General features: G+C 47.3%; 3 protein-coding genes and 2 long non-coding RNA genes across 5 annotated transcripts in view; 4 read left to right on the forward strand and 1 right to left on the reverse strand.

Annotated features, from left to right (window-relative positions):
* Nucleotides 1–5,867, forward strand: part of ttn.2 (titin, tandem duplicate 2) — a 212,351-nt gene extending 206,484 nt beyond the window's left edge. The window contains exons 247-249 of the mRNA XM_068746792.1: nt 1–3,786; nt 3,879–4,169; nt 4,630–5,867. The exon at nt 1–3,786 is cut by the window's left edge and continues 2,097 nt beyond it. Of these exons, the coding sequence (XP_068602893.1) occupies nt 1–3,786; nt 3,879–4,169; nt 4,630–4,922 (4,370 nt within the window). The 3' untranslated portion in view covers nt 4,923–5,867. The remainder of the gene's footprint in view (nt 3,787–3,878; nt 4,170–4,629) is intronic.
* A 28,446-nt stretch (nt 5,868–34,313) lies between these two features.
* LOC137902634 (uncharacterized) lies at nt 34,314–35,566 on the reverse strand. Its single transcript, XR_011105730.1, has 2 exons — nt 35,210–35,566; nt 34,314–34,650 (listed from the first exon to the last, which is right to left on the reverse strand). It is a non-coding gene; the product is annotated as an uncharacterized lncRNA (long non-coding RNA).
* Nucleotides 35,567–37,903: 2,337 nt separating this feature from the next.
* On the forward strand, nt 37,904–60,170 carry LOC137901971 (dynein axonemal heavy chain 12-like; the record flags this gene model as incomplete). The annotated part of the gene is given in 71 exon segments (XM_068746006.1): nt 37,904–37,967; nt 38,058–38,115; nt 38,338–38,496; nt 38,762–38,954; nt 39,035–39,223; nt 39,308–39,461; nt 39,549–39,640; nt 39,733–39,911; nt 40,008–40,143; nt 40,237–40,362; nt 40,446–40,580; nt 40,814–41,007; nt 41,092–41,278; nt 41,379–41,564; nt 41,691–41,893; nt 42,042–42,234; nt 42,317–42,438; nt 42,531–42,666; nt 42,752–42,898; nt 44,544–44,663; nt 44,809–44,967; nt 45,046–45,216; nt 45,286–45,438; nt 45,542–45,781; nt 45,875–46,120; nt 46,253–46,372; nt 46,449–46,558; nt 46,704–46,887; nt 47,005–47,145; nt 47,223–47,306; nt 47,408–47,596; nt 47,714–47,833; nt 47,947–48,135; nt 48,213–48,364; nt 48,503–48,641; nt 48,744–48,910; nt 50,440–50,695; nt 50,788–51,084; nt 51,256–51,434; nt 51,684–51,876; nt 51,996–52,157; nt 52,265–52,459; nt 52,649–52,782; nt 52,868–53,030; nt 53,114–53,194; nt 53,311–53,490; nt 53,589–53,720; nt 53,830–53,923; nt 54,014–54,150; nt 54,248–54,489; nt 54,578–54,725; nt 54,826–54,971; nt 55,088–55,302; nt 55,381–55,573; nt 55,662–55,851; nt 55,959–56,131; nt 56,228–56,368; nt 56,488–56,646; nt 56,725–56,963; nt 56,966–57,019; nt 57,110–57,366; nt 57,474–57,614; nt 57,715–57,852; nt 57,940–58,173; nt 58,271–58,459; nt 58,711–58,814; nt 58,899–59,103; nt 59,203–59,340; nt 59,418–59,509; nt 59,592–59,659; nt 59,759–60,170. Coding segments are annotated over 71 exon segments (11,400 nt in total), but the record flags the coding sequence as incomplete, so codon positions are not given.
* Nucleotides 60,171–65,399: 5,229 nt separating this feature from the next.
* On the forward strand, nt 65,400–67,159 carry LOC137902637 (uncharacterized). The gene is made up of 3 exons (XR_011105731.1): nt 65,400–65,452; nt 65,981–66,117; nt 66,354–67,159. It is a non-coding gene; the product is annotated as an uncharacterized lncRNA (long non-coding RNA).
* Nucleotides 67,160–68,087: 928 nt separating this feature from the next.
* Nucleotides 68,088–70,456, forward strand: LOC137902618 (proline-rich protein 14-like). Its single transcript, XM_068746712.1, has 7 exons — nt 68,088–68,223; nt 68,932–69,064; nt 69,160–69,384; nt 69,480–69,568; nt 69,657–69,728; nt 69,810–69,921; nt 70,113–70,456. The coding sequence occupies exons 2-6, from the start codon at nt 68,975–68,977 to the stop codon at nt 69,844–69,846; spliced, it is 513 nt and encodes a 170-aa protein (XP_068602813.1). The 5' UTR covers nt 68,088–68,223; nt 68,932–68,974; the 3' UTR covers nt 69,847–69,921; nt 70,113–70,456.
* The last annotated feature ends 491 nt before the right edge of the window (nt 70,457–70,947 follow it).

Genomic DNA, 70,947 nt, shown 5'->3' on the forward strand with positions numbered 1-70,947 from the left:
TAACATGGTTAAAGAATGGAGAGAGCATCAAACCAGGTGATAATGAAATTAAGTACACATTCACCAGTGACAAGGGTCTGTACCAGCTGACAATCCATAACCTGGACATGAATGACGATGCTGAATACACTGTAATGGCACGCAACAAGTTTGGAGAAGACAGCTGCAAAGCCCGTCTCACGGTTGCTTCTCATCCCGTGATTGAGGAAACCATGAGGCCTATGTTTAAACGCCTACTGGCTAATGTTGAGTGCGTTGAAGGAAATAGTGTACGCTTTGAGCTCAGAGTCTCGGGAATTCCAACTCCTGCTCTGAAATGGGAAAAGGATGGAAAACCACTACAGTTTGGTCACAAGATTGTTGTTATACAGGAGGACATTGACTACCATGTCCTGCATATCAGAGAGACTCTGCTTGAGGATTCTGGTGTGTACAAGGTTACTGCCACCAACTCTGCAGCCTCTGCAACCTGCCAGGCAACACTGAAAGTGAACCGCCTCACCTATATCAGGAGGGAATACAAGAGTGAGGAGGAGAAATTCCGACATATTCAGAAACAAATTGAAAAGACTAACAAGATGGCTGAGCAGATTGCTGCCACCGAGGAGCTTGTACCTCTAAATCCCACAGCCCAGGAGGCGCTCAAATTTGCTGCAGAAATGTACAAGCCTGCGGTAAGCACCAAGAACATTGAGGGCGAGTTCAGCCTCATGGAGGAGAAGTCTGAAACGAAGAGGCTGGAGGAAGAGCGGAGGATCTTCATGCCATATGAGATACCTGACCCCGTAGTGCATGATTCCAGAGTTCTGGATGAGAACAAATCTATCAAGCAATTTGTTCCTCTTTCTGACATGAAGTGGTACAAAAGGTTGAGAGACCAGTATGACATTTCAGATAAGTTTGAGAGGATTGTACAGAAGAGGCAGAGACGTATTCGACTCTCCAGGTGGGAGCAGTTCTATGTCATGCCCCTCCCAAGGATCACGGACCAGTACAGGCCAAGATGGCGTATCCCAAAACTCACCCTGGATGATCTAGAGACTGTCAGGCCTGCACGTCGTTCATCCTCTCCTGAATCAGAGGCCTCCTACAGATCTAGGAGGAGGTCTGTCGGAGATGTTGGTGATGAAGAGCTGCTGATGCCAGTTGATGACTATATTGCCGTGAGAAAAATGGAGAAGGAGAAAGTGATGCTGGAGGATGAACTGGAGCTTGGCTTTTCTGCTTCACCCACTGGCAGCCCTGTTCGTGTTGAGCATCGGGCCATGGTACATGAAGAACGAAGGAAGACAGAGGTCAGGCATGAAGCTGTGGAAATGGCTGAAACAAAGAAGAAACGTACCATTTCTCAGTTCATGAGGAGGAGAAGGTCACTCTCTCCCACATACATTGAACTGATGCGTCCGGTCTCAGAGCTGATCAGACCATCAACTCGGCCTCCTTTACCAGTAGAGGAAGAGATGTTCGTGAGGAGGTCCCCCACTCCTGAAAGGACTCGTCCCCGTTCTCCCAGCCCTGTTAGGTCCGTTGAGAGGTCAACACGCTCCTCCTCCAGATTTGAGCGCTCTGCCCGCTTTGATATCATGTCCAGGTATGAAGCAAGAAAAGCTGCACTGAAGTCCGAGAGGAAATATCAGGTGGTCAGCCAGTCACCCTTCAGCCTGGATCACGCTCCCCGTGTGACCGTGAGGATGCGTTCTCATCGCATACCAGTTGGTCAAGACACAAAGTTTACCCTAAACATCCAAGCCAAACCAGAGGCTGAGGTCCGCTGGTTCCACAATGGAAGTGCAATCTCTGAAAGAAGCCAGAAATATATTTTCACCAATATGAGTGGTGTTCTGTCCATCACCATTATGGACTGCCAGGACGAAGACAGTGGCACCTACCGCTGTGTGTGCTCTAACTCCAAGGGAGAGGCCTCTGATTATGCCACCCTTGATGTGTCAGGTGGGGGCTATACCACATTCTCCTCTCGTCGCAGGGATGAGGAGGCTCCCAAAAAATATGTCCCCGAAGTCAATCGAATTGACCACTACCACACCGCCCACTTCAAGGCTGGCTATGATACCCAGACCCACTTTGAGGTAAAAGAAAGCAAGTCTAAGCTAACCGAGACACATGAGGTGGTCACGAGAGCGAGGTATGCCACCTCAGCTGAGAGATACGACTCTTCAATCAAGTATGCCTCAGCTGACTACTTGTCATCTGATTCCTCCTTCTCGGCTGAAAGGTTTTCTCTGAGTGGGAGACATGCCTCTACTGAAACTAAACTGAAATCAGCTGTTGTTGCTGAGGAAGTTGTGGTCAAAAAGGTAAAGCCCTCCCTTCCTGCCAGAATCCTCACCAAGCCCCAATCTGTGACGGTTGCAGAGGGCGAGACAGTCAGATTCTCCTGTGATATTGATGGGGAACCTGCACCCACTGTGACATGGATGCACCAGAGCAGGACCATCTATTCATCCCACCGTGTCCAGGTCACATCTACTCAGTACAAATCCAGTTTGGAGATCACCTCTGTGATGATGTCCGATGAGGGCACGTATACAGTGGTGGTGGAGAACTCAGCAGGAAGACAGGAGTCTCAGTTCACTTTGACAATTCTCAAACCAATTGTCCAAGAGGAGGTCAAGCCTGTAAAATCACCAGAAACCTCTGTCACATCTTCTGTGACTTCTCCAGTCCCCACTGCAATTTCACCAGACACAACCATCAAGTATCCTGAGCCTTCAGTGAAATCACCAGCTCAAACACTGCATGTCAAGTCTCCTGCACCAGAGGGTATTAAATCCCCACAGAGCATCAAGTCTCCTGAGCCAGCTGGATCCTCTCCAGCACACATCTTAAAATCACCCGCTCCAAGTGTCAAATCTCCCGAGCCTGAAGGAGTCAAGTCACCAAGTGGTATAAAATCTCCTGAGCCTGAAGGAGTCAAGTCACCAAGGGGTATAAAATCTCCTGGGCCTGAAGGAGTCAAGTCACCAAGGGGTATAAAATCCCCTGAGCCTGAAGGAGCCAAGTCACCAAGGGGTATAAAATCTCCTGAGCCTGAAGGAGCCAAGTCACCAAGGGGTATAAAATCTCCTGAGCCTGAAGGAGCCAAGTCACCAAGGGGTATAAAATCTCCTGAACCCAGAAGAAAGTCACCACCATCAATCAAGTCTCCAGAGGCCATTAAGTCACCTGAACCTGAGGAAGTAAAATCAATTCAAGGTTTCAAGTCTCCAGAACCATCAGGAATCAAAACACAGAGGGCAGTGAAGTCCCCGGAATCTGCTGGAATCAAAACACCAAAAGGGATCAAGTCTCCAGAACCTTCAGGAATCAAATCACCCCAGACTGCCAAGTCCCCCATGCCTGAAGGAATCAAATCACCTCCAAGGATGAAGTCTCCTCCTCCCATCATGTCCCCAAAGAGGGTTGTGTCTTCTCCCAATGTCAAATCCCCAATCCCAAAACCTCCCCAGGTCCTGAGTCCACTAACAGCTGAGGCCTGTGAGGACTCTGTGAGGATGTCCTGTGTCTGCGAGAGCAATGTTGGGGATGTGGTTTGGTATAGCAATGGGAGGAAGCTGTCTCAGAGCAGCCACTTTGAAATGCACTACTCCGAAGGCTCTTGTAGCCTTCTGATCCATGACTTAACAGATAGTGATCAGGGAGAGTACATTTGTGAGATGACATCAGAGGGAGGCGTATCCAAAAGTTCATTCTCCTTGACTGGTCAGGTGCTTCGGTCCATGCGCATGAAGATCACGTCCTACCGTGAGCAGCAGCTGGCACTAAAAGGTGAACATCTGCTTAAGTAATCAAGTAGGGTTAGTCAAATGTATCGATAATAAATTCATTCTAAAAATTCATACTTTTTTTGTCAACATCAGGATCAAGAATATCGAGTCACAAGGAGTCATCATCATCCAGCAGCTCTTCGATGGTGACGAGAAAAGAAAAGCACACGGCAGAGTCGTCGTCCTTCTCTGCCTCCGCTCGGCAAGCCACGATGTCATCCACGATAGAGTCCAGTTCCTTAAGCAGCATTGCAGCTGAGATGAAGTTTGAGACCATGTCCATGTCCAGTATGTCCTCTCTGATGTCAGAGTCATATGCCATGAGCTCCAGCAGTCTCACAGGGATGTCCTCGCACATGGAGGGATCTTCATTCAGAGCGATCGGTAAAACGTTTTTAAGTTTTAACACTGCATTCACTTGAGTCCCATTCCTGGAATTCAGCACCGATGCTAACTTCTTAATGCTCTGTAGCAACAAATAGCCTGTTGCTTAGGAGGTTCTGATGAAGTCAGTGTCTGGAGGCTGAAAAAGCCTACATAGCTCCAATAAATGAGTAACACATCCAACCGACAAGCTCAGCTTTATCGAAAGCAGCTGTCTTTCAAACTGCAGAAACAACATTGGTGTCTCCGTGCAGCCGGCTGTGAGACGAGTGCCAAGGGACCGTCTGCAAATTGCAACAGCGAAGAGAGACACTCAGATAATCAATAAGTTCACTTTTAGACACGGTCAAAGTGTGGTATCCTACCCTTGAATGAAGGGTCACAAAGATACAACATGAATCAATGAATGTTTTGTGCCCGACACCTTCTGAGCATGTTCTGCGTTCTGCAGGTTCTGCAGGTTCTGCTCCCAGGATTGAGGCTCTACCAGAAGATATCAGCATTGAACCGGGAAAAATCCTGACAGTTGCTTGTGCCTTCTCTGGGGATGCCAAACACATCGAGTGGTCCCGTGGTAACAAAAGCATTGAGGTGACTGCTGGGGGACGCTTCCACATCGAGACGACCGAGGACCTGACCACCCTTATCATCACCGGGGTGAAGGAAGAAGATGCTGGAACCTATACCCTCAAACTATCTAACGATCTTGGAGCAGACACGGCGACTGTTCACATCAGCATTCGATCAGTATAAAAGAAATCTGTCTTCCGACTGTACCCTTTACCCCCTGCCAGCCTTTTGATTAATTGAGCGAAACAATCTACGCTATAAAGATCCGGATTTCTCTTGTAAATATGAACTATTTTTGTACCAATGTTGACATGAATTTATGCCAAACTAGACTAAAGTCTAACGTTGTTATAAAATGTGCCATATTGGATAACTGTGACTTTGACATGTACATAATGTATATAGCCGACTTTAACGGTTATGGGGAATGTATGCATTGTTATTTATGACAATAATTGAACTGAAGCTAAATGAAACTAAATGTGGTTTAGCAGGAGAAAGTTCCCCGTGAACGAATACCCTGCTAAACAGAAACTAAACTCTGTGCCTCAACGACACGTTGACGTCCTAAGATTGCCTCGGCAGGTGGAGAGGCTCCCTGCTGATGTTCACCCAACCAGAGACACTGACATGGTGGCGCTGCTGGAGCAGAGGGCAGCGCTGTTGTAATGAGAGCGTGAGCTCCTGACTGCTGCTTGCATCCACCCTCATGGAAGCAGCATGACTGGACCTCGCCTTCTGACTGATTACGTCATACCGCCATTTGATGACATGCTCACGGTGCGAGCGGCCTGCACTCCCTGAGCACGTGTGTTTTATTTTGGTGTTCTGCTTCTGGCGAACGACCGCTCGCTGGACTCGTACCATCAACCTGGCCAATGCCGAGAGTCCATCCTGTGCTTGTTTGCAGAGGCAGAGCTGTCTCTTGGAGGTCTGCCGAGTGTTTGTGTGTTAGATTTTAGATCAGCTGTCAGTCGAGCTGGGTGATGAACCCACTCGGTGCTGCATGAGGCCCGCGGGTCGCTCAGATCTTCGGTTTGACTGCAGTCGTTTGTTAGTGTTGATTCTTTTCACAACCTCCTTGAGTTTTTCTCCAATTATTAATTTAATAAAGCATGATTGCCAGCACCACACCGACTCTTTTGTTTTGTCCACCTTATGCTGGCGGATCAGAAGATTTGGGTGTTGTTACATTAACAACTTGTAACTTGGCACACTTGTAGATGACATATGTGGCTGGAACTGACGTGACGGAAAGGTGGCTGTGACTAAGAATGACGACGTGATGGACGTGTAAAGGTTTAATTTCGTCATATCTCAGGAACGGAAGGTCGTACAGAGGCGGGGGTTGGACCGGCGTGTTCAGCATAGCCGAATTATGGTGGGTAGACCCACTTCTCAAGTCTCTACAACGTACGGTTAACGCGATATTTTGATTTCAAATGTTTGGAACATTTCCGGTGTTATTCCAGAAACAGCCACAGGAGGGCAAACGCGGCCACTTCAGTGACCAGTGATGTTGGGTAGACCAGGTTTCCAAGTCTCTACAACGTACCGTTCTCGCGATACTTCGAAGAAATGAACGGAGTTTGGGACATTTCCGGTTTCCGGTTTCATTCCAGAAACGGCCGCAATATAAAATGCTGCCCTCTTGTGGAGACATGGCGCCGCTACAGCGAACATCAGAAGTTTACAATCAGCATAAATATACACACAAGCAAATGTCTCATCAACTTGTAACTCGGTACACTTATAGATGACACATAGGGCTATAACCGAGGTGACGGACAGGTTGATGTGATTTACGGTGTAGACGTCACATGCGTGCAAAGCTTTATTTTTGCCATATCTCGGGAAGGGAAGGTCGTAGAGAGACGCGGTTGGGACCGGCGTGTTCAGCGTGGCCGAATTATGTCGGGTAGACCAGGTTTCCAAGTCTCTACAGCGTACCGTTCTCGCGATAATTCGAAGAAAATGAATGGATTTTGGGACATTTCCGGTTTCCGGTTTCATTCCAGAAACGGCCGCAATATAAAATGCTGCCCTCTTGTGGAGACATGGCGCCGCTACAGTGAACATCAGAAGTTTACAATCAGCATAAATATACACACAAGCAAATGTCTCATCAACTTGTAACTCGGTACACTTATAGATGACACATAGGGCTATAACCGAGGTGACGGACAGGTTGATGTGATTTACGGTGTAGACGTCACATGCGTGCAAAGCTTTATTTTTGCCATATCTCGGGAAGGGAAGGTCGTAGAGAGACGCGGTTGGGACCGGCGTGTTCAGCGTGGCCGAATTATGTCGGGTAGACCAGGTTCCCAAGTCTCTACAGCGTACCGTTCTCGCGATAATTCGAAGAAAATGAATGGAGTTTTGGACATTTCCGGTTTCCGGTTTCATTCCAGAAACGGCCAAAAGATAAAATGCTGCCCTCTTGTGGAGACATGGCGCCGCTACAGTGAACATCAGAAGTTTACAATCAGCATAAATATACACACAAGCAAATGTCTCATCAACTTGTAACTCGGTACACTTATAGATGACACATAGGGCTATAACCGAGGTGACGGACAGGTTGATGTGATTTACGGTGTAGACGTTACATGCGTGCAAAGCTTTATTTTTGCCATATCTCGGGAAGGGAAGGTCGTAGAGAGACGCGGTTGGGACCGGCGTGTTCAGCGTGGCCGAATTATGTCGGGTGGACCAGGTTTCCAAGTCTCTACAGCGTACCGTTCTCGCGATAATTCGAAGAAAATGAATGGAGTTTTGGACATTTCCGGTTTCCGGTTTCATTCCAGAAACGGCCAAAAGATAAAATGCTGCCCTCTTGTGGAGACATGGCGCCGCTACAATGAACATCAGAAGTTTACAATCAGCATAAATATACACACAAGCAAATGTCTCATCAACTTGTAACTCGGTACACTTATAGATGACACATAGGGCTATAACCGAGGTGACGGACAGGTTGATGTGATTTACGGTGTAGACGTCACATGCGTGCAAAGCTTTATTTTTGCCATATCTCGGGAAGGGAAAGTCGTAGAGAGACGCGGTTGGGACCGGCGTGTTCAGCATAGCCGAATTATGGTGGGTAGACCCACTTCTCAAGTCTCTACAACGTACGGTTAACGCGATATTTTGATTTCAAATGTTTGGAACATTTCCGGTGTTATTCCAGAAACAGCCACAGGAGGGCGAATGCGGGCGCTTCAGTGAGCGTCTGAAGCTGACAAAAAGCATAAATATGCACACAAATAAATGTCATAACAACTTGTAACTTGGCACACTTATAGATGACATATGTGGCTGGAACTGACGTGACGGAAAGGTGGCTGTGACTAAGAATGACGACGTGATGGACGTGTAAAGGTTTAATTTCGTCATATCTCAGGAACGGAAGGTCGTACAGAGGCGGGGGTTGGACCGGCGTGTTCAGCATAGCCGAATTATGGGGGGTAGACCCACTTCTCAAGTCTCTACAACGTACGGTTAACGCGATATTTTGATTTCAAATGTTTGGAACATTTCCGGTGTTATTCCAGAAACAGCCACAGGAGGGCGAATGCGGGCGCTTCAGTGAGCGTCTGAAGCTGACAAAAAGCATAAATATGCACACAAATAAATGTCATAACAACTTGTAACTTGGCACACTTATAGATGACATATGTGGCTGGAACTGACGTGACGGAAAGGTGGCTGTGACTAAGAATGACGACGTGATGGACGTGTAAAGGTTTAATTTCGTCATATCTCAGGAACGGAAGGTCGTACAGAGGCGGGGGTTGGACCGGCGTGTTCAGCATAGCCGAATTATGGGGGGTAGACCCACTTCTCAAGTCTCTACAACGTACGGTTAACGCGATATTTTGATTTCAAATGTTTGGAACATTTCCGGTGTTATTCCAGAAACAGCCACAGGAGGGCAAACGCGGCCACTTCAGTGACCAGTGATGTTGGGTAGACCAGGTTTCCAAGTCTCTACAACGTACCGTTCTCGCGATACTTCGAAGAAATGAACGGAGTTTGGGACATTTCCGGTTTCCGGTTTCATTCCAGAAACGGCCGCAATATAAAATGCTGCCCTCTTGTGGAGACATGGCGCCGCTACAGCGAACATCAGAAGTTTACAATCAGCATAAATATACACACAAGCAAATGTCTCATCAACTTGTAACTCGGTACACTTATAGATGACACATAGGGCTATAACCGAGGTGACGGACAGGTTGATGTGATTTACGGTGTAGACGTCACATGCGTGCAAAGCTTTATTTTTGCCATATCTCGGGAAGGGAAGGTCGTAGAGAGACGCGGTTGGGACCGGCGTGTTCAGCGTGGCCGAATTATGTCGGGTAGACCAGGTTTCCAAGTCTCTACAGCGTACCGTTCTCGCGATAATTCGAAGAAAATGAATGGATTTTGGGACATTTCCGGTTTCCGGTTTCATTCCAGAAACGGCCAAAAGATAAAATGCTGCCCTCTTGTGGAGACATGGCGCCGCTACAGTGAACATCAGAAGTTTACAATCAGCATAAATATACACACAAGCAAATGTCTCATCAACTTGTAACTCGGTACACTTATAGATGACACATAGGGCTATAACCGAGGTGACGGACAGGTTGATGTGATTTACGGTGTAGACGTCACATGCGTGCAAAGCTTTATTTTTGCCATATCTCGGGAAGGGAAGGTCGTAGAGAGACGCGGTTGGGACCGGCGTGTTCAGCGTGGCCGAATTATGTCGGGTAGACCAGGTTTCCAAGTCTCTACAGCGTACCGTTCTCGCGATAATTCGAAGAAAATGAACGGATTTTGGGACATTTCCGGTTTCCGGTTTCCGGTTTCATTCCAGAAACGGCCAAAAGATAAAATGCTGCCCTCTTGTGGAGACATGGCGCCGCTACAGTGAACATCAGAAGTTTACAATCAGCATAAATATACACACAAGCAAATGTCTCATCAACTTGTAACTCGGTACACTTATAGATGACACATAGGGCTATAACCGAGGTGACGGACAGGTTGATGTGATTTACGGTGTAGACGTTACATGCGTGCAAAGCTTTATTTTTGCCATATCTCGGGAAGGGAAGGTCGTAGAGAGACGCGGTTGGGACCGGCGTGTTCAGCGTGGCCGAATTATGTCGGGTGGACCAGGTTTCCAAGTCTCTACAGCGTACCGTTCTCGCGATAATTCGAAGAAAATGAATGGAGTTTTGGACATTTCCGGTTTCCGGTTTCCGGTTTCATTCCAGAAACGGCCAAAAGATAAAATGCTGCCCTCTTGTGGAGACATGGCGCCGCTACAGTGAACATCAGAAGTTTACAATCAGCATAAATATACACACAAGCAAATGTCTCATCAACTTGTAACTCGGTACACTTATAGATGACACATAGGGCTATAACCGAGGTGACGGACAGGTTGATGTGATTTACGGTGTAGACGTCACATGCGTGCAAAGCTTTATTTTTGCCATATCTCGGGAAGGGAAAGTCGTAGAGAGACGCGGTTGGGACCGGCGTGTTCAGCATAGCCGAATTATGGTGGGTAGACCAGGTTTCCAAGTCTCTACAGCGTACCGTTCTCGCGATAATTCGAAGAAAATGAATGGAGTTTTGGACATTTCCGGTTTCCGGTTTCATTCCAGAAACGGCCAAAAGATAAAATGCTGCCCTCTTGTGGAGACATGGCGCCGCTACAATGAACATCAGAAGTTTACAATCAGCATAAATATACACACAAGCAAATGTCTCATCAACTTGTAACTCGGTACACTTATAGATGACACATAGGGCTATAACCGAGGTGACGGACAGGTTGATGTGATTTACGGTGTAGACGTCACATGCGTGCAAAGCTTTATTTTTGCCATATCTCGGGAAGGGAAAGTCGTAGAGAGACGCGGTTGGGACCGGCGTGTTCAGCATAGCCGAATTATGGTGGGTAGACCCACTTCTCAAGTCTCTACAACGTACGGTTAACGCGATATTTTGATTTCAAATGTTTGGAACATTTCCGGTGTTATTCCAGAAACAGCCACAGGAGGGCGAATGCGGGCGCTTCAGTGAGCGTCTGAAGCTGACAAAAAGCATAAATATGCACACAAATAAATGTCATAACAACTTGTAACTTGGCACACTTATAGATGACATATGTGGCTGGAACTGACGTGACGGAAAGGTGGCTGTGACTAAGAATGACGACGTGATGGACGTGTAAAGGTTTAATTTCGTCATATCTCAGGAACGGAAGGTCGTACAGAGGCGGGGGTTGGACCGGCGTGTTCAGCATAGCCGAATTATGGGGGGTAGACCCACTTCTCAAGTCTCTACAACGTACGGTTAACGCGATATTTTGATTTCAAATGTTTGGAACATTTCCGGTGTTATTCCAGAAACAGCCACAGGAGGGCGAATGCGGGCGCTTCAGTGAGCGTCTGAAGCTGACAAAAAGCATAAATATGCACACAAATAAATGTCATAACAACTTGTAACTTGGCACACTTATAGATGACATATGTGGCTGGAACTGACGTGACGGAAAGGTGGCTGTGACTAAGAATGACGACGTGATGGACGTGTAAAGGTTTAATTTCGTCATATCTCAGGAACGGAAGGTCGTACAGAGGCGGGGGTTGGACCGGCGTGTTCAGCATAGCCGAATTATGGTGGGTAGACCCACTTCTCAAGTCTCTACAACGTACGGTTAACGCGATATTTTGATTTCAAATGTTTGGAACATTTCCGGTGTTATTCCAGAAACAGCCACAGGAGGGCAAACGCGGCCACTTCAGTGACCAGTGATGTTGGGTAGACCAGGTTTCCAAGTCTCTACAACGTACCGTTCTCGCGATACTTCGAAGAAATGAACGGAGTTTGGGACATTTCCGGTTTCCGGTTTCATTCCAGAAACGGCCGCAATATAAAATGCTGCCCTCTTGTGGAGACATGGCGCCGCTACAGCGAACATCAGAAGTTTACAATCAGCATAAATATACACACAAGCAAATGTCTCATCAACTTGTAACTCGGTACACTTATAGATGACACATAGGGCTATAACCGAGGTGACGGACAGGTTGATGTGATTTACGGTGTAGACGTCACATGCGTGCAAAGCTTTATTTTTGCCATATCTCGGGAAGGGAAGGTCGTAGAGAGACGCGGTTGGGACCGGCGTGTTCAGCGTGGCCGAATTATGTCGGGTAGACCAGGTTTCCAAGTCTCTACAGCGTACCGTTCTCGCGATAATTCGAAGAAAATGAATGGATTTTGGGACATTTCCGGTTTCCGGTTTCATTCCAGAAACGGCCAAAAGATAAAATGCTGCCCTCTTGTGGAGACATGGCGCCGCTACAGTGAACATCAGAAGTTTACAATCAGCATAAATATACACACAAGCAAATGTCTCATCAACTTGTAACTCGGTACACTTATAGATGACACATAGGGCTATAACCGAGGTGACGGACAGGTTGATGTGATTTACGGTGTAGACGTCACATGCGTGCAAAGCTTTATTTTTGCCATATCTCGGGAAGGGAAGGTCGTAGAGAGACGCGGTTGGGACCGGCGTGTTCAGCGTGGCCGAATTATGTCGGGTAGACCAGGTTCCCAAGTCTCTACAGCGTACCGTTCTCGCGATAATTCGAAGAAAATGAATGGAGTTTTGGACATTTCCGGTTTCCGGTTTCATTCCAGAAACGGCCAAAAGATAAAATGCTGCCCTCTTGTGGAGACATGGCGCCGCTACAGTGAACATCAGAAGTTTACAATCAGCATAAATATACACACAAGCAAATGTCTCATCAACTTGTAACTCGGTACACTTATAGATGACACATGGGGCTATAACCGAGGTGACGGACAGGTTGATGTGATTTACGGTGTAGACGTTACATGCGTGCAAAGCTTTATTTTTGCCATATCTCGGGAAGGGAAGGTCGTAGAGAGACGCGGTTGGGACCGGCGTGTTCAGCGTGGCCGAATTATGTCGGGTAGACCAGGTTTCCAAGTCTCTACAGCGTACCGTTCTCGCGATAATTCGAAGAAAATGAACGGATTTTGGGACATTTCCGGTTTCCGGTTTCCGGTTTCATTCCAGAAACGGCCAAAAGATAAAATGCTGCCCTCTTGTGGAGACATGGCGCCGCTACAGTGAACATCAGAAGTTTACAATCAGCATAAATATACACACAAGCAAATGTCTCATCAACTTGTAACTCGGTACACTTATAGATGACACATAGGGCTATAACCGAGGTGACGGACAGGTTGATGTGATTTACGGTGTAGACGTTACATGCGTGCAAAGCTTTATTTTTGCCATATCTCGGGAAGGGAAGGTCGTAGAGAGACGCGGTTGGGACCGGCGTGTTCAGCGTGGCCGAATTATGTCGGGTGGACCAGGTTTCCAAGTCTCTACAGCGTACCGTTCTCGCGATAATTCGAAGAAAATGAATGGAGTTTTGGACATTTCCGGTTTCCGGTTTCCGGTTTCATTCCAGAAACGGCCAAAAGATAAAATGCTGCCCTCTTGTGGAGACATGGCGCCGCTACAGTGAACATCAGAAGTTTACAATCAGCATAAATATACACACAAGCAAATGTCTCATCAACTTGTAACTCGGTACACTTATAGATGACACATAGGGCTATAACCGAGGTGACGGACAGGTTGATGTGATTTACGGTGTAGACGTCACATGCGTGCAAAGCTTTATTTTTGCCATATCTCGGGAAGGGAAAGTCGTAGAGAGACGCGGTTGGGACCGGCGTGTTCAGCATAGCCGAATTATGGTGGGTAGACCCACTTCTCAAGTCTCTACAACGTACGGTTAACGCGATATTTTGATTTCAAATGTTTGGAACATTTCCGGTGTTATTCCAGAAACAGCCACAGGAGGGCGAATGCGGGCGCTTCAGTGAGCGTCTGAAGCTGACAAAAAGCATAAATATGCACACAAATAAATGTCATAACAACTTGTAACTTGGCACACTTATAGATGACATATGTGGCTGGAACTGACGTGACGGAAAGGTGGCTGTGACTAAGAATGACGACGTGATGGACGTGTAAAGGTTTAATTTCGTCATATCTCAGGAACGGAAGGTCGTACAGAGGCGGGGGTTGGACCGGCGTGTTCAGCATAGCCGAATTATGGGGGGTAGACCCACTTCTCAAGTCTCTACAACGTACGGTTAACGCGATATTTTGATTTCAAATGTTTGGAACATTTCCGGTGTTATTCCAGAAACGGCCACAGGAGGGCGAATGCTTCAGTGTGCGTCTGAAGCTGACAAAAAGCATAAATATGCACACAAATAAATGTCATAACAACTTGTAACTTGGCACACTTATAGATGACATATGTGGCTGGAACTGACGTGACGGAAAGGTGGCTGTGACTAAGAATGACGACGTGATGGACGTGTAAAGGTTTAATTTCGTCATATCTCAGGAACGGAAGGTCGTACAGAGGCGGGGGTTGGACCGGCGTGTTCAGCATAGCCGAATTATGGTGGGTAGACCCACTTCTCAAGTCTCTACAACGTACGGTTAGCGCGATATTTTGATTTCAAATGTTTGGAACATTTCCGGTGTTATTCCAGAAACAGCCACAGGAGGGCGAATGCGGGCGCTTCAGTGAGCGTCTGAAGCTGACAAAAAGCATAAATATGCACACAAATAAATGTCATAACAACTTGTAACTTGGCACACTTATAGATGACATATGTGGCTGGAACTGACGTGACGGAAAGGTGGCTGTGACTAAGAATGACGACGTGATGGACGTGTAAAGGTTTAATTTCGTCATATCTCAGGAACGGAAGGTCGTACAGAGGCGGGGGTTGGACCGGCGTGTTCAGCATAGCCGAATTATGGCGGGTAGACCCACTTCTCAAGTCTCTACAACGTACGGTTAACGCGATATTTTGATTTCAAATGTTTGGAACATTTCCGGTGTTATTCCAGAAACAGCCACAGGAGGGCGAATGCGGGCGCTTCAGTGAGCGTCTGAAGCTGACAAAAAGCATAAATATGCACACAAATAAATGTCATAACAACTTGTAACTTGGCACACTTATAGATGACATATGTGGCTGGAACTGACGTGACGGAAAGGTGGCTGTGACTAAGAATGACGACGTGATGGACGTGTAAAGGTTTAATTTCGTCATATCTCAGGAACGGAAGGTCGTACAGAGGCGGGGGTTGGACCGGCGTGTTCAGCATAGCCGAATTATGGTGGGTAGACCCACTTCTCAAGTCTCTACAACGTACGGTTAACGCGATATTTTGATTTCAAATGTTTGGAACATTTCCGGTGTTATTCCAGAAACGGCCACAGGAGGGCGAATGCGGGCGCTTCAGTGAGCGTCTGAAGCTGACAAAAAGCATAAATATGCACACAAATAAATGTCATAACAACTTGTAACTTGGCACACTTATAGATGACATATGTGGCTGGAACTGACGTGACGGAAAGGTGGCTGTGACTAAGAATGACGACGTGATGGACGTGTAAAGGTTTAATTTCGTCATATCTCAGGAACGGAAGGTCGTACAGAGGCGGGGGTTGGACCGGCGTGTTCAGCATAGCCGAATTATGGTGGGTAGACCCACTTCTCAAGTCTCTACAACGTACGGTTAACGCGATATTTTGATTTCAAATGTTTGGAACATTTCCGGTGTTATTCCAGAAACGGCCACAGGAGGGCGAATGCGGGCGCTTCAGTGAGCGTCTGAAGCTGACAAAAAGCATAAATATGCACACAAATAAATGTCATAACAACTTGTAACTTGGCACACTTATAGATGACATATGTGGCTGGAACTGACGTGACGGAAAGGTGGCTGTGACTAAGAATGACGACGTGATGGACGTGTAAAGGTTTAATTTCGTCATATCTCAGGAACGGAAGGTCGTACAGAGGCGGGGGTTGGACCGGCGTGTTCAGCATAGCCAAATTATGGTGGGTAGACCCACTTCTCAAGTCTCTACAACGTACGGTTAACGCGATATTTTGATTTCAAATGTTTGGAACATTTCCGGTGTTATTCCAGAAACAGCCACAGGAGGGCGAATGCGGGCGCTTCAGTGAGCGTCTGAAGCTGACAAAAAGCATAAATATGCACACAAATAAATGTCATAACAACTTGTAACTTGGCACACTTATAGATGACATATGTGGCTGGAACTGACGTGACGGAAAGGTGGCTGTGACTAAGAATGACGACGTGATGGACGTGTAAAGGTTTAATTTCGTCATATCTCAGGAACGGAAGGTCGTACAGAGGCGGGGGTTGGACCGGCGTGTTCAGCATAGCCGAATTATGGGGGGTAGACCCACTTCTCAAGTCTCTACAACGTACGGTTAACGCGATATTTTGATTTCAAATGTTTGGAACATTTCCGGTGTTATTCCAGAAACGGCCACAGGAGGGCGAATGCGGGCGCTTCAGTGAGCGTCTGAAGCTGACAAAAAGCATAAATATGCACACAAATAAATGTCATAACAACTTGTAACTTGGCACACTTATAGATGACATATGTGGCTGGAACTGACGTGACGGAAAGGTGGCTGTGACTAAGAATGACGACGTGATGGACGTGTAAAGGTTTAATTTCGTCATATCTCAGGAACGGAAGGTCGTACAGAGGCGGGGGTTGGACCGGCGTGTTCAGCATAGCCGAATTATGGTGGGTAGACCCACTTCTCAAGTCTCTACAACGTACGGTTAACGCGATATTTTGATTTCAAATGTTTGGAACATTTCCGGTGTTATTCCAGAAACAGCCACAGGAGGGCGAATGCGGGCGCTTCAGTGAGCGTCTGAAGCTGACAAAAAGCATAAATATGCACACAAATAAATGTCATAACAACTTGTAACTTGGCACACTTATAGATGACATATGTGGCTGGAACTGACGTGACGGAAAGGTGGCTGTGACTAAGAATGACGACGTGATGGACGTGTAAAGGTTTAATTTCGTCATATCTCAGGAACGGAAGGTCGTACAGAGGCGGGGGTTGGACCGGCGTGTTCAGCATAGCCGAATTATGGGGGGTAGACCCACTTCTCAAGTCTCTACAACGTACGGTTAACGCGATATTTTGATTTCAAATGTTTGGAACATTTCCGGTGTTATTCCAGAAACAGCCACAGGAGGGCGAATGCGGGCGCTTCAGTGAGCGTCTGAAGCTGACAAAAAGCATAAATATGCACACAAATAAATGTCATAACAACTTGTAACTTGGCACACTTATAGATGACATATGTGGCTGGAACTGACGTGACGGAAAGGTGGCTGTGACTAAGAATGACGACGTGATGGACGTGTAAAGGTTTAATTTCGTCATATCTCAGGAACGGAAGGTCGTACAGAGGCGGGGGTTGGACCGGCGTGTTCAGCATAGCCGAATTATGGGGGGTAGACCCACTTCTCAAGTCTCTACAACGTACGGTTAACGCGATATTTTGATTTCAAATGTTTGGAACATTTCCGGTGTTATTCCAGAAACGGCCACAGGAGGGCGAATGCGGGCGCTTCAGTGAGCGTCTGAAGCTGACAAAAAGCATAAATATGCACACAAATAAATGTCATAACAACTTGTAACTTGGCACACTTATAGATGACATATGTGGCTGGAACTGACGTGACGGAAAGGTGGCTGTGACTAAGAATGACGACGTGATGGACGTGTAAAGGTTTAATTTCGTCATATCTCAGGAACGGAAGGTCGTACAGAGGCGGGGGTTGGACCGGCGTGTTCAGCATAGCCGACTTATGGTGGGTAGACCCACTTCTCAAGTCTCTACAACGTACGGTTAACGCGATATTTTGATTTCAAATGTTTGGAACATTTCCGGTGTTATTCCAGAAACAGCCACAGGAGGGCGAATGCGGGCGCTTCAGTGAGCGTCTGAAGCTGACAAAAAGCATAAATATGCACACAAATAAATGTCATAACAACTTGTAACTTGGCACACTTATAGATGACATATGTGGCTGGAACTGACGTGACGGAAAGGTGGCTGTGACTAAGAATGACGACGTGATGGACGTGTAAAGGTTTAATTTCGTCATATCTCAGGAACGGAAGGTCGTACAGAGGCGGGGGTTGGACCGGCGTGTTCAGCATAGCCGAATTATGGGGGGTAGACCCACTTCTCAAGTCTCTACAACGTACGGTTAACGCGATATTTTGATTTCAAATGTTTGGAACATTTCCGGTGTTATTCCAGAAACAGCCACAGGAGGGCGAATGCGGGCGCTTCAGTGAGCGTCTGAAGCTGACAAAAAGCATAAATATGCACACAAATAAATGTCATAACAACTTGTAACTTGGCACACTTATAGATGACATATGTGGCTGGAACTGACGTGACGGAAAGGTGGCTGTGACTAAGAATGACGACGTGATGGACGTGTAAAGGTTTAATTTCGTCATATCTCAGGAACGGAAGGTCGTACAGAGGCGGGGGTTGGACCGGCGTGTTCAGCATAGCCGAATTATGGGGGGTAGACCCACTTCTCAAGTCTCTACAACGTACGGTTAACGCGATATTTTGATTTCAAATGTTTGGAACATTTCCGGTGTTATTCCAGAAACAGCCACAGGAGGGCGAATGCGGGCGCTTCAGTGAGCGTCTGAAGCTGACAAAAAGCATAAATATGCACACAAATAAATGTCATAACAACTTGTAACTTGGCACACTTATAGATGACATATGTGGCTGGAACTGACGTGACGGAAAGGTGGCTGTGACTAAGAATGACGACGTGATGGACGTGTAAAGGTTTAATTTCGTCATATCTCAGGAACGGAAGGTCGTACAGAGGCGGGGGTTGGACCGGCGTGTTCAGCATAGCCGAATTATGGTGGGTAGACCCACTTCTCAAGTCTCTACAACGTACGGTTAACGCGATATTTTGATTTCAAATGTTTGGAACATTTCCGGTGTTATTCCAGAAACAGCCACAGGAGGGCGAATGCGGGCGCTTCAGTGAGCGTCTGAAGCTGACAAAAAGCATAAATATGCACACAAATAAATGTCATAACAACTTGTAACTTGGCACACTTATAGATGACATATGTGGCTGGAACTGACGTGACGGAAAGGTGGCTGTGACTAAGAATGACGACGTGATGGACGTGTAAAGGTTTAATTTCGTCATATCTCAGGAACGGAAGGTCGTACAGAGGCGGGGGTTGGACCGGCGTGTTCAGCATAGCCGAATTATGGTGGGTAGACCCACTTCTCAAGTCTCTACAACGTACGGTTAACGCGATATTTTGATTTCAAATGTTTGGAACATTTCCGGTGTTATTCCAGAAACAGCCACAGGAGGGCGAATGCGGGCGCTTCAGTGAGCGTCTGAAGCTGACAAAAAGCATAAATATGCACACAAATAAATGTCATAACAACTTGTAACTTGGCACACTTATAGATGACATATGTGGCTGGAACTGACGTGACGGAAAGGTGGCTGTGACTAAGAATGACGACGTGATGGACGTGTAAAGGTTTAATTTCGTCATATCTCAGGAACGGAAGGTCGTACAGAGGCGGGGGTTGGACCGGCGTGTTCAGCATAGCCGAATTATGGGGGGTAGACCCACTTCTCAAGTCTCTACAACGTACGGTTAACGCGATATTTTGATTTCAAATGTTTGGAACATTTCCGGTGTTATTCCAGAAACGGCCACAGGAGGGCGAATGCGGGCGCTTCAGTGAGCGTCTGAAGCTGACAAAAAGCATAAATATGCACACAAATAAATGTCATAACAACTTGTAACTTGGCACACTTATAGATGACATATGTGGCTGGAACTGACGTGACGGAAAGGTGGCTGTGACTAAGAATGACGACGTGATGGACGTGTAAAGGTTTAATTTCGTCATATCTCAGGAACGGAAGGTCGTACAGAGGCGGGGGTTGGACCGGCGTGTTCAGCATAGCCGAATTATGGTGGGTAGACCCACTTCTCAAGTCTCTACAACGTACGGTTAACGCGATATTTTGATTTCAAATGTTTGGAACATTTCCGGTGTTATTCCAGAAACGGCCACAGGAGGGCGAATGCGGGCGCTTCAGTGAGCGTCTGAAGCTGACAAAAAGCATAAATATGCACACATATAAATGTCATAACAACTTGTAACTTGGCACACTTATAGATGACATATGTGGCTGGAACTGACGTGACGGAAAGGTGGCTGTGACTAAGAATGACGACGTGATGGACGTGTAAAGGTTTAATTTCGTCATATCTCAGGAACGGAAGGTCGTACAGAGGCGGGGGTTGGACCGGCGTGTTCAGCATAGCCGAATTATGGGGGGTAGACCCACTTCTCAAGTCTCTACAACGTACGGTTAACGCGATATTTTGATTTCAAATGTTTGGAACATTTCCGGTGTTATTCCAGAAACAGCCACAGGAGGGCGAATGCGGGCGCTTCAGTGAGCGTCTGAAGCTGACAAAAAGCATAAATATGCACACAAATAAATGTCATAACAACTTGTAACTTGGCACACTTATAGATGACATATGTGGCTGGAACTGACGTGACGGAAAGGTGGCTGTGACTAAGAATGACGACGTGATGGACGTGTAAAGGTTTAATTTCGTCATATCTCAGGAACGGAAGGTCGTACAGAGGCGGGGGTTGGACCGGCGTGTTCAGCATAGCCGAATTATGGTGGGTAGACCCACTTCTCAAGTCTCTACAACGTACGGTTAACGCGATATTTTGATTTCAAATGTTTGGAACATTTCCGGTGTTATTCCAGAAACAGCCACAGGAGGGCGAATGCGGGCGCTTCAGTGAGCGTCTGAAGCTGACAAAAAGCATAAATATGCACACAAATAAATGTCATAACAACTTGTAACTTGGCACACTTATAGATGACATATGTGGCTGGAACTGACGTGACGGAAAGGTGGCTGTGACTAAGAATGACGACGTGATGGACGTGTAAAGGTTTAATTTCGTCATATCTCAGGAACGGAAGGTCGTACAGAGGCGGGGGTTGGACCGGCGTGTTCAGCATAGCCGAATTATGGTGGGTAGACCCACTTCTCAAGTCTCTACAACGTACGGTTAACGCGATATTTTGATTTCAAATGTTTGGAACATTTCCGGTGTTATTCCAGAAACAGCCACAGGAGGGCGAATGCGGGCGCTTCAGTGAGCGTCTGAAGCTGACAAAAAGCATAAATATGCACACAAATAAATGTCATAACAACTTGTAACTTGGCACACTTATAGATGACATATGTGGCTGGAACTGACGTGACGGAAAGGTGGCTGTGACTAAGAATGACGACGTGATGGACGTGTAAAGGTTTAATTTCGTCATATCTCAGGAACGGAAGGTCGTACAGAGGCGGGGGTTGGACCGGCGTGTTCAGCATAGCCGAATTATGGGGGGTAGACCCACTTCTCAAGTCTCTACAACGTACGGTTAACGCGATATTTTGATTTCAAATGTTTGGAACATTTCCGGTGTTATTCCAGAAACGGCCACAGGAGGGCGAATGCGGGCGCTTCAGTGAGCGTCTGAAGCTGACAAAAAGCATAAATATGCACACAAATAAATGTCATAACAACTTGTAACTTGGCACACTTATAGATGACATATGTGGCTGGAACTGACGTGACGGAAAGGTGGCTGTGACTAAGAATGACGACGTGATGGACGTGTAAAGGTTTAATTTCGTCATATCTCAGGAACGGAAGGTCGTACAGAGGCGGGGGTTGGACCGGCGTGTTCAGCATAGCCGAATTATGGGGGGTAGACCCACTTCTCAAGTCTCTACAACGTACGGTTAACGCGATATTTTGATTTCAAATGTTTGGAACATTTCCGGTGTTATTCCAGAAACAGCCACAGGAGGGCGAATGCGGGCGCTTCAGTGAGCGTCTGAAGCTGACAAAAAGCATAAATATGCACACAAATAAATGTCATAACAACTTGTAACTTGGCACACTTATAGATGACATATGTGGCTGGAACTGACGTGACGGAAAGGTGGCTGTGACTAAGAATGACGACGTGATGGACGTGTAAAGGTTTAATTTCGTCATATCTCAGGAACGGAAGGTCGTACAGAGGCGGGGGTTGGACCGGCGTGTTCAGCATAGCCGAATTATGGGGGGTAGACCCACTTCTCAAGTCTCTACAACGTACGGTTAACGCGATATTTTGATTTCAAATGTTTGGAACATTTCCGGTGTTATTCCAGAAACGGCCACAGGAGGGCGAATGCGGGCGCTTCAGTGAGCGTCTGAAGCTGACAAAAAGCATAAATATGCACACAAATAAATGTCATAACAACTTGTAACTTGGCACACTTATAGATGACATATGTGGCTGGAACTGACGTGACGGAAAGGTGGCTGTGACTAAGAATGACGACGTGATGGACGTGTAAAGGTTTAATTTCGTCATATCTCAGGAACGGAAGGTCGTACAGAGGCGGGGGTTGGACCGGCGTGTTCAGCATAGCCGAATTATGGGGGGTAGACCCACTTCTCAAGTCTCTACAACGTACGGTTAACGCGATATATTGATTTCAAATGTTTGGAACATTTCCGGTGTTATTCCAGAAACGGCCACAGGAGGGCGAATGCGGGCGCTTCAGTGAGCGTCTGAAGCTGACAAAAAGCATAAATATGCACACAAATAAATGTCATAACAACTTGTAACTTGGCACACTTATAGATGACATATGTGGCTGGAACTGACGTGACGGAAAGGTGGCTGTGACTAAGAATGACGACGTGATGGACGTGTAAAGGTTTAATTTCGTCATATCTCAGGAACGGAAGGTCGTACAGAGGCGGGGGTTGGACCGGCGTGTTCAGCATAGCCGACTTATGGTGGGTAGACCCACTTCTCAAGTCTCTACAACGTACGGTTAACGCGATATTTTGATTTCAAATGTTTGGAACATTTCCGGTGTTATTCCAGAAACAGCCACAGGAGGGCGAATGCGGGCGCTTCAGTGAGCGTCTGAAGCTGACAAAAAGCATAAATATGCACACAAATAAATGTCATAACAACTTGTAACTTGGCACACTTATAGATGACATATGTGGCTGGAACTGACGTGACGGAAAGGTGGCTGTGACTAAGAATGACGACGTGATGGACGTGTAAAGGTTTAATTTCGTCATATCTCAGGAACGGAAGGTCGTACAGAGGCGGGGGTTGGACCGGCGTGTTCAGCATAGCCGAATTATGGGGGGTAGACCCACTTCTCAAGTCTCTACAACGTACGGTTAACGCGATATTTTGATTTCAAATGTTTGGAACATTTCCGGTGTTATTCCAGAAACAGCCACAGGAGGGCGAATGCGGGCGCTTCAGTGAGCGTCTGAAGCTGACAAAAAGCATAAATATGCACACAAATAAATGTCATAACAACTTGTAACTTGGCACACTTATAGATGACATATGTGGCTGGAACTGACGTGACGGAAAGGTGGCTGTGACTAAGAATGACGACGTGATGGACGTGTAAAGGTTTAATTTCGTCATATCTCAGGAACGGAAGGTCGTACAGAGGCGGGGGTTGGACCGGCGTGTTCAGCATAGCCGAATTATGGGGGGTAGACCCACTTCTCAAGTCTCTACAACGTACGGTTAACGCGATATTTTGATTTCAAATGTTTGGAACATTTCCGGTGTTATTCCAGAAACAGCCACAGGAGGGCGAATGCGGGCGCTTCAGTGAGCGTCTGAAGCTGACAAAAAGCATAAATATGCACACAAATAAATGTCATAACAACTTGTAACTTGGCACACTTATAGATGACATATGTGGCTGGAACTGACGTGACGGAAAGGTGGCTGTGACTAAGAATGACGACGTGATGGACGTGTAAAGGTTTAATTTCGTCATATCTCAGGAACGGAAGGTCGTACAGAGGCGGGGGTTGGACCGGCGTGTTCAGCATAGCCGAATTATGGTGGGTAGACCCACTTCTCAAGTCTCTACAACGTACGGTTAACGCGATATTTTGATTTCAAATGTTTGGAACATTTCCGGTGTTATTCCAGAAACAGCCACAGGAGGGCGAATGCGGGCGCTTCAGTGAGCGTCTGAAGCTGACAAAAAGCATAAATATGCACACAAATAAATGTCATAACAACTTGTAACATGGCACACTTATAGATGACATATGTGGCTGGAACTGACGTGACGGAAAGGTGGCTGTGACTAAGAATGACGACGTGATGGACGTGTAAAGGTTTAATTTCGTCATATCTCAGGAACGGAAGGTCGTACAGAGGCGGGGGTTGGACCGGCGTGTTCAGCATAGCCGAATTATGGTGGGTAGACCCACTTCTCAAGTCTCTACAACGTACGGTTAACGCGATATTTTGATTTCAAATGTTTGGAACATTTCCGGTGTTATTCCAGAAACAGCCACAGGAGGGCGAATGCGGGCGCTTCAGTGAGCGTCTGAAGCTGACAAAAAGCATAAATATGCACACAAATAAATGTCATAACAACTTGTAACTTGGCACACTTATAGATGACATATGTGGCTGGAACTGACGTGACGGAAAGGTGGCTGTGACTAAGAATGACGACGTGATGGACGTGTAAAGGTTTAATTTCGTCATATCTCAGGAACGGAAGGTCGTACAGAGGCGGGGGTTGGACCGGCGTGTTCAGCATAGCCGAATTATGGGGGGTAGACCCACTTCTCAAGTCTCTACAACGTACGGTTAACGCGATATTTTGATTTCAAATGTTTGGAACATTTCCGGTGTTATTCCAGAAACGGCCACAGGAGGGCGAATGCGGGCGCTTCAGTGAGCGTCTGAAGCTGACAAAAAGCATAAATATGCACACAAATAAATGTCATAACAACTTGTAACATGGCACACTTATAGATGACATATGTGGCTGGAACTGACGTGACGGAAAGGTGGCTGTGACTAAGAATGACGACGTGATGGACGTGTAAAGGTTTAATTTCGTCATATCTCAGGAACGGAAGGTCGTACAGAGGCGGGGGTTGGACCGGCGTGTTCAGCATAGCCGAATTATGGGGGGTAGACCCACTTCTCAAGTCTCTACAACGTACGGTTAACGCGATATTTTGATTTCAAATGTTTGGAACATTTCCGGTGTTATTCCAGAAACAGCCACAGGAGGGCGAATGCGGGCGCTTCAGTGAGCGTCTGAAGCTGACAAAAAGCATAAATATGCACACAAATAAATGTCATAACAACTTGTAACTTGGCACACTTATAGATGACATATGTGGCTGGAACTGACGTGACGGAAAGGTGGCTGTGACTAAGAATGACGACGTGATGGACGTGTAAAGGTTTAATTTCGTCATATCTCAGGAACGGAAGGTCGTACAGAGGCGGGGGTTGGACCGGCGTGTTCAGCATAGCCGAATTATGGGGGGTAGACCCACTTCTCAAGTCTCTACAACGTACGGTTAACGCGATATTTTGATTTCAAATGTTTGGAACATTTCCGGTGTTATTCCAGAAACGGCCACAGGAGGGCGAATGCGGGCGCTTCAGTGAGCGTCTGAAGCTGACAAAAAGCATAAATATGCACACAAATAAATGTCATAACAACTTGTAACTTGGCACACTTATAGATGACATATGTGGCTGGAACTGACGTGACGGAAAGGTGGCTGTGACTAAGAATGACGACGTGATGGACGTGTAAAGGTTTAATTTCGTCATATCTCAGGAACGGAAGGTCGTACAGAGGCGGGGGTTGGACCGGCGTGTTCAGCATAGCCGACTTATGGTGGGTAGACCCACTTCTCAAGTCTCTACAACGTACGGTTAACGCGATATTTTGATTTCAAATGTTTGGAACATTTCCGGTGTTATTCCAGAAACAGCCACAGGAGGGCGAATGCGGGCGCTTCAGTGAGCGTCTGAAGCTGACAAAAAGCATAAATATGCACACAAATAAATGTCATAACAACTTGTAACTTGGCACACTTATAGATGACATATGTGGCTGGAACTGACGTGACGGAAAGGTGGCTGTGACTAAGAATGACGACGTGATGGACGTGTAAAGGTTTAATTTCGTCATATCTCAGGAACGGAAGGTCGTACAGAGGCGGGGGTTGGACCGGCGTGTTCAGCATAGCCGAATTATGGGGGGTAGACCCACTTCTCAAGTCTCTACAACGTACGGTTAACGCGATATTTTGATTTCAAATGTTTGGAACATTTCCGGTGTTATTCCAGAAACAGCCACAGGAGGGCGAATGCGGGCGCTTCAGTGAGCGTCTGAAGCTGACAAAAAGCATAAATATGCACACAAATAAATGTCATAACAACTTGTAACTTGGCACACTTATAGATGACATATGTGGCTGGAACTGACGTGACGGAAAGGTGGCTGTGACTAAGAATGACGACGTGATGGACGTGTAAAGGTTTAATTTCGTCATATCTCAGGAACGGAAGGTCGTACAGAGGCGGGGGTTGGACCGGCGTGTTCAGCATAGCCGAATTATGGTGGGTAGACCCACTTCTCAAGTCTCTACAACGTACGGTTAACGCGATATTTTGATTTCAAATGTTTGGAACATTTCCGGTGTTATTCCAGAAACAGCCACAGGAGGGCGAATGCGGGCGCTTCAGTGAGCGTCTGAAGCTGACAAAAAGCATAAATATGCACACAAATAAATGTCATAACAACTTGTAACTTGGCACACTTATAGATGACATATGTGGCTGGAACTGACGTGACGGAAAGGTGGCTGTGACTAAGAATGACGACGTGATGGACGTGTAAAGGTTTAATTTCGTCATATCTCAGGAACGGAAGGTCGTACAGAGGCGGGGGTTGGACCGGCGTGTTCAGCATAGCCGAATTATGGGGGGTAGACCCACTTCTCAAGTCTCTACAACGTACGGTTAACGCGATATTTTGATTTCAAATGTTTGGAACATTTCCGGTGTTATTCCAGAAACGGCCACAGGAGGGCGAATGCGGGCGCTTCAGTGAGCGTCTGAAGCTGACAAAAAGCATAAATATGCACACAAATAAATGTCATAACAACTTGTAACTTGGCACACTTATAGATGACATATGTGGCTGGAACTGACGTGACGGAAAGGTGGCTGTGACTAAGAATGACGACGTGATGGACGTGTAAAGGTTTAATTTCGTCATATCTCAGGAACGGAAGGTCGTACAGAGGCGGGGGTTGGACCGGCGTGTTCAGCATAGCCGAATTATGGGGGGTAGACCCACTTCTCAAGTCTCTACAACGTACGGTTAACGCGATATTTTGATTTCAAATGTTTGGAACATTTCCGGTGTTATTCCAGAAACAGCCACAGGAGGGCGAATGCGGGCGCTTCAGTGAGCGTCTGAAGCTGACAAAAAGCATAAATATGCACACAAATAAATGTCATAACAACTTGTAACTTGGCACACTTATAGATGACATATGTGGCTGGAACTGACGTGACGGAAAGGTGGCTGTGACTAAGAATGACGACGTGATGGACGTGTAAAGGTTTAATTTCGTCATATCTCAGGAACGGAAGGTCGTACAGAGGCGGGGGTTGGACCGGCGTGTTCAGCATAGCCGAATTATGGGGGGTAGACCCACTTCTCAAGTCTCTACAACGTACGGTTAACGCGATATTTTGATTTCAAATGTTTGGAACATTTCCGGTGTTATTCCAGAAACGGCCACAGGAGGGCGAATGCGGGCGCTTCAGTGAGCGTCTGAAGCTGACAAAAAGCATAAATATGCACACAAATAAATGTCATAACAACTTGTAACTTGGCACACTTATAGATGACATATGTGGCTGGAACTGACGTGACGGAAAGGTGGCTGTGACTAAGAATGACGACGTGATGGACGTGTAAAGGTTTAATGTCGTCATATCTCAGGAACGGAAGGTCGTACAGAGGCGGGGGTTGGACCGGCGTGTTCAGCATAGCCGAATTATGGGGGGTAGACCCACTTCTCAAGTCTCTACAACGTACGGTTAACGCGATATTTTGATTTCAAATGTTTGGAACATTTCCGGTGTTATTCCAGAAACGGCCACAGGAGGGCGAATGCGGGCGCTTCAGTGAGCGTCTGAAGCTGACAAAAAGCATAAATATGCACACAAATAAATGTCATAACAACTTGTAACTTGGCACACTTATAGATGACATATGTGGCTGGAACTGACGTGACGGAAAGGTGGCTGTGACTAAGAATGACGACGTGATGGACGTGTAAAGGTTTAATTTCGTCATATCTCAGGAACGGAAGGTCGTACAGAGGCGGGGGTTGGACCGGCGTGTTCAGCATAGCCGACTTATGGTGGGTAGACCCACTTCTCAAGTCTCTACAACGTACGGTTAACGCGATATTTTGATTTCAAATGTTTGGAACATTTCCGGTGTTATTCCAGAAACAGCCACAGGAGGGCGAATGCGGGCGCTTCAGTGAGCGTCTGAAGCTGACAAAAAGCATAAATATGCACACAAATAAATGTCATAACAACTTGTAACTTGGCACACTTATAGATGACATATGTGGCTGGAACTGACGTGACGGAAAGGTGGCTGTGACTAAGAATGACGACGTGATGGACGTGTAAAGGTTTAATTTCGTCATATCTCAGGAACGGAAGGTCGTACAGAGGCGGGGGTTGGACCGGCGTGTTCAGCATAGCCGAATTATGGGGGGTAGACCCACTTCTCAAGTCTCTACAACGTACGGTTAACGCGATATTTTGATTTCAAATGTTTGGAACATTTCCGGTGTTATTCCAGAAACAGCCACAGGAGGGCGAATGCGGGCGCTTCAGTGAGCGTCTGAAGCTGACAAAAAGCATAAATATGCACACAAATAAATGTCATAACAACTTGTAACTTGGCACACTTATAGATGACATATGTGGCTGGAACTGACGTGACGGAAAGGTGGCTGTGACTAAGAATGACGACGTGATGGACGTGTAAAGGTTTAATTTCGTCATATCTCAGGAACGGAAGGTCGTACAGAGGCGGGGGTTGGACCGGCGTGTTCAGCATAGCCGAATTATGGGGGGTAGACCCACTTCTCAAGTCTCTACAACGTACGGTTAACGCGATATTTTGATTTCAAATGTTTGGAACATTTCCGGTGTTATTCCAGAAACAGCCACAGGAGGGCGAATGCGGGCGCTTCAGTGAGCGTCTGAAGCTGACAAAAAGCATAAATATGCACACAAATAAATGTCATAACAACTTGTAACTTGGCACACTTATAGATGACATATGTGGCTGGAACTGACGTGACGGAAAGGTGGCTGTGACTAAGAATGACGACGTGATGGACGTGTAAAGGTTTAATTTCGTCATATCTCAGGAACGGAAGGTCGTACAGAGGCGGGGGTTGGACCGGCGTGTTCAGCATAGCCGAATTATGGTGGGTAGACCCACTTCTCAAGTCTCTACAACGTACGGTTAACGCGATATTTTGATTTCAAATGTTTGGAACATTTCCGGTGTTATTCCAGAAACAGCCACAGGAGGGCGAATGCGGGCGCTTCAGTGAGCGTCTGAAGCTGACAAAAAGCATAAATATGCACACAAATAAATGTCATAACAACTTGTAACTTGGCACACTTATAGATGACATATGTGGCTGGAACTGACGTGACGGAAAGGTGGCTGTGACTAAGAATGACGACGTGATGGACGTGTAAAGGTTTAATTTCGTCATATCTCAGGAACGGAAGGTCGTACAGAGGCGGGGGTTGGACCGGCGTGTTCAGCATAGCCGAATTATGGTGGGTAGACCCACTTCTCAAGTCTCTACAACGTACGGTTAACGCGATATTTTGATTTCAAATGTTTGGAACATTTCCGGTGTTATTCCAGAAACAGCCACAGGAGGGCGAATGCGGGCGCTTCAGTGAGCGTCTGAAGCTGACAAAAAGCATAAATATGCACACAAATAAATGTCATAACAACTTGTAACTTGGCACACTTATAGATGACATATGTGGCTGGAACTGACGTGACGGAAAGGTGGCTGTGACTAAGAATGACGACGTGATGGACGTGTAAAGGTTTAATTTCGTCATATCTCAGGAACGGAAGGTCGTACAGAGGCGGGGGTTGGACCGGCGTGTTCAGCATAGCCGAATTATGGGGGGTAGACCCACTTCTCAAGTCTCTACAACGTACGGTTAACGCGATATTTTGATTTCAAATGTTTGGAACATTTCCGGTGTTATTCCAGAAACGGCCACAGGAGGGCGAATGCGGGCGCTTCAGTGAGCGTCTGAAGCTGACAAAAAGCATAAATATGCACACAAATAAATGTCATAACAACTTGTAACTTGGCACACTTATAGATGACATATGTGGCTGGAACTGACGTGACGGAAAGGTGGCTGTGACTAAGAATGACGACGTGATGGACGTGTAAAGGTTTAATTTCGTCATATCTCAGGAACGGAAGGTCGTACAGAGGCGGGGGTTGGACCGGCGTGTTCAGCATAGCCGAATTATGGTGGGTAGACCCACTTCTCAAGTCTCTACAACGTACGGTTAACGCGATATTTTGATTTCAAATGTTTGGAACATTTCCGGTGTTATTCCAGAAACAGCCACAGGAGGGCGAATGCGGGCGCTTCAGTGAGCGTCTGAAGCTGACAAAAAGCATAAATATGCACACAAATAAATGTCATAACAACTTGTAACTTGGCACACTTATAGATGACATATGTGGCTGGAACTGACGTGACGGAAAGGTGGCTGTGACTAAGAATGACGACGTGATGGACGTGTAAAGGTTTAATTTCGTCATATCTCAGGAACGGAAGGTCGTACAGAGGCGGGGGTTGGACCGGCGTGTTCAGCATAGCCGAATTATGGGGGGTAGACCCACTTCTCAAGTCTCTACAACGTACGGTTAACGCGATATTTTGATTTCAAATGTTTGGAACATTTCCGGTGTTATTCCAGAAACGGCCACAGGAGGGCGAATGCGGGCGCTTCAGTGAGCGTCTGAAGCTGACAAAAAGCATAAATATGCACACAAATAAATGTCATAACAACTTGTAACTTGGCACACTTATAGATGACATATGTGGCTGGAACTGACGTGACGGAAAGGTGGCTGTGACTAAGAATGACGACGTGATGGACGTGTAAAGGTTTAATTTCGTCATATCTCAGGAACGGAAGGTCGTACAGAGGCGGGGGTTGGACCGGCGTGTTCAGCATAGCCGAATTATGGGGGGTAGACCCACTACTCAAGTCTCTACAACGTACGGTTAACGCGATATTTTGATTTCAAATGTTTGGAACATTTCCGGTGTTATTCCAGAAACAGCCACAGGAGGGCGAATGCGGGCGCTTCAGTGAGCGTCTGAAGCTGACAAAAAGCATAAATATGCACACAAATAAATGTCATAACAACTTGTAACTTGGCACACTTATAGATGACATATGTGGCTGGAACTGACGTGACGGAAAGGTGGCTGTGACTAAGAATGACGACGTGATGGACGTGTAAAGGTTTAATTTCGTCATATCTCAGGAACGGAAGGTCGTACAGAGGCGGGGGTTGGACCGGCGTGTTCAGCATAGCCGAATTATGGTGGGTAGACCCACTTCTCAAGTCTCTACAACGTACGGTTAACGCGATATTTTGATTTCAAATGTTTGGAACATTTCCGGTGTTATTCCAGAAACAGCCACAGGAGGGCGAATGCGGGCGCTTCAGTGAGCGTCTGAAGCTGACAAAAAGCATAAATATGCACACAAATAAATGTCATAACAACTTGTAACTTGGCACACTTATAGATGACATATGTGGCTGGAACTGACGTGACGGAAAGGTGGCTGTGACTAAGAATGACGACGTGATGGACGTGTAAAGGTTTAATTTCGTCATATCTCAGGAACGGAAGGTCGTACAGAGGCGGGGGTTGGACCGGCGTGTTCAGCATAGCCGAATTATGGTGGGTAGACCCACTTCTCAAGTCTCTACAACGTACGGTTAACGCGATATTTTGATTTCAAATGTTTGGAACATTTCCGGTGTTATTCCAGAAACAGCCACAGGAGGGCGAATGCGGGCGCTTCAGTGAGCGTCTGAAGCTGACAAAAAGCATAAATATGCACACAAATAAATGTCATAACAACTTGTAACTTGGCACACTTATAGATGACATATGTGGCTGGAACTGACGTGACGGAAAGGTGGCTGTGACTAAGAATGACGACGTGATGGACGTGTAAAGGTTTAATTTCGTCATATCTCAGGAACGGAAGGTCGTACAGAGGCGGGGGTTGGACCGGCGTGTTCAGCATAGCCGAATTATGGTGGGCAGACCCACTTCTCAAGTCTCTACAACGTACGGTTAACGCGATATTTTGATTTCAAATGTTTGGAACATTTCCGGTGTTATTCCAGAAACAGCCACAGGAGGGCGAATGCGGCCGCTTCAGTGAGCGTCTGAAGCTGACAAAAAGCATAAATATGCACACAAATAAATGTCATAACAACTTGTAACTTGGTACACTTATAGATGACATATGTGGCTGGAACTGACGTGACGGAAAGGTGGGTGTGACTAAGAATGACGACGTGATGGACGTGTAAAGGTTTAATTTCGTCATATCTCAGGAACGGAAGGTCGTACAGAGGCGGGGGTTGGACCGGCGTGTTCAGCATAGCCGAATTATGGGGGGTAGACCCACTTCTCAAGTCTCTACAACGTACGGTTAACGCGATATTTTGATTTCAAATGTTTGGAACATTTCCGGTGTTATTCCAGAAACGGCCACAGGAGGGCGAATGCGGCCGCTTCAGTGAGCGTCTGAAGCTGACAAAAAGCATAAATATGCACACAAATAAATGTCATAACAACTTGTGACTTGGCACACTTATAGATGACATATGTGGCTGGAACTGACGTGACGGAAAGGTGGCTTTGACTAAGAATGACGACGTGATGGACGTGTAAAGGTTTAATTTCGTCATATCTCAGGAACGGAAGGTCGTACAGAGGCGGGGGTTGGACCGGCGTGTTCAGCATAGCCGAATTATGGGGGGTAGACCCACTTCTCAAGTCTCCACAACGTACGGTTAACGCGATATTTTGATTTCAAATGTTTGGAACATTTCCGGTGTTATTCCAGAAACGGCCACAGGAGGGCGAATGCGGGCGCTTCAGTGAGCGTCTGAAGCTGACAAAAAGCATAAATATCCACACAAATAAATGTCATAACAACTTGTAACTTGGCACACTTATAGATGACATATGTGGCTGGAACTGACGTGACGGAAAGGTGGCTGTGACTAAGAATGACGACGTGATGGACGTGTAAAGGTTTAATTTCGTCATATCTCAGGAACGGAAGGTCGTACAGAGGCGGGGGTTGGACCGGCGTGTTCAGCATAGCCGAATTATGGGGGGTAGACCCACTTCTCAAGTCTCTACAACGTACGGTTAACGCGATATTTTGATTTCAAATGTTTGGAACATTTCCGGTGTTATTCCAGAAACAGCCACAGGAGGGCGAATGCGGGCGCTTCAGTGAGCGTCTGAAGCTGACAAAAAGCATAAATATGCACACAAATAAATGTCATAACAACTTGTAACTTGGCACACTTATAGATGACATATGTGGCTGGAACTGACGTGACGGAAAGGCGGCTGTGACTAAGAATGACGACGTGATGGACGTGTAAAGGTTTAATTTCGTCATATCTCAGGAACGGAAGGTCGTACAGAGGCGGGGGTTGGACCGGCGTGTTCAGCATAGCCGAATTATGGTGGGTAGACCCACTTCTCAAGTCTCTACAACGTACGGTTAACGCGATATTTTGATTTCAAATGTTTGGAACATTTCCGGTGTTATTCCAGAAACAGCCACAGGAGGGCAAACGCGGCCACTTCAGTGACCAGTGATGTTGGGTAGACCAGGTTTCCAAGTCTCTACAACGTACCGTTCTCGCGATACTTCGAAGAAATGAACGGAGTTTGGGACATTTCCGGTTTCCGGTTTCATTCCAGAAACGGCCGCAATATAAAATGCTGCCCTCTTGTGGAGACATGGCGCCGCTACAGCGAACATCAGAAGTTTACAATCAGCATAAATATACACACAAGCAAATGTCTCATCAACTTGTAACTCGGTACACTTATAGATGACACATAGGGCTATAACCGAGGTGACGGACAGGTTGATGTGATTTACGGTGTAGACGTCACATGCGTGCAAAGCTTTATTTTTGCCATATCTCGGGAAGGGAAGGTCGTAGAGAGACGCGGTTGGGACCGGCGTGTTCAGCGTGGCCGAATTATGTCGGGTAGACCAGGTTTCCAAGTCTCTACAGCGTACCGTTCTCGCGATAATTCGAAGAAAATGAATGGATTTTGGGACTTCCGGTTTCCGGTTTCATTCCGGAAACGGCCAAATGATAAAATGCTGCCCTCTTGTGGAGACATGGCGCCGCTACAGTGAACATCAGAAGTTTACAATCAGCATAAATATACACAGGTCAGGTTGGTGTGATTTACGGTGTAGACGTCACATGCGTGCAAAGCTTTATTTTTGCCATATCTCGGGAAGGGAAGGTCGTAGAGAGACGCGGTTGGAACCGGCGTGTTCAGCGTGGCCGTCTCAGTTGATGTCTCATCAACTTGTAACTTGGTACACTTATAGATGACACATAGGGGGGCGTCTGGTTCTCTGGGCTTGGCCTCAGAATCTGGACCTGAATCGAGGCTCAGAGCTGGCCCCACATGTGGTCCTGCCACAGGAGCCACAGCTTGACCCAACGCAGACTTCACATCCGGATGAACGGTCCTCAGGAAGCTCTCATTCAGCTCCAGCCAGTCGTCCAACCCTAATCACACACACACACACATACACACACAGTGAACAGGAAGACAGGCCGAGGGTCAGCACGTCTGAAGCCGAGCAGTAGAGCCTCCACGAGAAGCAGATCGATCTACTCTGCTGATCCTGGATCTGCTTGTACAAACACGCTAGCTTATGTAACGTGTATGGATTGCAGGCTGGTGGCGGTGATGCAGGACAGTAGTCTGACAGCGTCTACTCGTTGCATTTATTCTGGTCAGAACAACAGAAAAACATAAATGTAAATCTGCACAGCTGCATGTCCAAATCTCCAACATGACACGCAATTCTCTGTACAAAGAGGCAAAATACAAATTGTCTTCATGTGATCGTATAGTATAAAACGAATATCAAGGTGCCACAAACCACACAAATATGTACAGGATTTATTTTGTTCGAAATTCTAAGAGGCTCAATTCTGACACTTGGCATAGATACAAAGAACAGTGTAAACAAGCCTTTTCATATTTAATCATCCACTAGTGAAATCTAGTAAACACACAAGCACAGACATGCATTTATCACTGTGTGTGTGTGTGTGTTACCTGATGCTAGGTGAGCAGAGCAGTCCAAATAATAAGAGCAGAAGACCCAGCAGCATCAGGAGGACGCTGCGCTGGATCCGGGACAGCTTCTTCCGTTTCTGTAGTTAAACACAGCAGACAAACAAAGAGGCAGCTTGCTGCGCCGAACGCAAACCACACAACGCCCCCCCCGTCTAAAGCAACGAGTCCGGCTCAGGCAGTGGCTCGGTGGCTCGGGCCCTGGGCGGGGAAGCGGCTCGAGTCCCAGCTCTGCTGACTGGAGAGGGGCCAGTCTGCATCCAGAGCACTGCCGAGGCGCCCTTGAGCAAGGCGCTATACGCGCACGCGAATGGTTCAAGATGACGATAACGTTGTGCTTTTGGTGAATCCTGAACGATGCCGGCGCTGATCCGAGAAACACGCAGGACTTCCGATCCATTTAAAAAATAAAACGTGTTGATCGTTTGATGAAATCATTTATTCAACTCTATGTAGTAGCTCAAAAGGCATGTAGTAAAAACACACTGGTTGGTTTTGCGTTTAATAAACAGTGTTATTACGTAGCAGCATTATTGACGATAAAGGCACCCTCTACACACACAATGGTTCGTTCCAGGCGCCGTGGTGCATCTTGGGAGATTGTGTGGTGACGTCACGCGGCCCCCCGCCCCCCTGTGCTCCTCATAGCGAGGAGAGTCATTCGCGTCCAGACTTCAGACAGAGCAGTCGCTTAAGGAGGACGTGCTGAGGTACGTTACACGATCCGGTAGATTCTACCTCCGTTAAAAGCGCCGGTAATTCTCGGTTTTATTCTGTTCTGTTCTATTCTATTCTATTCTAACATCTGCTGAAGCCACCGGACGATTGGGTTGAAGCATTTGAGGAGATAAATCTGGATTCAGCGGTACCGAGTCGAGATGATGTCATTCAGTTGGTGTCAGTTACTGTCCGGTACTCTCATTTCAGCTACTTGTTAGCTATGCTAATGCTATTTTAGACCGAGTTCTGTGTGTATTTGCCATAAACGGAGATCACGTTTGTATATTTCATTAGTTAGATTCACGAACTTTGAGTGAACTCGGTGAGTCGAGCGGTCCGACGGTTCAACGTTCGCCGGTGGGACACCGTGTTTATTACCCCACGTTCACACGACGCACTGTGGAAGCAGCTTTACGCACGGACGCACTTCGGGAAAGTTGTGGAAAAAAAGAACGTTTATTCTTGTTTATTCAACCTATTTATCGCGTACAAAAGCAACCCAACCGGTGGATCCCAACGACACCCGTTACTCGCTGATCCGTTATTCCCACAATGCATTGTGGGTAATGCGGTTCCTGTCACCGTACTCTCCGGGTTGCCAGCTTGGGAGGTTGTGCGGTGACGTCACATACCCCCCCGCCCCCCTGTGGTCCATCATACTGTTGGAACATGGAAATAACTTTCCTACCTTACAAAAATACGCAAAGCAAATCAACAACAGCTTCAATTCTTGAGCTTCTGATCCTGATGTAATAAATTCAACCTTTCTGGAATTCTACAGGATCAAAACGTTGTCGCCTTTCTTTTTTTCTGCAGTTTGAAAGAAGTTTGAAAGAATCTAAGAGACATGGAGCGGAACACGGAAGACCAACTTGAACGTGGGCGACGCAGCAGCAGTTTGACCGGCCGGCAGAGCATACGTCCACGTGAAAGCGTTGCAGCACCGTACGTTCTCCTTCATTCACTCATTCATTCATTCATCTTCTCAACCGTTCTGCCTGTTACCGGGTCCGTGGCTCGTGCTGCAGCCGGTCCCATCAGTCAACGGGTGAGAGGCGGGGCACACCCCGGACGTGGTGCCAGATCGTCGCAGGGCCGCACACACACACAGACAGTCGTTCACACACACACATGCGCAATTTCAGGATGTCACCTCCTTCACAATATCATGAGGGAAAGCATCGCTGTACATCAAGGCCAACACCGGTAAGTAACTAAGTGGACCTGACGCTCCTCTTCAAAGCACCTGGAGCTTTTTGTTTCGTGTGAAGGATTATCGCTACAAAATTCACCATGCAATAAAATTCCCCATTAAATGTTCGTTGTGTGAAAATCATTTCATGAACAAAACAACTTTTGAAGCTGCTTCTCTAACATCTGGGAAACGTCGGTCCACGTTGGGCGACCTGTGGTTCCTACGGTTCCATCCGGATACGGGCGGCTGAAACTGTGGCGTGCAAAGTTCCTCCTGCGTGACGTTTTGTTTCCTCCTTGGTCAGTGGCTACGAGAGCGGATCGGCCTCACAGCCGGACGGAGCAGCCGCCCAGTGGATTGATCGGGACACGCCCCCGGCCTTCCCTTTGGCAGTGATACCGAAGCCTCCAGGACTGGTGAGACGTTTGTTTCCACTGAGTCTCCGCCTCAATAAAAGGTCTGCAGGATGTGATGTTTTATTTAATTGTTTTCGGTATCATTGCTTCACAGGAAACGCTTCTGGACAGACAGCGCTGGGTAGGTTTTGTTTTTAAATTCTGAAATATGTACAAATATAAGTACAAAGAAAATTCAAGAATGAAACCGAAGCCTATTTTGAGTTTCGGTTCCATTGCCAGGCCCTCCGTAAGCTGAGGGAGAACGCAGGGAAACGGGACATCGCGCCCCCCTCCAAAGACTCGCTGGAGCGCATCGACGCTCGAGTCGGTTTGGACATGACGAAGACAAGTGCGACAAGGAAATTACTTCAGGAGCTCCACGCGGAAATAACGGACGACAATGTGAAAACGCTCAGAGAGCACACAGGTGTCCGGCTTGTTGTTGCTTAGATACCGTATGTCAGTACATCGACTGCAGATCAACCGGTTCTCACCGGGTCGTGTTTTCCTCCTGCAGTGAATCGTATAATAAAAGCAGAGGGAGAAGGTCCTTCAGGAGCGACGAGCGTTAAAGAGTGAGTGTCGGATGAGGAAAGGACCGATCCATCTATCGGGAAACAAACAAAACATGACAAAAAGACCATTGTTAAAAAAACCAATGCCCAAGCGTTTGTAAAAAGCTGAATATCAGATCTGATAATTGGTCAATAGGATCCTGTAATTGACACAAAGGACGGATGAAAAACTAGCACGTGTACATTTACTAAACTGAACACTTTCATGCCGATCTTTTTCAGGGGTCTTGATTTCTCCCGGTGTTGGAACCAAGGTTTTGTAGAGAACCGCGAGCGACTTGACGACACTCTGAGCATCACTCATCCGGTAATGCAGATTATCCTGGAGCTGTGTTACCGGAACCTTTCCACGCTGGTGCTGGTGGACCTCTCCGGCTGCAGGTACGGATAGATATGCTGCATGTAACGCTCTCGGGGCCCTCGGGGCCCCAGCCTGACCCAAACCTCATTGGCTGTTCCACCTTGCAGCTTGTGCTGCCGGACAATGTTCAGTTGACAGCGATGCATCACCTGCTAAATGGAGTAATGTCTCGTGTGCCAAATTGTTGCATTGAAACTTTCCATGGAGTTGCTGCAGCTGAGAAGACGCTTTCTAGCAGCGCAGACAAGGGCCCGTTCAACAGCTTCTATCTTGTGTTGCTAACAGGTCTGCAGGCCCGCTGGACCACCAAAGCCTGCAGGACAAAATCAACGTGGGCTGTAAGAGGACAGAGGACAATCTTCTCCAAACCTGGTTGGAGCCAATCCTCCTCCAATTGAAGAAGAAAAGCATCTATTACATGAAAGAACCAGAAAAGATCTCCCTGTTTAGATGCGCCTCTGTCCTCGTGTCAAATCAGGTGAGAGGAAACCGACTTTGTGTTGAATTGAATCTGGACTCAAAAAGCCGATGATGACGCGGTGTCTTTTTGTCTTGTAGTTGAAAGCCCTGCTGAAGAAATGCACCGATGAGTTTGTCGAGCTGTTCCACCCACGCAATCAGCACCTCATGCCTCTGATCAGCGTGTCTCTGACACTCAACGGTGCAACATTACAGATGTCCCCCACAGTAGCGGAGCTGGAAGCGTCTGTGTCGGCCATGCTGGACTGTGTCACCAACACGCTGCAGGTGGGTTCAAGGCATTTATTGAACCCTCGCTTGGAAATACTCGCTCACGCTGGTTTTTATATTTTCACGTCTCCTGGTTTACAGAAGGTTCCGAACTTCCAGTCCACTTTGGGACGAGCTCAAATGTCGTTTGTGGATGCTAAGGTGCCAGAGGAGGTACTCTGTTCGGCCCACGAGACTTTAAAGACACGTGTGTGCGAGAATCTAGAGGAACCCGTCAAGCATCTCCAGACCTTTGGTGGGATGTCCTGCTATTCAGTCGTTTCCAGCCCTCCTCCCGCTGACTTTTGTTCAAAATATGCTGAGCTGTTCTTTCATTTTCAAGTTGACAAGTTTGCCTGGCTGGTGGACGGATCGGCACGAGCTCGGGTGGAGGCGTTTGTAGCTGAGCAGCGTTGTCTTGACGACTACGCCAAGGTGAGCAAACATCGTTTGTGCTGTCGATCTTCCAGTTCGTTTCCAGCTTTGCCGTTTGAAGAACAAATATGGAGTTTCACTCCTTTCCACAGGAAGTGGAGTGGTTCATGGTGCTGGCAGAGGACATCATGAGCCTCCCCGTGAGAGCCCACTTTACAATGGTGCAGCTGGAATGCCAGGAACTCAAGGAGGAGTTGGCCGCCAAAGCCAGAAGCTACGCCTGCATCATAATAGAGAAACTCGCCGCCGTCCACCGGGAGGAAAACATCCAGTCAGTCTCTTCTTGTAACATTCTGGAGCAAAACGTTTTCTCCTGTAGTTCCGTTTGCAAATGTTTCTCCAAACCCGTTTTTGTGTCTGTGCAAAGGATCTGCTCTGAATTTGAGAGCATCAGGGACCGGTTACTGAAACCCCCAGAGAGCATCCAGGAGATGTCTGAGACCATCCAGTTCACCAAAGAGGTTCAGGAAGACCGGCTCGGAGAACTCCAGCAACAGATTGAGGTCAGGATTGATCCGGAGTTCTAGGAATAAATGCATGTTCACTTCAGCGCTCTTGAATCGGCGCCAATAGCACACTTTGATTTGCCGTTGCAGAAAGTCCACTGTCGCCTGCTTTACCTCCTCGATCATCACTCCTTTGCCAAAGAGGATCTAAAGCTCAATTCGGTTGTTACTCTTTGGCCACAGAAGATGCCGGCGATCTTTAAACGTGCTGACGAGGTAACGCCTCTCACGCTTCTTGGAAACAGCTGATCGAGTTATTCTTTGAAGACCTGTCTGAGGACGCCGTCTGTATTCTGCAGATTATTCTGAAGGGCAAGGAAAAAGGGGAAAAGGAGATGGTTGATAGGAGAAAAAGATTAAAGATCGACTTTGAAGTGTTGAGTGGCAGCTTCCAGGAGTTCCAGGAATACTCTGAGATGCACCGTGTTGATGAGGTGAGGCACACAACATGTCCCTCATGTTTAGCTGAACTACATGTAGCGACATGTGGCTGCGTTAGCATGCTTAGTGCTGCAGTCTGGAACACTGGATGCTGCTCATCTGAGCTTCACATGGGATGGATACGTGTCCTTGAATCATTTTCATGGTCAACATGCCTTTAAGTTACTTGTCAAGTAGTGATGAACATAAAATAATACCAAGTTGTCTTTCATGTCCTCTTGAGCAGTATCTGAAGAATATCCGAGCCGTTCTCAAGCAACTGAAGGAGGCTGCGCACGTCATCGTCACCGTTAACAAAGAGGAGGCCTTCTTTGCACAAGACCAGTCGTCCTACCCTCAAATGGAGGAACTCAGGAAGAGTGTGGAGCCTTACGAGCAGCTCTTCTCGTTGGTGCAGCAGTGGCAGCAGACGGAGAGCAGGTCAAGAGTCCCTTTGGTGAAGTCCTTGTTGAGTTCAAAGCCTCGGCTTGGGATGACAAACCACGTCTCTCTCTTTGTGAATAGATGGATGGACGGTCCCCTCCATGAACAGAGCAGTGAGTACTTTGACTCTGATGTGGAGATGGAGCGTTCTTTGTTCAAGGTGCAGAAGTTTTTCCAAAAGAAGCCACCAGCCGCGGAACAACCGACGCTGCAAAGCCCTGCAACGGTTCTGTCCGCCACAGTGTTGAAGATGATCGCGAGCTTCAAGGTGCTGGAGCTGACTTGAACGGGGCATGCTGGGAAAGTCTTGCAGTGCTCATTTGTTGAAGCTAAGCCTGTGTATGGGGTGAATGTGTTTGTGTTTGCAGGTGCATCGACCTGTGCTGATGGCGTTGTGTAACCCAGCCATCAGACCTCGCCACCGGGAGCAGATGTCGGCGCTGATAGGAGCGGACCTGACTCCTGAGACCGGTGTTACTGCACGGACTCTCCTCCAGCTGAATCTGAATCCTCATCTGGACCAGCTGGAGTCCATCAGTACTCATGCCAGTAAAGTAAGAGCTGCTGAATTTCTATCTTTGGTTTGCTTTTCCTTTGTGGCGTTTGACAACGTGTAACTTCAATACAAAATAGATTTGTTGAACACCATGTCCCTCCCTTCTCTGTCTGGCTCACTAAAGGAGTTTGCCCTGGAGACCAAGCTGCGAGCCATGAAGGACGATCTGGTCGCTCTGTCTTTCCCCAACAAACTGTACAGAGAGACCGGTGTTCACATCTTGCACAGCGTTGAGGATCTGCAGGCCACGCTGGAAGACCACATAGTGAAGAGTCAGAGCATGATGGGGACGGCGCTGACTAAAGAGTTTGGCATTCAGATCAAGGTGATCGATCAAGCCTTTTGAGCATTGACTCGTTTCATCTGAATAAAGAACTGCTCAGCTTGCATGGATGTGATCCGGTTAAAGGAAGGAGATTTAGAGTCTGCCGACGCCCAGCGTTGCAGAGCTTTAACGTATCGTGTCATTTCAACAATGGGAGGAGCAATTAATTCACATCCAGGATGTCACCGAAGAATGGCTGAAGGTGCAGTCTCGGTGGGTTTACTTGGAATCCATCTTCTCCTCGGAAGACATCATGCAACAGATTCCAGAAGAAGGACGACTCTTCAAAATCGTCGACGCCACCTGGAGAGATATCATGGGCCGCTGCGCGAGGGATTCCCGGGTAATTTAGAAAGAAAGCAGCAGCCGTTATTGTAAAAGCTCCCCTCTGAAGGAACATTTCTGTAACCGATCTGGAATTGTAGGTGTTAGAGGTGACCGCTCAGCCTGATTTGCTGGAGAAACTGCAATCCTCGAACCATCAGCTGGACACCATCGATAAAGGCCTGAATGTCTATCTGGAAAAGAAACGGCTCAGTTTTCCAAGGTAAAGAAAATCCTCATTTTGTTTTGTTCCTATCAGAATATATAGGATTCCATTGAAGAGATTCTGATACTGGCTGCTAACATTCTCACCAGATTCTTCTTCTTGTCCAATGACGAAATGCTTGAAATCCTTTCTGAGACCAAAGACCCCACCCGAGTACAGCCCCACCTGAAGAAGTGCTTTGAGGGTATTTCCAAACTGGACTTCCTGCCTGACTTGGAGATCCAGGTACGGCGGTCGGGCATCTTGTCAGGATTCCACGGGCCCGCTTGTTAAAGGGCCTGTTTCGGGTTGCGTGCTGTGCTTTTTGCAGGGCATGTACAGCAGTGAGGGAGAGCACATCCAGCTGGTTGAGAACATCTCCACCGCTGCAGCCGGGGGGGCCGTAGAGAAGTGGCTGGTGGAGTTGGAGTCTGGGATGATTCGCAGCGTCAGAAACGAAATAGGCCGATCCATCGAGGTGAGAGGGCTGTTTCCAGCACCGAGCTTTGTCGTCTGATGATGATGAATAAATTTATTAGATGGAATGTTAGAGTACAGGTACAGTCAAACAGTAGCATGTATTACAGTACAGTAGTCCCTCGATATAATGCGGTTCATCTTCCGCTGCTTCGCGGAGTTTTAATTCAATTTTTCAGATTTTATTTTTTGCACTTGAACGCGCCTTGAAACGGCGCAAGGAAGAAGAGGCGCGGTCGGAGGAACTGTGAAATACGCGCGAGTTGCTATTAATAACTTGTGTCATTAAAATTAAATTTGTTATTTCTAAAAGCTATCATGTTTATTTGTTAAGCGTTTGTTTTATAGCGCTCTTATTCTCTGTGTAAAAAGAGGCTTTTTATTTTGTAGGAGCATAAACGTTATGTCCCTTATGGGTATTGTTTCTTCCTGTTGATTTATGTAGCCGCGCCGCGCTGCTGTGCTAAGCTATCCAATAAAGCAGCATGAGAGGCTAAAGACAGCACGAGTAGAATATTTGTTCTTCTGCACTCCAAGCGGCTCTTTCCTCGACCTGCACGCCTTAACATTATTAACAGGAAAACGTTTACTGTACGTACTATATATTTATATTTCTCAAACAAATGTTTAGTTCTGAAAAGGTTTTGATCTTTGGTTTCATTCTATAATACTGAAACAATCTATTTAGATTAATGCCTGCCTGTTAAACGTGTATAAAGTGTGTGGTGAGGGGTTTTACAGCCTTAAAACATTTATGTACATGTATAATAATTGAAAAAAAATAAAGATCACTACATTGCGGATTTCACTTATTGCGGGTTGTTTTTGGAACGTAACCCCCGTGGAAAATGAGGGACTACTGTACAAGTACAGTCAAACATCCTGTCTAAGAGGAGCATTTCTAAAAAGCCCTTGCGGTCTTGTTTCCGTTGAAAGTCCTTCGTACATAAATCATCGACATTTAACAATACAAATAAAACTAATATTAAATTACTAACTTGCTGCAAAATAACAATAAAATAAAAATAAATTAATCCAGATATAAAATAACAATAAGTTCTACATAAATTACACCACAGATGCAAAATTACAATAAATTAAAAATTAAAAAGATACATAGTATGTATAACATAGGTGGACAAAAAAAGGCGGGGGGGGTTGATCCGGAGAGAGTCGTGATGACTATCTCCGTCTCTGCCCCCCTGAAAGGTGAATTTTTAGGGCCGTTTTGAAGGAGGCCAAAGAGGTGCATGTTTTGAGGGCAGGAGTCAAACAGTTCCACCCTTAGGGGGCAGTATTGTAAAAAGATGATTTACCCATGCTACCCATGCTAACATAATCCTATAGGAGGGGGTAATCAGGTTGTTGTTTGAGCTCCCTCTAGTGGTGTGGCTGTGGGTGTCACTAAATCTGTGGAGGTGTTTATTCAGGTATGCAGGGATTGAGGGGACTGAGGGCAGAGCTGCATTGACTATTTTAAATGCCAATCCCATTTTGAGCTGTTTAACCCTGTCTTCTACTCTGAGCCATTTTAGGCTAGCAAAATGTCCAGGAAGATGCCTTCGTGCTGTGTATGGATCCGGTGCAGGACAATGTGAGGTTGGGGGGTTCTCCGTGTGAACGTTTCTCTGTCATTGTGTTTGCAGGCCTACACTAATACTTCACGGATCAACTGGGTCAAGGAGTGGCCTGGACAGGTGGTCCTCTGCACCTCCCAGATCTACTGGACTCGGGAAGTTGAGGAAGCCATCAAAGGAGGCACTAAAGTAGGCTTTCACAATGTCATCTTCAGCTCTGGCTTATTTGCTGCAGCGACGTCTCACTCCTGTCCGGTTGGCTGGAATTTGAGATCACCAGTTTCCCCTTTGTCTGAAACGGGAACAAGAGTAATTGGCTTTTTGTTCTCTGCAGGGTTTAAAGAAATATTACAAGAAACTCCGGAATCAGCTGAGCGACATTGTGGAGCTGGTGAGAGGGGATCTGCCCAAACAAACCCGGATCACTTTGGGAGCGCTGATCACCATCGACGTCCATGCCAGGGACGTGGTCGCAGAGCTGCTTCAGAACGGTGCTTCAGATTGGGCCACAAGTCCATTTAACAGCAGGACTCAAAGACTTGGTGGGATAACGAGTGTCCTTTTTACAGAGGTGTCGAGCCAAAACGACTTCCAGTGGCTGTCCCAGCTCCGCTACTACTGGTGCTCAGACAATGTCCGGGTCCGAATCATAAGTTGCGATGTGAAATATGCTTACGAATACTTGGGAAACTCCCCCCGTTTGGTCATCACTCCTCTGACTGACAGATGCTACAGAACTCTGGTAAAACGGCTAACGAGCAGCCTGCGTGAATATTGGCACTTCTCACCTCACAAATAATGTTTGTCTCAGGTTGGTGCCTTTTCCCTCAATCTGGGCGGGGCACCTGAGGGTCCGGCAGGAACAGGAAAGACCGAGACCACCAAGGATCTGGCCAAAGCTCTGGCAGTGCAGTGTGTCGTCTTCAACTGCTCTGACGGCCTGGACTACATCGCTATGAGCAAGGTGATGCCAGTTACAAATGTAGATTCCACGTTTGTAATCCTAGCAGCGCGGTTTCAAATGCCAGGACGTCGCGCTGACGTGTCTCTGCTGCAATCTGTTCCAGTTCTTCAAAGGCCTGGCTTCGACTGGCGCATGGGCGTGCTTTGACGAGTTCAATCGCATTGAGCTGGAGGTGCTCTCTGTGGTGGCCCAGCAGATCCTCTGCATCCAAAGGGCCGTTGAGCTGCATGCAGAGAAGTTTGACTTTGAAGGGACCCAGCTTACGCTCAATCCCAACTGCTTTGTGTCCATCACCATGAATCCTGGCTATGCAGGACGTTCTGAGCTCCCAGACAACCTCAAGGTGTTGCGTTGCACGTTCTCCCGTTTATTTCAATGCAACGCACACGTCATCAAGAAACCTCTAAGTCACGTTTTCTGTCGCCTCTCTTTGCAGGCGTTGTTCCGGACGGTGGCCATGATGGTGCCCAACTACGCACTGATTGCAGAGGTTTCTCTATATTCGAGTGGCTTCCTGCATGCCAAGCCGCTCTCGGTGAAGATCGTAACAACCTACCGGCTGTGTTCCGAGCAGCTCTCATCCCAGTTCCATTACGATTACGGGATGAGGGCTGTCAAAGCTGTGCTTGTTGCTGCTGGAAACCTGAAGCTCAAGTTCCCTGAAGAGGATGAGGACATACTGGTAATGGTGCTGATAGTTATGCAGTACTAGTATACAGAGCGTATACTCCTTGCTTTTATCCCGGAGTCGAGGCCTGCCACGTGATTGACACCTTTGGACCCTTCCGTGTCTTCTGCTTGTTGTCGTGTCCAGGTCTTGAGGTCCATAAAAGATGTGAATAAGCCCAAGTTTCTGTCCCACGATATTCCACTGTTTGACGGAATCATCCGCGACGTGTTCCCCGGCGTCACCCTCCCTGAGGCTGACTATAAGGTCAGATGCGTTGCTGTAATTAACTCTTCCTGAGTCTTAGCCTGTCCAGTGTGATCAATGTGTTTGTCGCTGGCAGCGGTTCCGGGAGGCCGCTGAACATTGCTGCAAATCAAAGAATCTCCAGCTTACAGACACGTTCTGGGAGAAGTTGATCCAGACCTACGAGATGATGATTGTCAGGCACGGGTGCGTTGTTCTTTAACGTGTTCCTCTGTCGTGATGTTTCACGTTGGCGTGTTTCCGTGTCATCCAGTACGTCACTGTCTGGAAGAGTCTTCACGGGGCTCTTCCGAATGTTCTGCTGCATGGAGATGGTCTCTGTGTTCCTCAGTTTCATGTTGGTTGGAGGGCCCATCGCTGGGAAGACCCAAGTGCTGCGAGTTCTAGCCGACACTCTGAATTTTATGAGCGAACGTGGCTATGGAAACGAGCGGAAGGTCCGCTACACGACCGTGAACCCCAAATCCATTACCATGGGACAGCTGTTTGGAGAGTTCGACGCCGTTTCCCATGAGGTCCGGCTGTGGTTGCATCTTGTGGAAGTTCTTCTGAAGTTCTGTAGATTTCTACACGGAGCAGCCGGCCACCCGTTCGCCCTCTCACTCTTGCCCCTTTGTGTTTGCCCTTGTTAGTGGTCTGATGGGATTGTGGCCAGCGCATTCAGGAAATTTGCCTCGGACGAGTCGCCGGACCGTAAATGGTTGGTGTTTGATGGGCCCATCGACACGCTGTGGATCGAGAGCCTGAACACAGTGCTGGACGACAACAAGAAGGTGCAGAACACTCAGTGCTGCTGCTTTTCCCTGGTTTCACTCTTGAGTAAACTTCCTGCATTGCTCTCACTCCCCAGCTGTGCTTGATGAATGGAGAGATCATCCAGATGCCCGATGAGATGAGTCTGATCTTCGAGGTGGACGACCTGTCCCGGGCCTCGGTAGGTCCTTCTCAGCATGACGTTACTGGCTAAATTTGAATCGAGAGGGAGTGACTGATCTGTTCTTAGTTCCGTGACATGTTCTCATTCTCCCGCTGCAGCCTGCCACAGTCAGCCGCTGTGGGATGATCTTCATGGAACCGTCTCAGTTGGGCTTGGATCCCTTGTTCCTCTCCTGGTTGAACACCCTTCCTGACGCTCTCCGGGAGCCGGAGTCCCGCTCTTTGCTGACGGGCCTCTTCTCGTGGCTCGTACCGCCGGCCGTCCTGTTCCTACGCACGTCTTGCACGGTGAGTGACCCGAGGCCTCCGAAAGGCCCGACGGACACCTGCTGAATGTGCTGGATTCACATTATGTGCATTATTATGTATGACTGTCTTCACGCTTCATTTTGATTCTGTGGACAGGAAGTTGTCGCCACGACTGACTCCAACACTGTTCTGTCCTTGTGTCGCCTGTTTGAAATGGTCCTCGCCGAACCTTTGAAGTCAAATCCTGAGGAAAAAGTGATTCGGATCTGGATCATGGTAGAAAACAACAAGTCCTTTTACTGAATATTCTGCTCTCGTCTTACTGTGAACTTCCGGGACGTTTGCAGTTCGGAGTTCAGCATGTCTGTGTATTCCGACCCGTTTCCCAGGCAGCCTTTGCCTACGCCCTGGTTTGGTCCATCGGTGGCAGCTGCGACTCAAACAGCAGAGAGAAGTTTAGTTCGTTCGTGAGGAAGCTTTTGTCGGGAGAATCAGCGGAGCATCCGGTCCCTCAAACCGTGGGGAGATGGGCGTGTCCCCTGGACGAGGAAGGCCTGGTCTACGACTACTTCTACAAGGTATTGTGTGAGACCGCGACTTCTCAGGATGTCGCATTTGTCAGAATCGGCTCATCCCATTTGAATCTCTTGTCCAGTTTGACGGCGCCGGCAGCTGGGTTCACTGGAGCAGCGAGGTTGAGAACGTCGACCCTGACAGCATCACTACTAAGCCTGAAGACGTCATTGTCCCCACCGTGGACACGGCTCGCTACACCTACCTGATGGACCACTTCGTCAGCCACGGACGGTACGGATTGTTTCACTGCTAGCTCTGATTTTAGGAATGACGCTTCTCACTCTGTCCCAGCACGGATTGACTTACATTTAACAGAAAGCTATTTTCTCTGTGAAGCCTTTGTTCTTTATATATTTCTTATCTGCTTAGACCTCTTCTGCTGGTTGGTCCTACTGGCACCGGGAAGTCCGTCTACGTCAAGGAGAAGCTGATGAACAAACTGGACAAAGACCGCTATCTACCTTCCTTCATTAACTTTTCAGCTCGCACAACTGCCAACCAGACGCAGGTGTGCATGCAGGAAACAGTCGGGTGCTGGTTTGACCTGCAGGTGTGGAACGATCCAAACGAGCAGGAGGTGTTTTAGTCATTCGACTTTATCCTCTCCCAGGATCTCATCGTTTCCAAGTTGGATAAGCGGAGGAAGGGAGTGTTTGGCCCTCCCATTGGAAAGAAGTGCGTCATCTTTGTGGATGACGTGAACATGCCCGCGTCGGAGGTGTTTGGGGCGCAGCCCCCCGTGGAGCTCCTCCGGCAGCTTCTGGACCACGGCCACTGGTACGACTGGTCCGCTGTTACGATGAGAGAGAGCGAACGGCATGATGTCACAATGAAAGGGCGAGAGAATGACATGATGTCACGATGAAAGAGCGAGAGAATGACATGATGTCACGATGAAAGAGCGAGAGAATGACATGATGAAAGAGCGAGAGAATGACATGATGAAAGAGCGAGAGAATGACATGATGTTACAATGAAAGGGTGAGAGAATGACATGATGTTACAATGAAAGGGCGAGAGAATGACATGATGTTACAATGAAAGGGCGAGAGAACGGCATGATGTCACAATGAAAGGGCGAGAGAATGACATGATGTCACGATGAAAGAGCGAGAGAATGACATGATGTTACAATGAAAGGGCGAGAGAATGACATGATGTCACGATGAAAGCGAGAGAATGACATGATGTCACGATGAAAGAGCGAGAGAATGACATGATGTCACGATGAAAGAGCGAGAGAATGACATGATGTCACGATGAAAGGGCGAGAGAATGACATGATGTCACAATGAAAGGGCGAGAGAATGACATGATGAAAGAGCGAGAGAATGACATGATGTTACAATGAAAGAGCGAGAGAATGACATGATGTCACGATGAAAGAGCAAGAGAATGACATGATGTCACGATGAAAGGGCGAGAGAATGACATGATGTCACGATGAAAGAGCGAGAGAATGACATGATGTCACAATGAAAGAGCGAGAGAATGACATGATGTCACGATGAAAGAGCGAGAGAATGACATGATGTCACGATGAAAGAGCGAGAGAATGACATGATGTCACGATGAAAGAGCGAGAGAATGACATGATGTCACGATGAAAGAGCGAGAGAATGACATGATGTCACGATGAAAGAGCGAGAGAATGACATGATGTCACGATGAAAGGGCGAGAGAATGACATGATGTCACAATGAAAGAGCGAGAGAATGACATGATGTCACGATGAAAGGGCGAGAGAATGACATGATGTCACAATGAAAGAGCGAGAGAATGACATGATGTCACGATGAAAGAGCGAGAGAATGACATGTCACGATGAAAGGGTGAGAGAATGACATGTCACAATGAAAGAGCGAGAGAATGACATGATGTCACGATGAAAGGGCGAGAGAATGACATGATGTCACGATGAAAGAGCGAGAGAATGACATGTCACGATGAAAGAGCGAGAGAATGACATGATGTCACAATGAAAGGGCGAGAGAATGACATGATGTCACGATGAAAGGGCGAGAGAATGACATGATGAAAGAGCGAGAGAATGACATGATGTCACGATGAAAGAGCGAGAGAATGACATGATGTCACGATGAAAGGGCGAGAGAATGACATGATGTCACGAAAGGGCGAGAGAATGACATGATGAAAGAGCGAGAGAATGACATGATGAAAGGGCGAGAGAACGACATGATGAAAGAGCGAGAGAACGACATGATGAAAGGGCGAGAGAACGACATGTCACCAGACGAGAGAAAACGCTGGTTGTAAACGCGCTATTGTTCTCTTCTGATCGGCAGGTTCGACGTGGCTGACACTTCCCAGATCAACCTTGTTGACCTGCAGCTCATCGCAGCTATGGGGCCCCCTGGTGGCGGGAGGAATGCCGTGCCGGCGCGCTTCCTGAGGCACTTCAACGTTATCAGCATTAACCCCTTCAGTGACGGCACCATGGTTCACATTTTCTCCACCTTGATGAGATTGTCTCTCACCAAAAATGGATTCCCCGATGAATATTTCACTGTTGGAGACCAAATAGTGAACGCCACAATGGAGGTCAGAGCTCAGCACGAATAAGTTGGGGGGGGGGGGGGGGGTCTTAGTTTCTCTAATGCTTTGACTATTTGCTTATCTTTTCTTTGCCAAAGGTGTATAAGAAAGCCATGCTGAAGCTGCTTCCCACTCCAGCCAAGTCTCATTACACCTTCAACCTTCGGGACTTCTCCCGCGTCATCCAGGGCTGCATGCTGCTCAGGAGAGGGGCCCTGGACAGCAAGCAGACAATGATCCGCTTGTTTGTTCATGAGGTCTTCCGTGTTTACTATGACCGACTGGTGGACGACAAAGATCGGGAGTGGATGTACCAGCTGATGCGGAGCGTCGTCCAAGATCACTTCCAAGAGTCCTTTGACCATGTGTTTGATCACCTGAAAGAAGGCAGTGAGGTCAGCTGAGATTCATTGTCATAATATACTAGTAGAGGACTGAAGTATTGACTTGTATATTTGCTACTGGTATATTAAAACACCCACAAATACATTTGTGCTGCACAAATGGAAAACATGCACACATGAACCATAGAAGGAAATATTCATTGTCTGTGTTTCCACACTCAGCTGGTTGAGGAAGACATGAAGAACCTTATGTTTGGTGACTTCATGAACCCTGACCTGGAGCAGGAAGAGCGCTTGTATGCTGAGGTGTCCTCCATAAAAAGCTTTTCTGACGTAGCGCAATCGAGTCTGGAGGAATACAACCGGATGAACAAGAAGGCCATGAACCTCGTCATCTTCCGGCAAGCAGAGTCCGGTTCATGCTGTCCATGGCAATATGTACTCTGATCGTTTACTGGAAGCTCTAACTTGGTGCAAAGGACGTGTGATGCTGAATACCGAACTAGCACTAGAGCTAATATTATAATGTACACTAGGTGCATTTAGACATTTAAACAGACAATCCAGTTCCGTGTGTAGCGGCCAGTTAATGAAATGTTTGTCCCATCATGGCTCAATTAGCAGGGTAAATGGTGTGTGCTTTGATACAGCTACGTCCTGGAGCACCTGTGCAGGATCAGCCGCGTCTTGAAGCAGCCGAGAGGCAACGCTCTCCTGGTGGGGGTCGGCGGGAGCGGGCGGCAGTCCGTTACCCGTCTGGCTGCCTTCATGTCCAACATGAGCACTTTTCAGCCTGAGATCTCTCAGAGCTACGGCCTGGCTGAGTGGCGAGACGACCTTAAGGTCAGCGCCACGGTTGTGATGTCTGTCCTTTATCTGATATGTTACTGCATTACTTTCCATTTATGCATTTGTGAATTCATGTTGAACAAACCTGGCTCCTCCTTTTCCAAATCCTTCAGATGCACCTGAAAAATGCTGGCCTGAAAGGTCAGAAGATGGTGCTTCTGATCACTGACACGCAGATCAAAGATGAGGCGTTCCTCGAGGACGTGGACAGCATTCTGAACGCGGGGGAGGTGCCCAATCTGTTTGACAAAGATGAGAAGCAAGAGATCATGGATGTAGGTGGTCGCAGCAGTTCCGTCGCTGCACAAGGAATCCTTTCTAGTATGAAAGTCGCGTTGACTGACTGTTTCATGCTACCTTTGCTGCATCTCTCGGTCTCCAGGCATTGCGTCCCGTCGCCCAGGCGGCCAATCCCCATTTGGAGATGAGTGCTTTAGCGCTGTTTGCCTTCTTCGTTGCACGCTGCAGAGAGAACTTGCACATTGTCGTGGCCTTTAGTCCCATTGGAGACACCTTCCGGCAGCGCCTGCGCCAGTTTCCCTCTCTGATCAACTGCTGCACTGTGGACTGGTTCCAGGTACTGGATTGGGATTAGGATTGGGATGTAATCACTTGTTCATATTTAAAAAGCTACAAAGTGTAATCTCCACGGCATTTCAGATCGTCTCTGAAGCTGTCTCTGCGGTGTGTCTCGATGTGTGCGGCAGACAGACCGTCCTGCCTTTGGTCACCTTCTCTCTATCCCATCTCCTCCTTCCTCTGACAGCCGTGGCCCGAGGAAGCCCTGGGGCGAGTAGCCAGCTCTTTCCTGCATTCTCTGGAGATGGCGGATGATGAGCGGCAGGATGTCATCACCATCTGCAAGGCGTTCCACACCTCCGTCATAGAGCTCTCAGACAGGTGGGATCTCTGCTGAGTGATATCTGAAGCTTTTAGAGCAGAGGATGTTTCTGGCATCTTCCTCACACTGTCTGTTGTGCTGCAGAGCTCTCGTTGAACGCGGCAGCCATCATTATGTGACGCCCACATCATACCTGGAGCTGATCGAAACGTTCCGCCAGTTACTCACTCGGAGAAGGGAGACGATCACCAAGGCTCGACAGAGGTACCTCGATGGCCTGGCAAAGATCGCTTCCACTGAAGCACAGGTAGATTTTGTGCCGCTTCTACTGGAGTTTCAGTTGTTTTTTTACTGTCAGAATGTTCAGTATGCGTTTGTATTTCTATACAGGTCACCACCATGGAGCAAACGCTTCAGATCAAGAAGCCAAAGCTGGAAGAGGCACGAAAAGAAATCGGCAAAATAGCAGAGGTGAAAAAAAGTGCATCTTCATCCTGCATCATCATCATCATCAAACCTTGAGGATACAGATCTAACCAGTAGATCTGAACATACTGAATATATCTCTTCAATGTGATGCCTTACAGAAAGTGGAGAAGGAGACAAAAGAGGTCGAAGCCAAGCGTAAAGTTGTGCGAGCTGATGAGGAGGCAGCAACCAAAAAAGCTGAAGAGGCGGAGACTTTAAGGACTGACTGTGACAGGGAAGTGACTGTTGCCCAAAAGGAAGTGGAAAAGGCAGGCAAAGCTGCTCTGGAGAACTTGAAGGTGGGTGCTCTAGCTCCACTGCTTCAGTGCGTTGGCTTCCACTCATTCTCTCCATGGGGTAAACTGCTGAGTCAACTGATCTAAGCGTTCCGTTTCAGAGCTCTCAAATCGCCGTGGTGAAGGCCATGAAAGCTCCACCGCCAGCTGTGAAGCTGGTGATGGCAGCTGTGTGCGTGATGATGCAGAAAAGTCCAGACAAGATAAATGACCCGGAAAAGCCTGGAAAAAAGGTTGGACCAGATATAATATCTCTGTCCTCCCATGGTCTGCTCCTTATTTCTCTCCATGCATCCTGCAGCAAAGTATTGCAGTAAAGAATATATATTCTTTTCCCTCTAGATACTAGACTACTGGGGGCCAAGCAAGAAACTGCTTGGTGACACAAACTTTGCACGGAATCTGAGGGATTTCGACAAGGACAATATTCCCGTGAGTGTCCCAAGCCCCATTCCTAATTCATTATCCAGGAGTCGTGGTCGGGCTTTGCTGCAAGTAGCGCTGCTCTTTGTTTAACTTCAGGAAGCCGTGATAAAGAAGCTGATGGCGGAGTACATGAACAAGGAGGACTTTGAACCAAGTGTTGTGTCTTCATCGTCGTCTGCGGCAGCCAACCTCTGTTCATGGATCAAGACGATGGTGGAATATAACACAAAGCAGAAGGTGCAGCATTTTTCGCTCTGCAGAGCTGATCTTCTCCCGTCTGGTCCTCATGATGGAGGTACGCTTCTACAGTTAACACCAATCTCTTTGCTTTTAGGAACTGGCTCCGAAGAAAAAGAAGTGCAAAGAAGCTCAGGAAGCCGTGGCTGAGACCATGGCCCAGCTGAGTCAGAAGAAAGCGGCGTTCCAGGACGTTGAGGATCGTCTGGCTGGTCTCCAGAAAACAAAGGCGTTGAAATCCGAGGAGAAGGCCGGCCTGGAAGCGGAGACCCGTGGTTGTGAGGTCAAGTTGGCCAGAGCCGAGAAAGTAATCAAAGGTCTGGCCGGAGAGAAGGCGAGGTCAGGATGAGCCGCGTGAAATGTTCCTCTACTCTGTGGCAAACATCAGGAGGTTGCACCACTTACTGACTGAAGCTCTTGTTTTTAGCTGGTCCAAAAGTGCAGAGGCTCTTCAGCAGACATTTTCCAACTTGACTGGAGACAGTCTGATTTCCGCCGGTGTCATTGCATACCTGGGGGGATTCACTCCTGCCTTCAGACGAGACTGCATCGAATCGTGGACCCAAATCTGCCGGGTGATTCCTCCTGCATCTTGTCTTGTTCTGTCCAACTCCTTTCATTCAGACATCAAATCATGGACTCACCCGTGTTGTCCTTTTTCTTTGACATCTCTAGTCTAAAAATATTCCAACATCGGATTCCTTCTCTCTCAGCCGTACGCTGGGAGATCCGATTCAGATCAGGGCCTGGAACATTGCAGGTCTCCCCAGCGACGATTTCTCTGTGGACAACGGCGTCATCGTCGGTAATTCACGGAGATGGTGAGTCTGCACGGCTGAAAAACGTCTTCCGTCGGAGCCAATTTACTACGAAGGAGTCTGGTTGGATCATTCAGAGGACTGGAGACTCGTTTAAGTTCCTGTTGGTGTGCTTCTAGGCCCCTGATGATCGACCCGCAGGGGCAGGCCGGCAATTGGGTGAAGAATTCAGAGAAGGAAAACGATCTGAATGTCACGAAACCCACAGATGCACGCTTCATGAGAACACTGGAAAACTGCATTCAGTTTGGAAAGCCGTTGCTGCTGGAAAACGTCGGAGAAGAACTGGACCCCTCGCTGGAACCGTTGCTGCTCAAGCAGACCTTCAAACAAGGTGCGGTGAATCGGATGCTTCTCGCGAGAGGGCCATTAAGAGCTGGAAACGAACTACAGTCGCTCTTCTTTCATCTAGGTGGCGTGGAATGCATCAGGCTGGGGGAGAATGTGATTGAGTACGCGTCTGGTTTCCGTCTGTACATGACCACCAAGCTGAGGAACCCTCACTATCTACCGGAGGTGGCCACCAAGGTGTGCCTGCTTAATTTCATGATCACCCCAGACGGACTGGAGGACCAGCTGCTGGGGATTCTGGTCGCCCAGGAGAGGTAGCGCTCACAAGAAGCCCACATGTCCATAACTCTGCTTCTTCTTACCTGAATTGTGCAATAGTGCAAAAATGCGTCTCTCCTACAGTCCAGAGGTCGAGAAGCAGAGGAACGACGCAATCGTGCAGTCGGCTGACAATAAGAGGCAGCAAAAAGAGACCGAGGACAAGATCCTGGAGACGCTGCAGTCAACAGGAGACATCCTGGAGGATGAAAGTGCCATCAAGGTTCTGGAAGAGTCAAAGATTAAATCTGACAAGAGGGCTAAGAAAGAGGAGGTGTGGCCAATACACAGAGAGCGCCGATGTTTTCGCTAGAAAGTCCGCCTGACGATTGCTACGAGTCTGCTCTAGAGATCTCACGTCCTGCTCTGTGTCTTTTCCAGATTGCCGAGAAGACAAACGTCATCATAGCCAAGTCCAGGGATGCTTACAGACCCTTTGCCAAACTTGCGTCGGTGCTTTTCTTCAGCATTGCAGATCTGACCGCCATCGACCCGATGTACCAGTATTCTCTCGTCTGGTTCGTCAACCTCTTTAAGAGCTCCATCAAAGACAGGTGCGTGAAGGTTGCAGCTGCAGCTTCCAGTAAATGGACCTCGGAGCTGCTCGACGGTGATCTGAACCTTCCTAGTGTTTGCCTTTCATTCCTTAGTGCCAAGAGCCGGTGCCTGCAGAAGAGGCTTCGGAACCTGGAGGATGACTTCACCTATATCCTGTACTGTAATGTCTGCCGCTCTCTGTTTGAAAAGGACAAGCTCACCTTCTCGTTTCTCCTCTGCTGCAACATCCTCCTGTGGGTGTTCAAGCCAACACTGGAACTAGACATCGTTACAGTTCCATGTCAGAGTTTTGTTCTTCTACCACATGCTTATTTGGGGTGTTGTGTTCCCGTCGCCTTATTTTTCCATCCAGGTCAAAGGACGCTATCGAGTACTGTGACTTCATGTTCCTGTTAACTGGGGGGGTGGGCCTGCAGAACATGATCCCCAATCCCGATAGCAGCTGGCTCCAAGACAAGAGCTGGGATGAGATCTGTCGAGCCAGTGAACTTCCTGGGCTGCAAGGATTAAAGTAAAGAGCGACACTCACACAGAGTCGACGGTCCTGCTTGTCCTTTCAGAGCCTTTCTGACTGGTATTTACTCTGCAGGGAGGCGTTCATCAGAGACGCGAGTTGCTTCCAGCCTGTTTATGACAGCATGGAGCCGTGGAACGCTCCCCTGCCTGATCCATGGGAGGAACGACTGAATGACCTGCAGAAGATGGTGGTTCTGCGCTGTCTCCGGCCAGATAAGATGGTGCCTGCTATGACTAAGTTTGTTACCAAACACATGGGGAAGAGGTTTGTCCAGCCTCCTACCTTTGACCTGAGCAAGAGCTACCTGGACTCACCCCGTCCTCCCCACTCGTCTTCATGCTGTCTCCAGGAGCAGATCCCATGGCCAGTAAGTCGTCCACATCCCAACACTTGTCTGGAACGTTTAAGAATCTGGCCTCCTCTGAAAATGATTCCAGGTGAAACATTTGCTCCACAGGCTTGCTCAAATTTGCCAAATCCAAGCAGATGGTCGGCGCCAAGTTCCAGTCCATCTCCCTGGGTCAAGGGCAGGGACCCACGGCTGAGGCGATGATCACACAAGCCATTGCCAACGGTACGTGGGTCTGCTTGCAGAACTGCCACCTAGCCATTTCTTGGATGAACGCCCTGGAGGATATCTGCGACAGCCTCCCCGAAAACAAAGACCTCAAGCCCGGATTCCGACTGTGGCTAACGAGCTACCCTTCAGCCCGGGTAAACTGGCTTCACCACAACACGCGTTATTGGTCCCATTCATTTGAGCAGCAAGGCCCAGCTTTACTCTGGTTCTCACTGCTGGACAACAATCTCTCTGATTCCAGTTTCCAGTGTCCATCTTGCAGAACGGCGTCAAAATGACCAACGAGCCTCCGACCGGACTCAGACAGAACCTCCTGCAGTCTTACCTGACGGACCCGATTTCTGAGCAGACGTTCTACAGCGGATGTCCCGATAAGGAGAAAGTGAGTTCGTGTTGACGCTGTTCATGACAGGAATTTGACATTTCTGCAGCTTCTAGATGGACAATACTGAAAGCGTCTGACTCGTGATTTCCTCCGTTAGGTTTGGGAGAAGCTCCTGTTTGGATTGTGCTTCTTTCACGCTCTTTTTCAAGAGAGGAAGACGTTTGGACCGCAGGGCTGGAATATTCCTTACGGCTTCAATCAGTCGGACCTTCATATCAGCATCAGGCAGCTGCAGGTGTTCATTCAGAGAAGACCGGTTTCTGTGTCGTGAGAGAACGAAGGCAAAGGACGTCACGATGCTGCGTGTTTTTACATGTTTCAGATGTTTGTTAATGAATACGAGGAGGTTCCCTTTGATGCCATCTCCTACCTGACTGGCGAGTGCAACTATGGCGGCCGAGTGACTGACGACTGGGATCGGCGCCTCCTGTTGACCCTCCTGGCCGACGTTTACAACGTGAACGTCATTGAGGAGCCGCTCTACCCGTTCTCCCCCAGCCGCGTGTACCACGTCCCGTCCGACTCCAGCCATGCAGGCTGCATCAAATTCATCCAGGTGAAGCCGTTTGACACGAAGCACACGAAGCGCAACACGTTCTCATTGCACTGACAATCTGATGTCGACCGAGGAGGAATCGTGTTTTGTGTTCCAGGAGCTTCCGCAGGATCAGCATCCGGAAGTGTTTGGGATGCATGAAAATGTGGACATTTCCAAGGATCTCCAGCAAACGAAGTTGCTGTTTGATTCTTTGCTGCTCACCCAAGGCCGACAAACTCAGGGAGGACAGAGCTCCGGGGCCGATGGCGCCCTCTATGACATTGTGAATGACATCATCTGTAAGGTGTGAGCTTGACTTGGCCAGGAGGGAAATCTCCCAGCACCATTGTGCGCATAATCATCTTCTCTGAGCGGAGATTTGGAAAGAGAATTGTTCGTGTAAACTCGCGACGCACTTTGAAATGTCTGGATTTGACTTGTTGCCATGAACCTCACCCGGCGCCAGTTCCTTACGGGAAACCGTGTTTGCCTTGAATATGAGCTCTAGGAGCTGCGTCGCGTGCTCAAACTGTGTTCTCTTGTTTTGTCCTCCAGCTTCCCAGTAACTTTGACACCAAGGCAGCGCTGTTGAAATACCCGGTACAGTATGAGGAGAGCATGAACACAGTGCTTGTCCAGGAGATGGAGCGCTACAACGTGTAAGGACCAGCGGATCCGCGGAGGACTTGGAATGAGACGGCACATCCCGACCTGCTCACGGGACTCGTTTTGCTCTTTCTCAGGCTGCTCAGTTTGATCCGCGAGACTTTAAAGAAGCTGCTGAAGGCCATCAAGGGTTTGGTGGTGATGGATGGAGAGCTTGAAGGCATCGCAGGAAGTTTGGCTTTGGGCAAGGTCCCAGAGGCCTGGACCAAACGCTCCTACGCCAGTCTCAAACCTTTGGGCAGCTACGTTACCGACCTTCTGGCCAGGCTGAAGTTTTTACAGGCGAGTCGGTGGAATGAAATCATTGGATGAGCAGAAACAAAGTGAACACACGGAGATATTGTTTACTCTTTGCTCTTCCTTTTTGCTCTTTCCTTGTAGGATTGGTATGACAATGGCAAACCAAATGTGTTCTGGCTGTCTGGGTTCTACTTCACCCAGGCCTTCTTAACTGGAGCGGTGCAGAACTACGCTCGGAAGTACCAGATCCCCATTGATCTGCTCGGCTTGGACTTTGAGGTTAGAAGACGAGTACTTCCTATCGCTCCAAAAGCTGTACTGATCCGCGGTTTTGTCTTTCTGATTTCTCCTTCCAGGTTCTCTCTGTGGACGAGTCGGACACAGCACCCGAGGACGGGGTCTATGTCAACGGCTTGTATCTGGAAGGAGCTCGGTGGGACAGAGAACGGTAAAGCAGCTTCTGCCTCATTCTAATAAAATTATTCAGAGACTTCGTTAGCTTTAAATGTTGTTTCTCTTATCCACATCAGTGGAGTTCTTGTAGAGCAACGTGCCAAAGAGCTCTCCAGCAAGATGCCCATCATCTGGATAAAACCCTGTAAGCGTCAGAAAAAAACGCATTCCAGCTTCCATCGGGATTTTCTTTTGTTTAGTGCGTTTTCTTATTTTTCTGTTTCTTTTCTTCTCTCCCGTGCAGCTAAAGATGAGGGCGAGGAACCTCCTACGGACATGTACGCTTGTCCTCTGTACAAGACCAGCGAGAGGAAAGGAACCCTGTCCACCACCGGCCACTCCACCAACTTTGTCATTCCCTTGCTGCTGCCCACAAACATGCCGGCACGGCATTGGATTAAGCGCGGCGTCGCTCTGCTGCTGCAGCTCGATGACTAAATATTAATGTTTGTCTGGAGCAGAGGGGATGAAGATGGCTAAAGCCGAGTCGGTGGAATATAAAGCCACCACACATCGCCACCTCGTGGCCGGTATACGTTACAAATCAACCATCTCATATTATATGTGTTGAGGCCACTTTTGTTTTTTGTTCCACCAGGGTGTATTACGTAGATTTAGATGTTATATATTAAATGTATTAAAGCAATTGTACGTGATTGTAGTCTCCAACCTGTCATAAATTTGCCAGGGCGATAGAGAGAAAGAGCTCTTCTCGTATTACGAGAACGCCACCGCTGCACATGGACGTCCGACCAGCAGGATGGCGGAAACCGAGCAGCTGCTTGGTGACTCAAAATATCAAAACTGCATAGTATATTAGATATAATATGTAAATTGTGCGAGGTGAGGAAATACTGGTTTCTCCATATGTCCTTCACAAATGAACGTACGGTTCACGCAATATTTTGATTTCAAATGTTTGGAACATTTCTGGTGTTATTCCAGAAACGGCCACAGGAGGGCGAACGCGGCCGCTTCAGTGAGCGTCTGAAGTTTACAATCAGCATAAATATACACACAACCAAATGTCTTAACAACTTGTAACCCGGCACACTTATAGATGACACATAGGGCTATAACCGAGGTGACGGACAGGTTGATGTGATTTACGGTGTAGACGTCGCATGCGTGCAAAGCTTTATTTTTGCCATATCTCGGGAGAGACGCGGTTGGGACCGGCGTGTTCAGCGTAGCCGAATTATGTCGGGTAGACCAGGTTTCCAAGTCTCTACAACGTACCGTTCTCGCGATAATTCGAAGAAATGAACGGAGTTTGGGACATTTCCGGTTTCCGGTTTCATTCCAGAAACGGCCGCAATATAAAATGATGCTGCCCTCTTGTGGAGACATGGCGCCGCTACAGTGAACATCAGAAGTTTACAATCAGCATAAATATTCACACATAACGGTGACCACGTTATGGATGTGTAAAGGTTTAATTTTGTGATGTGTCAGGAACGGAAGGTCGTTCAGAGGCGGGGTGGTTTTGTGGACGGACCAGTCTCGCCTAACAACAAAATAATCGTAATTAGTATCACAAAGCGCATGTTTCCAGTCGGAGTGTTTTTGTGGACGGATCTTTCCAGCCGGAGTGTTTTTCGATTTCAAATGTTTGGAACATTTCTGGTGTTATTCCAGAAACGGCCACAAGAGAGCGAACGAGGACGCTTTAGTGAGCGTTTGAAGTTGACAATAAGCATAAATATGCACACAAACTGTAGCTGCCAGCTAATGTATCTCTAATATTTATGTGTAATTAATTTGATGTCGGGGGGATAAGGGGGAACCAAACTTTAGTTCCGCATGTTTGTGTACCCCACGGGATGAGATTATTGGCGCGCTCCATGAGAAAGACTGGGCGTGCGGCCGTCAATGTCTGGAAAGGAGCAAGCAGAATTGGTCCAAGAAATTGTTGGAAAATAATCTCTAAGAAGACGTTTAACCTCATCTTTATTCCTTTGGAGTCTGTGTGGCCAATGAGGTACAGTTTGTTTGCTTTTCTGTGTTAATTAGTGTTTATGTGAATGCCATGTGAAGCCAATTAAGCCCGTGATTTATATTTGTGCTTATTTGTTTAATGTGCATTTATGTCATTTTATGTCAGTTCTAATCCTTACGTTAATTTGTCTTTATATTTATATTTTCTTGTTTTGGTTAGGGTTAGGGTATGCACACAAACAAATGTCTTAACAACTTGTAACTTGCCACACTTATAGATGACATATGTGGCTGGAACTGACGTGACGGAAAGGTGGCTGTGACTAAGAATGACGACGTGATGGACGTGTAAAGGTTTAACTTTGTCATATCTCAGGAACGGAAGGTCGTACAGAGGCGGGGGTTGGACCGGCGTGTTCAGCATAGCCGAATTATGGCGGGTAGACCCACTTCTCAAGTCTCTACAACGTACGGTTAACGCGATATTTCGATTTCAAATGTTTGGAACATTTCTGGTGTTATTCCAGAAACGGCCATTAAAGCGCCACGCTATAGCACCACACCGTGATCCGGAGGAGGTACTGCACGCTGTACTCATTAAAGCGCCACGTTATAGCGCCACACCGTGGTCCGGAGGTGGTACTGCACACTAATCATTAAAGCGCCACGTTATAGCGCCACACCGTGGTCCGGAGGTGGTACTGCACACTAATCATTAAAGCGCCACGTTATAGCGCCACGCCGTGGTCCGGAGGTGGTACTGCACACTAATCATTAAAGCGCCACGTTTTAGCGCCACACCGTGGTCCGGAGGTGGTACTGCGCACTAATCATTAAAGCGCCACGTTATAGCGCCACAGCGTGGTCCGGAGGTGGTACTGCACACTAATCATTAAAGCGCCACGTTATAGCGCCACACCGTGGTCCGGAAGTGGTACTGCACACTAATCATGCAAGCACCACGTTATAGCGCCACAGCGTGGTCCGGAGTTGGTACTGCACACTAATCTGACGCTGCTTTAATATCGATTTCACTCGGGACAGTTTTCCGTCAGCTTTCAGTGACGTCTATGGAGGTAAAGGTTTCTGCCCATCAATTAACTGTAAGGATTTTCCTGTGTATTGATCGTTGGTTCAGGTTGGCATGGTAACAATACTCTGGTTTATTGTGTTGACTACACATAGAACAGGAAAGAAATGCTCAGTCACTAGAAATATTGTTGTGATTTTTTTAAATTGTGTTTTTTCATGATGTAATCTAAGTTAGAAAGTTGGCGGCTGAGCTTTTCACAATTTTCTCTCTTTACAATCCTCAGATGTTATCACTTCTCTCTATCAGTTACATTTTCTTATGCCAGCTGAGGCTTGCGTTGACGTTCAGTCCTGCTGACTTGTGAGTGGAGTTTCTCTGGCTGCAAATCTTTAAAGGGTCTCCGTTCTTTCTTGGAAACAGTTCTTATTTAATTCACTTTATCTCATCTTCCATCTTCTCTTGCAACACACGATCAAGTGTTTGCCACCACAAGGACATCCATTTCTGTTCCGTTGATTTCATTAGATGTGCACACCAGGGTTATAATGGTTTTGGATTTTTAATTATAGTTTATTTTTAGTTAGTTTTGAATTTGTTTTCTCTAATTCAGTTAGTTTTAGTTAGTTTTTAGAGTGGATTTTTTAGTTTTTATTAGTTTTAGTTTTGTTTTTATTAGTTTAATTTAGTTTTTATTAGTTTGTTTTTCATACTTTCAGTTATTTGTCAGATGCAGGATTAAAATATAATAAAATAATACAACTCAACAAAAGATAACATATAAAACATTTATTCAGTAATTTTAAACAACCAACCGTAACAGTCCGCAGCATAGCTGCTAACGTGCTACAATCTCGGACTTAATATTTAATTTGCCGCTGATGATTTGCTCTCAGCGTGGACGAGCTTTCTTGCTCTTGATATCAGCAAGTCAGTATTTGGGTTCTTCAGGCAGCGTTCAGGGTGAGCTGAAGGGTGAGAGCCAGACATGGATCCTCTGGAACTTGTTGGTTTCTCCATCTGGCAGGTCAAGCTCTGAGCAAAAAGAACAAACAAATGTAAAAGACACAAAGAACAGTACAGTTAAATAATTATGTATTAATTAGGACTGTCTGTAATAACCCTTGTTTTTACAGCAGGGATAATAACGTTACTTCTTTCATGATGTTTAATTTCTTAACTGTTAGCACCCTAAACTAGTTTCCCCAGGATAACCCATTTAATATTGTATATTTATAATGAAGCCCAATATTAGATCTGAAATCATGACATGACAATAACGATGATTTCAGTGTGACAAATTATACATTTCAGGTTTTAGCGGATGGAGGCTCCAACATTTGTGATTGGCATTTTAGGTTTTGGATCAGAATGGGTAAAAGAAATAATTTATTTCCTCTCCTTTTGGGACTTTATGGGGTTTTAATATCAATTAAAGTTTACAACACTGATTATTGTTACATTTTATATCAGCATAAAAGGTCAACAAGACTAATGTATTTGGGACTAGAACCACTCACCAACGCGTTCAATGTCCTCGTCGTCCGTCTCTAATCCAATCCACGGTTCATCCAGACCATCTCCAGGTCCTCCTGGCTGAGGGGGGCTCCATCAGGGGGGCTCCATCAGGGGTCTCCTCACTTTGGGCTTGGCTCCAAGCAGCTCATCTTCTTCTCATGTCTCATTAATGCGGTGAGCCATGCCCCCCCCCAGTGTGTGTGTGTGTGGGGGGGGGGGCTCCAGTCGGTGCAGGTTAAAAGCAGTCCCTTATTGTTGTCTCCTTCGCGGTGCTAACTGCTAGCCGGGGGGCTGCTTCTCTTACGGGGGGGCTACTCGCAGTTAGCTTTCTTGTTTCTCTCCGTCGTAATAAACAAATCCCACATGGGGCTGGAGCGTTCGGCGCTTCCTGCCTGCTTCCGTCGGTAGTGACGTCACCAACCCGATTCTCAACGAGCAGTAACTCCAAACAAAATAAATCAATTTAAAAATCGATAAAAACGAAAACGAAGAGATTAGTGTCTTTAATTTTTATTAGTTTTAGTTGGTTTTGTGAACGGACAATACCGTTTTAGTTAGTTTTCGTGTTCTCTTTTAATTATAGTTTTTATTTAGTTCTAGTTAACGAAAAAAAAAATTCTATTCTAGTTTTCGTTTTTTTGTTAGTTTTCGTTAACTATAATAACCCTGGTGCACACTTCTATAGATTTTTGTGTCTGACCTCCTGCTTCCTCAGTCACAACTTATAATTCTTCTGTTTCCTAAAGACACTTGTCCTGTTGTTATATTGCGCTGTTCTGTATTGATACACCGTCGGAAACATCCTTGACGGTCTGACCTCTGAATTAACGTGGAGACTCTTAATTTACATTTCATTAAAGGTATGTTTCAGGAGAAAGAATATGGAAAAATTATAGGGAAATTAGTCTTTTTATTATTACCGCTTTACTGTTAGTCAGGGCGCTCTCTGCTGCCATCTAGTGTTTCAATTATTTCTTAACACAGTTGCTTCATAAAAGCTGTAATAGTATTCAAAACTCGAAACAGCCAGGAAGGGATGCATGATGAGAGTCAACATGGGGTTCTTTCCTGCTGGGGCGGTCGTGTGATTGGTTGAAACGCACGCAGAAGACGTTTGACATTACTTAATTTTGTTCTTTTTTAACTCCATATGAAATAAGGCAGCCTGAGGCCCATTTTATGTTCCCACTTTCTGTTTACGGAGCTAAAGTATATGACGAACGCAGGCTAGCAGAAGTGTGGAAAGTATTTTTGCCATGCAATTCCATCACTAAATGATAATTTCCACGAGATCAACGGCCAATGTTTTGCAGCAGTCACCAGCTTTGTGTGGAAATCAGTGTTTCAACTGAAGAGTTACTGTTTAGCCGAGTTTTGTGCTTCACTTCTTGCAGAGAGAACAGGAAGTGCGAGGGGGTGAGCTCGGCCCGCGTGGAGCCATTAATATGGGAGGTACGGGCACGATGTACAAAGACTAATGTAATGCAGAACCTGACGATGATGTGATCCATGCATTAATATCATTTATTAACGTACTGCATGTTAAATAGGTTTTCATCTAAAGTGGAATTACTTTGAAGGAATGCCAGAAGGAATAAAATGGCAAAACCACGTGTTGAAACTAACGCCATATCCAGTGAACCTGGTGGGATGGTTTTATCTCGTAGTTTGGAAATCCTGGGTCCTTGAGCTAGCATCCTGTTACAAGAGAGTTGAGAGTTTAGTTAATCATTAAACAATAATTAAAGGCCACGGCACCTTTTAAGAACCTCTGAAGCCGAGTAAAGTTAAGATCTGTGATCGGGATGGGGGTTAGGGTTAGCGTAGGTTTTTTGTTGTCGCGTATATTTTGGGCTCTTCAAAGGAGGAGCCGGGTGGGAATGTTCGTTAGCTTCCAACTGAAAGCCAGCGCTAACGTCTAAAGAGGCGGCTGACGTTAGCGCCAGCGTCCAAACCAATGCTCCGCTGTTCTGCGCGTAGATGGCTTTAACCGGGCCTCTCCGGGGCCCAGTGGTAACCGGGGTCGTACGATGGCCGTGAGTGGACGGGGAGGAGCCATTGGCCCCGAGGGAACTACAAATATGGGCGCGCCATTGAAGTCAGAGAACGGAGCCATGGTAACGTATCAGTAAAAATGAGTTGCTCTGATATCGACCGTTGAAGGATGTGAAGGTGCGTTTGATAAACTGGAGATCTAATCGTCTTATTCCTCTCTCTCCTTCTGTCTGCCGGGGCCGACCTTTCACTCCCGGACTGAACCCCCGACGAACTCTAAAAATCCCCACCGTATTCAAAACATCCCGTTGCGATGCTTGGCCCCGTTCCCGTAACGCCTATTCTCACGATTCCACAGCGAAACGATAGATTACCACAGGGTGGATCGGGGGTGGGGCGGACATATGCCCAGTCCACAAAGCAGCAACAACAACAACAACAGCAACAGTCACCGATGGGCTCACAAGCTGGACCTGCAGCAGGATTTGGCCGAGGGAATCCGTTAGGGGGCCTCCTTGATGGGCCAAATAGCAAGCGGCGCAGATACTAGCGCAGGGGTGGGCAAACTTTTTGACTCGCGGGCCACAATAGGTTCTAAAATTTGACAGGGTGGCCGGACCAAGAACAGATGGATGGAGTATTTGTGGGAGCTAATATAAATGACACATGAAAGCTATTGCATTAAAGTATTTGTCCTTTTACAGGTAGCATTACAGAGAAAAGGTCAAATGAATGAGGTTTAATTATAATACAATTTTGTTTAATGATATGATTGGACAAGCTTGGCGGGCCGGATTAAAAAGACCAACGGGCCGCATATGGCCCCCGGGCCTGGGTTTGCCCATGCCTGTACTAGCGTCACTGGTCACAGAGGGGAAGCTCTTGTCAAACACAACTGCCCCGTCCCGTTGATGTAGCTTTCCGTTCACCCCCGACCCATTTATCTTTAAACATTTGTAATCCATTATAGTCTCCTTTTTTCACAGCTTTGTTTTCCCGTGTCTTCTGGAATTGTTGGTTTATCTTATGGTCCAGAGTAGGAATGCGTAGGAGGTCTACGTTCAGGCGGTGTTCCTTGTCTGATGCTCAGTGTTCCTACAGCTTTATTGTATTCTGTACTTGAAGGATATAAGTACAAGTAATAAAAACATTTTGGGGATGATGTATCTTTGTCTTTTCACCAGGATTGTATAATGTTCTTCAGGACAAACATATGAACATTGCTGCCCTCGAGCTAAAACCGTTTTGAAGATGGAGCTAATTGGGTCATACCTCGGTGGAGCTATGCTGAACAAAAGTCTGAATATTGGCCTCTGCTTCCATCTAGTGGCCAGTCTTTGTACACCCTCGGCGGAATAGAATAGAAATAGAACAAAGCCTTAATCGTCATTGCACGGTAAGTCCACAGTGAGACAGCATGTACCCTCCTACTACTACTGTACTTTCTCCTTGTCCCGTGAGGCGTCGTCACAGCAACCCACCCTGTCCTTTGCATCGTCCTCCCCAGCACCTTTATTTGTTATCCTGTTCTTTGTCCAGATTACGGAAGACCTTTTGGCTCTCTTGCTGGACTTTGGTGACCGCCGTCCTGCTGATCAGGGCTAGGTCAGGTCGGGGTTCCTGCAGGGGCAGCGTCCTCCACTCTTCTCCCCGGATGCCGCATGTTCTACCTCCAGGGGGCTCTGTAGGCTGTAGTCAAGGTAATAACGAGGCTGATGACAGCCTCCTCTCCTCAGTTTGTGTTCACCCCCCCCCCCCCCAAGGACATTTTGCCGTACCACCGACGCAGCACTCACCGGTTGGCCCCAGGCCTCTACCTGGGGTACCTGAAGTCCTGGTCTCCCAGCAGACCCCCAACATGCTGTGTCACACCCGCATACGGGTACATAAAAAAACTAATCTAATCTAATATGTACCGTTGGAGTGTAATTTTGTGTCATTTTGGTTGGGGGTGTGCCGCAGAATTTTGTAAATGTTAAAAATGTGCCGCGGCTCAAAAAAGGTTGGGAAACACTGCGCTAGACTAACACTTTTATTTTGAAACTTTCAGCGGAAGTTCCATCATTGTGATTGTGACTTCCGCTATTTAACGCCGGGCATTAGTGACGTCAGAAGAGCGTCTTGCACCGGACCGCACGGCCAGGTTTGGCATTTTCTAGCGTCGGAAGCGCTTAAAATGAGATAAGAGGAGTTAAAGGAGACCAAACGAATCCGGAGGCTTTGAAAAGGTAAAATGAGTTTCCCGATTTATGACGTTTTAACCGATTCACGCGCAATATAATATGCTAACGGTAGCTAGGCGCAGCTAGCTCGAGCAGCTTTTGTATTTTCTCCAAATTCCTTTTTTCTGTTCTGTTCTCACGCCGATCCTAAATACCGCTCGTTTTCTGTGAGTGTCCCTTTGTTTCATGTCACATAAGAAAGACCGATGTGAGAAAGTAATAAGGCCAAAAAAAAAAAGGAACTCCTGTTCGTCAAATGACGATGAATTAACTTGTAGAAATGTTTATGGGATTCTGAGCCGCGAGAGAAATTAGACACCCTCAGGTGAGCTCTTTTGTTGAGCTGCACCCAGGTGTGGCTGGGGGGGGGTAATGAAGTGCAGTTTAGCATCTAACCGGAAGTGCAATTACGAGACAAGTATTCAGGTTAAAAAGATTTTACACTTGTTACGTACACAGATTTGGTGTTGGGAAGATTCTACAATAATAATATACGGTGTCTTAATCCTCCTCCTCTGTTCAGAGATGGTTTCTCCAGAAATGGCTTCTTTAACTCCTCTTTAAGCGTGCGTGTGCGTGTGTGTGTGCGTGTGCGTGTGTGTGCGCGCGTGCGTGGAGCAAATGGCACAAACAACTTTCAGGTGACTTCAACCTTCCTCGGCTGGAGGCCCAGAACTCTTTTTGTCGTTAGATGTTATTCTGTCTCTCTCACAGTCCTCAAAAATGCTGAGTCGACCTCTGACCCTGAAGGGCAGCGATGGCAGGCGGCAGGGCTCGGGGGCGGCGACGCGGCATCCAGCTCGGCCTTCGGCTGACGATGAGGCCGATGGCGGCGCGTCTGAAACGGGTTTGTTTTGATGGATGGAAAGTCCGTTTGAGGACTTCTGTTTCCACGCGGACCAGCTGAGCGAGGGAACTCGCTGCCTTTTTGTTGTCCGTCAGGAGTTTTGTCTCCGCCTGTGTCTCCTTGGAGCGTCTCCTCCTAACAGCCCAGCTTCTCCCACCCGGCGACTTCAGAAGCAGCGGTCCAATCACAGCTCCCGTTGCCTACGCCTCCCCCGGCGACGGTCTCTTCCTTCGCCGTCATCTTCGGCCAATGGACTGTCTGCTCTGCTTTCCACGAGCCAATCGACAGCAGGCCCAGAGTTTCTCAGCACAAATGGAGAGGTGGATATTTTTTCTGTTGTTTCCGATTTTTTATTGTCAAGTCATTTTTACTCATGGTTTCCACTGATTGGATCTCTGTGTCCATTTTATGTCAGCGAGCCGAACGCGTCTCACAGATTCGAATCCGGCGGGCATCACCGCGTGAAATGTTGCTCACGCCAATGGGACTGCCAAAGGTCAAAAGGTAGGTCGCGTGGGTGTGGAGGAAATGAACGCAGTCATTTACAAACACATTGACCATATTCCAAAATCATCAGTGAACATTTTTTCAGGTTAAAGAAGAAAGAGTTCAGTCTGGAGGAGATTTATACGAACAAGAACTACAATTCCCCCTCAACCAACAGGTAAAGGTAACCTTTAAAATGAATAATGCAAATCTCGCTGAATCTCCAGTCTTCTACCATATTTTGTTTTTCACCCCACAGGAGTCTTGAAACAATGTTTGAGGAGCGCTACTCCTGATTGGACAGCAGAAAAGACGGAGGGTTGTCCTTTTTCCTGACTTTACTCTTCCCCGGAAAAGGAAGAGACTGCAAGGTGGGTTGGGAAATGTATTGAGAGCATGATAAAGCGACGGTAGTCTCCTTATTTATGTCCCTCCTTTGTGTTATTTTGTATTTTATTTCTAACTACGCAGTTATATTCATTATTACTACATACAGGTAGCACTTCTCTTTTCTTCATCTTGTTCTTCACACTTCTTTTTTCAAAATGTTTGTCGACTTCAGGGGCGGGACTTCCTGTTACCATGGTCCCCAGGAAGCGGAAAGCATCTCTCCGTCGGTGCAATGGCAGCGTCCCTCGTGGGGGCGAGTCAGACGTGGATGCGATGCTGGTGGAGCGACTCGGTGTTCTCAAAGACTTTCTGATACAGCGAGGCTTGGGTGTGTGATCTGTGACATCACATCCTGTCAGCACATGGTTTTTTTTTGCAGTGTATTTGCTGTTTTATTTTTTACAGTGTTGGATGTGAAACGTGAACCGGATGGATAGAAATATAAATGTACATTTTCTTCATATTGCCGGTCTGATCTGCTTGGACATGAGATTAAAGTATGTATATTTACATTCAGATTGTCTGTGATGTCATCGTTGGTGTTGAGAATTTGTTAATGACTGGTTATCAGCTGGTCGAGTTTATGCTGGCCTCACAGCCAGATGGTACTGGGTTCAAATCGTGTCTGCGTCGGGGTTCTCCCGTTTCCGCCCACCTCCAAAAACGTGCAATTTAGGGGAGTCGGTTACTCCAAATTGTCCGTGGCGTGTGAGTGCGTCCGTCGGTGTGTGCACGGGGGTGGGGGAATAGTTGGTAGCAATGTTGAAAAGTTCAAAGAGCCCCGGCTTCAAATCCCACTACGGGAATGGGATAGAGAGGGGGTAGCAGGGTAGACCCAGGGCCACCTGGGCAGAGTGAAGTGGACCGGTCCAGTTCACTCCGCCCAGGCAAGGCCCTAGGCCTACCCTGCTACCCCCGTTCTACCCCACTCCCCCAGCGGGACTCGAACCCGGGGCCTCCGACACGGCGGTTGGTAGCAATACCAACCGCCCCACAGTGCGGGGGAG

Source organism: Brachionichthys hirsutus, chromosome 12, assembly GCF_040956055.1.
Source record: "Brachionichthys hirsutus isolate HB-005 chromosome 12, CSIRO-AGI_Bhir_v1, whole genome shotgun sequence".
Lineage (NCBI taxonomy): Eukaryota > Metazoa > Chordata > Actinopteri > Lophiiformes > Brachionichthyidae > Brachionichthys > Brachionichthys hirsutus.

Coding starts and splice junctions, on each gene's coding strand:
- LOC137902618 (XM_068746712.1), top strand. CDS start 68,975: ATGGCAGGCGGCAGGGCTCGGGGGCGGCGACGCGGCATCCAGCTCGGC. Junction 69,065..69,159: donor TGGCGGCGCGTCTGAAACGG/GTTTGTTTTGAT, acceptor GTTGTCCGTCAG/GAGTTTTGTCTCCGCCTGTG. Junction 69,569..69,656: donor GGACTGCCAAAGGTCAAAAG/GTAGGTCGCGTG, acceptor ACATTTTTTCAG/GTTAAAGAAGAAAGAGTTCA.